This window comes from Diceros bicornis, chromosome 23, assembly GCF_020826845.1.
Source record: "Diceros bicornis minor isolate mBicDic1 chromosome 23, mDicBic1.mat.cur, whole genome shotgun sequence".
Lineage (NCBI taxonomy): Eukaryota > Metazoa > Chordata > Mammalia > Perissodactyla > Rhinocerotidae > Diceros > Diceros bicornis.
In genome coordinates, this window is record NC_080762.1 from 47,223,879 (window position 1) to 47,295,967 (window position 72,089).

Genomic DNA, 72,089 nt, shown 5'->3' on the forward strand with positions numbered 1-72,089 from the left:
TTTTGATGGTATTTGATAGTACAATGGAATTGTTCCTAACCAGCCCCATCCTGCCTCTTTCCTCTCACATAAAACTGTTGTGGGATAGAGCTTTATCTGGTATGTGTAAGCTATTATCCAACTGAATGGAAACAGAGTGGTTCATCTCTGAAAATCCTAAAGTATATCTGTCATTATGTTAATGGCTCTTGGACAACAATAAAAAAATTCTAACAAGAGGGGGTTAGCAAGAAAATCACATGCCTAGCATATAGACAGCTTCTGGGCAAACTCAAACTGTTCACCATACCACACATCTTGTGACTTTTTATGAAGAGAAAGAACTATTAGACTGAGGGGGTGAGGATTGGATGCCCAACTCATTACGCATTGAGGAAACTATATCCTATTCACCATGCAATCGTTCAGCGCCAATTCTGAAATAGCTCAGTGGGAAGAATGGAGTGATACAAGGCGCCTGATTTTCACCCAGGCTTTCAGCAGGGAATGTATATTTTATTTTTAACTTCATATAGATTCTTCCAGTTTTTCTAGTCTTATAAATAGAGAATGGAAGCACCTGTAAGAGAAGAAAAATCAAGGAAAATTGATAGTGTGCATAACTTACATTCTCCTGAGCTTTGACTTCCTTCCTTATTTTTAATATGACCTAAGTTATCATGTTTTTCATCTGACATTCTCAGATAGTTCTTTTGGTTCTATAGATACAGAAAACATTATTTGGTTTCTGTATCACCTTCTTATGAAAGGAAATTTGTGCTAAATTTGCAAGTGCATGCCCGTTTCCTTACAGTTTCTAGCTGTGAGACCTTGGGCAGGTTCTATAACTCCTCTGAGCCTCAGTGTCTTTATCTGTAAAAAGAGAGTAATAACAGTACCATCTTCAAAGAGGTGTTGTGAGGTTAAATCACCTCATAAATGTAAAGCAGTCAGAACAGTGCCTGGTACATAATCAGCACTATGGAAGCACAGCATCACTAACTTAAGTATATACACCAGCCAATGGGATTTCTATAAAGGAGAATTTTGGGTGCCATTAGACAAGAAAAATGACCATCAAGTTTTCTGGGCTATTTCCTAAAGTTAGTCAGGGGAAAAAGCTGCCATTATACCAGGTATATAGTATACAGTATGGAAACTATTATCTCTGAGATCATTTTGTCTTTATTATACAGCAGTATTCATTTGCATATCAATTTTCATTTGAGCTTTTAAAATATGGGGTGTAGTTAAAATATCACCTAGGATACCTTAGAATCTAAACATAGGTAGTTAAACAGTGGAGGTAGAGACACACACACCATAAGCCGTGTTTCTTACATATCCCATGGTCATATTTTCTTGGGGTCCAGCAGGTATTCTGTGAAAGAGAAACCTCCAGAGACCAATCTGAAAGGCTACTTCCTCATCTCCCATCCCTTCCCCTTGAGTCCAGTTGAGAATCCCCAGGAAAGATGACATGCCCATTAAATCTCACCAAATCTGTCTCACTGCTTATCGCTCTGCTCCCCACTATATAACATCAAAATGGAACCTGGGTTTTCAAAACAGAAAACCAAGCTGCCTCCCAAATGGATTTGTATCTGAATGTTCTGTCATCTTTGCTAACATTAGTACACAACCTAAGATTGCTTCAATTTTGACTTCAAATTTTATTGGACCACCTTATTTATTTTAAAAAATGACATCAATAATAACGAAACTAGATTTCCTATGCTCAATGATTTGGACATTTCAGTGCAGAAGTGGTTGCACATCTTTTAAAGAAATACACCCAGACATGAGTATTAACTATGCTTGTCCAGATGTTGACGTTAAATATACAATATTTGCAGAATCAGAAATCCAAATCCATCACTATTGGATGTGATAGACAGTATTTGGAGAGTCCTATTTATTAAGTTCAGCTTTTAATGACTTTTAATAGAATGCATAGATTAAATTGTTCCACGCAGTAGATCAACAAAATTAATATGAATGAAGATTTATATTCAATTAAGTAAATATTTATTGAGGTACATTCTAGGAAAAATAACACCTTCCCTATCCTCATCCATCCAGAAAAAAAAAAGCTTTCATTTAAGAAAACTGACTGGCAACAAACAAATTAAGGAGAATTTGGCAAAGAAGGTGAAATACAATAAATTCTGAGCCTTAGAATTCATTTTGATCTTTTTTGGAGTTTGAACAGTCACTCTTAAGTTCATCTCACTAAGTTCCAATAGTTGGCAGGGTCTAGATATTTTTTTAAGTAAAATATTTGGGGGGTAAACCCGGGTGAAGTGGAAACCAACTTTCTCTCCCTTGGGTGCCCTCTTTTGTAAAAACTCTGAATTATGCAGATAATCATGGTTTTAGATTTCATGATCATTATTTTCACAACAGTCCAAAGAAGTTTTATACATGAGCAATTATCTAACATTAACACATGCACCCAACTTTATAAATCATAAAGAGTTTTATACAAAATGTATGCTATTTTCTTACAAAGACAGAGTTAGAATGCTTTATTTAGGCAGAAAGGGTTCCTTCCGGATGTTATTCATTCATTACTTTAATCATATTAAGTGAATAATGAGTATAAGACATTCTACTATGTGCTGGAAATAGAAGTAAATTGTCACTACCTCCATGAAATATATAACTTAGTCTAGAAAACAAGTACATATATAAAAGGTTGGAGATGCTATGATAAAAATACATGTGGAATCTAGTAGGATCACAAAGGAGTATATGATAGTTTGGTCAAAACCAATTTGGTTGAAAATAAATTAAGTGCATATTTAGTAAAATAATGAATTGGTCAGAAATTAATATTTTCAATTACTGCTTTTTAATATATTAGTAATTTTGTTGCATATAGGAGCAGTTTTTCAAATTTGTTGTTAGTCTTTAGGCATAGCTGCCCATAATTTTTTAGCATTTCCTCTTTTAAAACAAATTAAAAAAAAAAAAAAAAAAAAGGAAATCACCTTGGAGCAAGGAGAGAGTCAGTCCTAAATCCTATTGAAGTAAGTAGGGGCACAAATAGAATATGGTCATCAAAACCTTCCTAAAAGTCATGTACAAGCTGAGTTTTGAAAGATAGCTGAGTGCTTTCCAGGTAGATAAGAGTCAGGGATGGAGCGGGGACAGGAGAACCTTTCAAGCAGAGAGAGTTGCTTTTCATCCAATTTAATGCATTTTTCCTTGTATTCTACTTTGCCTTCCCTGAAACACATGGCATGAGCACCCCTGATCTTCGATCAGGGCAACCAGAGGCCTTGATGAGACTGGCCCAAGCATGGGTGACTGAGATCAGGGCTGCAGAGGTGGGGACTGAAATCAGAGCAGCAGGGTGACAGAGCAGCAGGGAGCATACCAGATCCTGCAGGTAATCTGCAGGGATAAATCCCTATACCTTTGAGGCTGTGTTACTGTAGCAACACTGTTGTGAGGGTACTAAGCATTGGAATAGTAGTGAGGAGAAGTTGAATCTGGATCTGTGGCTCTGAGCTGAAACTCTTTAGAAAGGCTAAAGTAGTTCTAGGTCATAGGTGCCCACTTATGACCAGTTGAAGCAGAACCAAACTTTCTCTCAAGGAATGTTTCCCCAATTTAGGGCTGTAAAAGTTCCACAGAATAATATCAAGCCATGAGTTTACATGCAAAGATTACCAAACACACTAGAAGGAAGGCCACTATGAAGGAAAGTTGGTAGAAAGAACAAACAACAGATTTGAATCTCCAAGGACTGCTAAGATTCAAATGTTTAAAGAAAAGAGGATGCAATTACAAAGATGAGCACACAACAACAATAAAAAAACCAAAAAGGACAAATTTTAAAAAACAACATAACTTCTAAGAATAAGAATATATGTGTTGTAATTTTGAAAAATCCCAATGGATTGGTAAAATAACAGATTAGACACAATTGAAGAAAGAATTAGTGAACTGGAATTTGTGAAAAATCTGTCTAGAATGCAGCAGAGATATAGTGCTATAAAATGTGTTAGCAAAAATTGAGACATGCTGAAGATGGAAATAGAAGGTCTTATACACGCTCAATAGGAGTTTAAAATAAGAGACTGGAGAGAATGCCAGAGAGGCGATATATAACAAGTAACAGCTATAAAATTTCCAAAACTAATAAAAATTATGACTACACATTTCCAAGGAGCACAACATAGCCCAAAGAGGATAAAGAAAAAGAAGCCCATCCTAAACACATCATAGCAAAACTTCAGAACACCAAGACAAGGAGAAGATATAGAAAGCAGTCAGAGAGAAAAGGCAGATCACCTATACAGGAATAAAAATTAGTATGACCTCGGTCTTCTCAACAGCAACAAAGGAAGCCAGAAGACTGTGGAACGTTGTTTTTATAATGACGTTAAAAGACAACTATCAACCTATAATTCTGCTCCCTTCCCTCCCCAGAAAACCTATCTTTCAAAAATGCAGGCAAAATAAAGTCTTTCACAGATAAACAAAAATGCAACAGAATTTACTACCAGGGATTCTTCTCTAAAGGAACTCATAAAGGTTACATTTCATGAAAAAGGAGAATGATGTCGGAAGGAAGGGCTGAAATACAAGAAAGAATGGTAGTAATTAAAGTGATAAACAAGTAGGTAAATCTAAACTTTGTATAAAATAAAATAACTGAAATTTATGGTGCTGAAAAAAGAGAGGACTAAAATATTAGACATATATTTTATATAGTTTATAAGTTCAATGTTTTATAAGTACAATGTTCAATGTATATATAAAACTATATAAGTTTTATATAGTTTATAAGTTTATAGTTTATAAGTTCAATGGGGGAAGATCAGTTATTCTAAAGTTTTATATTGTTCAGAAGGAGTTAAAGATATTTAATTTTAGATTTGGTTAAGTTAATTATGCTTAGTAAAATTTTGAGCATAACCACTAAAAGAATAGAAATAGTGGTGAGCTGGTAAATGTATAATGATTGTCTCTCTGAAGACAAAGTCTTGATTTGTGGCATTTGCCAATTTCTGTGATGTCAATACTTTGGATTTCAAGCTACCAACATAAAGTCACTGAACTTGAAGTTGGGAAGAGGTATGCACAGTTGACTTGCATGAGCTGCTACAAGCCAGCTCCAGAACACCATTGCATAAGGTATATAAATCCAAAAGCCTTAGAGAGAGAAAAGTGAAATGTGGGGGGGTGGGGGTGGGGGGAAACTCTAGTTAAAACAGTCAAGAGAAGAAAAAAAAAAAGAAACAGAAAAAATGGGACAAATAGAAACTGAAAAGTAAGATGATAAAAACACATTCAAATATATCAATGATGACAATAAATGTAAATGGCCTGAAAAATTGAGCTATATACTGTCTACAAAAGACACACCCAGAGCAAAAGGAATCAGAAAGGAAACCTAGAAGGACAGGCCACTGAGATAAAAGGAAAACCAAGAGAATGTTGTGTTCTGGCAACCAAGTTAATAAAGTGTTTTAAGAGGCAGTTGAGTGATCATGTTAACAGAGACCAATAGTATTCATTCAATACCTATGTTTGTGTCAAGCCTCTCTATGTTAGGTTGGCATGCTGTGACAGGATTCTAGCCAATGGGATGGATATCATAGTTATTCTTGTCCTCCATTCATTAGGAGGGCCAAGCTACTGTGATAGAAGATTCCCACAACTAGCAAAGTCACAAAGGATGCCAACAATTATCTACTGAGCATCTACCGTGTCCTGGGCACAGTGAGAGGTACAAGGAAAGAAACATTGAATAAACTAGGCATATTTAATGCTTTTGTAGGCTTAAACTCTCATTTCAAATGTGTTTACAGCACAAGATCACATAACCTGCTTCTACAAATAACTACTTCCACAGTGTGGTGGTATATTTTCCAAGAAGAATTCATGGTGATTATTAGACTATAGCAACAAGTGTATGGCCTCCTCACTGACTCCTGTGCATCAGGCAAACACAGCCCCAAGGCATCCAGGATGCTCTCCTGGAAACTGATTACTCCAATGTTGCAGGCCATTGGTTTACAGCGTTTTGTTTTACCATTGTCAGTCATGTTGTACTTCAATGCTGGCCATGTGGATAGGTCCTGCATTAGGTGAGATAAAAACAAGAATACACATGCACATCAATATACAAACTTGCACATTTTAGTGGTTTCAATGCACATAAAAATAGGTTCATACTGAGTAGTGATGTGTTCTAAGGTCTGGATGGACCCAGAATGTAGGCTGATCAAAATGGTGCCTATGTGTATGTTTCCCCAATCTCAAGAAGACTAGAAGAGTTAGAGAAAACCTAAGAGTATTTAACCCAATATTTATCAAAACTTTTTTTTTTTTTTTTTTGGTGAGGAAGATAGTCCCTGAGCTAATATTTGTGTCAATCTTCCTCTACTTTGTATGTGGGATGCTGCAACAGAATGGCTTGATGAGCAGTGTGTAGGTCTGTACCCAGGATCCAAACCCATGAACCCCAGGCTGCCGAAGTGGAGTGCCTGAACTTAAACAGCATGCCACCGAGCCTGCCCCTCAAAAAGAAATTTTTTTTTTGAGGAAGATTAGTCCTGAGCTAAAATCCGATGGCAATCCTCCTCTTTTTGCTGAGGAAGATTGGCCCTGGGCTAACATCTGTGCTCATCTTCCTCTACTTTATATGGGACGCCGCCACAGCATGGCTTGACAAGCGGTGCATCAGTGCGTGCCCGGGATCTGAACCTGTGAACCCCGGGCCACTGAAGCAGAGTGCGTGCACTTAACTGCTATGCCACCGGGCTGGCCCCTCAAAATTTTTTTCAAACACTATATACAGTGAGAACTATATTTAACAACACATACATACACAACCATATAACTGAAACAAAAGTCTTATGAAACAATATGTGATGCAGTGTATTTTCTATCCTATCCTGTCTTATCCTGTCCTATCCTATCCTGTTCTGTCCTGTCCTGTCCTATCTTTCTAAAAATTGCCTCTTGCAACCTACTAAGTTGATTTTATGTCCTACTAATGGCTACACATCACAGTTTGAAAAATACTGTTTTAGGTCAATTATTTACTAAAAGAGAAAACTGAAGCTCAGAGACACCAAAAGAGTTGTTCAAGGTCACAGAGTGATTGTACTGCTGGGACCAGAGCTCAGGCCACCTGATCCGGAGGTCATGTTCTTCTCTTAAGACTATCGATATGCCCTCTCTGACTCCCTAGGAGTAGGGAAAAGGGGAAGAAGGACATGTACACTAATGGCTCTGCCCTACCATCCCCTCCTGCCTACCCCTGCAAAGTCCACCAGAAAATGAGGCCCTTCAGAGCCACTTGGGCTCTTAGGTTGAACGCTGAGGGGTTCCTCATCAGATCCCCTGCTCCAGGAATGCAGGCACTTGAAGACAGGCTGCATTTTTCTGGAGCTAGACAACTTGATCTCAAGGCAAACCAAACCGTAGCATAGAGTGTGAGGTGAGTTTGGCCCTAGCCCCTTCATTTATCTTCCTTTAATCAAACGGACGAAACGTTTTCATTGGAAAGAGGAGATTGTTATCCTTGGCTTTCTTGTGTCTCCCGTAGTATTTTTCTTAGGAATGTGTTAATGGCTGCAAAAATTTTAACATGTCTTCAAGTGCCTCTCATGTTAGGAGATTCTTCTCAGTTGTGGGAAAAGTGGTTGTCAGTTTGCCTGATATTTAAGCGAAATCAAAATGTTTCTGACAGGTAGATTATGCTCTTACTTCAAATGTCCTGTCTTTACTGAATGTGCAGCTGGAGGCTTCAGAGGGAGACACATTTTTCTTGCCAACTCTGATTCCTTCAGTCCTCATTCACTCGCCAGGCAGTTAGGCCCCCAAAATGGTTAAGTTCAGGGCCAGCGTAGGAAAAGATCTGGGAGTTTCTGATTTCAAGATCGTGTGTTGTTTGGCTCTTTTGTAGAGAACAACATTGCCCTGCTGATCAAACTTCTTTGTTTGAAGAAACAAGAACATTTAAGTAACAAATAGGAGGTATATTATGTAGAAGGCAATTCCAGAGGAAGTTGAGAGCCAAATGCACAAAACAAGAGGAGATTCTGAAAAATAATTATTAAAGCTTCTGTTACCCCTCCAAAATACATTTATTTAATGGAATCAAAAGATAGGGCAGGGTGGCTCCTGAATTCATTCAAGGTTACAAATTCCTGTGTATTCCATTGAAAGACAGATTTTCCTTTGCGGGCGTACAGAATAATAATTGGCCTTCTGTGTCCCTATGTCACTTCCCTACTCATATTGACTCAGCAATGAATGCTTTAGGGAAGATGCATAAATGCTTCCAAAAGGATTTTTAAAAATTTTCTGTGGGTCAGCTGGGCAGTTTTTCTGGTCTGGGTAGCTTAACTAACCTCAGCTGAACTCACTCTTGCCTCAGCAGTCAGCTGGCACGTTGACTGGTGACTAGATGATCTAAGATGGCCTCATGCACATGTGTGACAGATGGCCGTTTGCTCATTAAGGTGACAGTGCTGACTAGATCATGTTTTCCTAATCCTCCAGCAGGCTGGCTCAGGCTTCTTCTTACAGAGGCTGTGAGGTTCCAAGAGCAAGAAGGGAAGGCAAGCCCCAATTCCCAGGTGCTTTTCAAGTCCCTACTTGCATCACAATCGCTATTCTCTCACTAGCCAAAGCCAGTCACATGGCCAAGCCCAGAATCAGTGTGCGAGGGACTACCGGGAGGCAGACACGAAGAGGTGTGAACAAATTGGGGCCATTACTGCAACAATCTGCCACACCCATGAAAGATGATGCAATGATATCATCAAATTGAGGACTGCCTTTAGTCCCAACTGCTTTAACAAACTTGCTCAAATGAGGCTAATAGGAGAAACCATTGAATTACAGAATGTAAAAGAAATTCATAGATAACCTAGTCTCTCCTTGTCATAAAATGGATTTTAAAATTTAGTTTCTACTTGATATGTATTGACTATCCACTAAGTATAAGCCACTTAGGCTTGATGGCAGGGATATAAAGATGACTAAGAAATGGTCCTTGCCCTCAAGGAATTTACATTGTAGTGGGTCAGATTTGATAAACCTAGGTCAGATTTGATAAATCCTGTCATTGAGATAAGAATCCAATTTGTTGAGGACTCTCAAGTGGTTGGAGATAAAAACATAAAATTATCTCTTTTAATAACGCACTGCTCAACTGTGCTCTGCCCAGCCTTCCTTTCCTGCTGACTACCTGCTTCCTTGAAGACAGATTGGCTGGATTCTCTCCCAGTTTCCTCTTTAAGTTCAAAGAACAGTCTTGTGTGATGTTTACTACTCAGCCCTGTTCATTTTAGAACAATCATCTCCTATCTGAGTTACAGCTCTTCTCCTCCCAGTCCCCTAGAGCAGGCTTGAGCTCCGGTTCCAACAACGGAAAGTAGAGGCAAGTGCAGTCTGGTTCTGACATCTGCACCTTGCCTCTTCAGGGGTCTCGCTCCTCTGGTGTGGGCTGTGGAAGAGGGAGAGGAGAAAATCTTTCATCGCTCGACAGGGCAAGGCTGCAGTTCTCTCCTTGGTTGGTGGTGAACTACTGTTCTAGTTGATGGTCTCTGGGCTTAATGGGGAAAGGAGTGGTGCTGAGGTGCTCCCCTTTATTTCATGCAACCTATATCACAAGTCAGCTGGTCCCTTCTAAGATTGGGCCACATCTTCCAGCCAACACCTGAGTGGTGGAATCCCACTACTTTCCTTTATTACATGCCCTTATTTGCCCCCCAACACTCCCTCATCCTGTGGCAATCCCAGACAGACTACTTCAAATCTCATTTTCCCATAAATGCCAACTGTTGGGTCTTTAAGCCCACATGGAACCAATTGTCTGTAACTTTTGAGAATGCCAAAAAATGCCATTTGTGTCCCCCTCCACCAGCAATCCTTTACCATGCCATATTTCCTTTCTCTCCCCCTTCCCTCATTTCATTGGTACAGGGTCAAGGTATTATGTTCAACCATGAAGCAAAATGCTAGTCTGCTTTTCCTATAAGCTTCACCAAATTTTAAGAGTGATTCTTTGAGGACTCCATCCTCCTCTCCCTTGGGGAGGGGTGATATTCTGTCTTCATGAATATTGAACTCCTTACAAAGCCTCCTCTTCTTTCCCCAGACCTCTCTTAGAATCCTTGGTGACAGTGTCTGTGTTCAGTCAGTTCTGGGATCTCTCACTGTAAGAGGTGTGTGGTGTCTGCCTCCAATCCCTAGTGATGCACTGAATTGAGGATTTTTGGTACTTAGACATTTTCTTCCCCAGGTATGGACTCTAGTTATAACAGGAACAATAGAAGACTATAGGAACAGTGGAACGATAGGAGAACTCCATCTTATAACAGATCTAAGCCTAGTGGTAGAGGAACACAAGGGGAATTATGCTCTTTGCTTGGAGGTTGGGGAAGGCTTCACAGAGGAAGTGACATTTCTGTAGTGACTTTCAAAGCCCAAGGATAGCTCAGTTACCTTTAGACTATTCTCAACCACAGCAAACCAATACTACAAAAAAGAATAAATCACAAGTCGTGATGTGAATGTGGGTGTACCAGTAGTACATCCAAGGCAGCTGATTTAGTCCTTCATCATTCTTGCACATGTGAGCTTTCTTTCCTTTCCTCAAAACTGCTATTCTTTCAATTGCCTTCTGTCTTGAGCTCTTTTTCCTTTTCTTCACTCCTTCCTCTTACCACGTTTCCTCTTTAACTTCATTACATTCTACTTCCTTTTTCTTGTTTTTCTCCTCCTCTCTCATCCATTGACTGAGACCCATCATTTTCACCCTGGACCTGGCTCAGCTCTAAGGAGGTGGTTTCAGGTTCAAGCGTCTGCTGAGTAATGAGGGAACTGGAGCACAAGTGCCCTGAGATTTGTCTCTTAAAGTGGGATCACTTGGCCCTGAGAGGAGGGCAATTCAGCAAAGCCGCTCTGCCCCTTGGTGCCTTGTTGAGAGGAGTTCTCTCACTGCCATTCCCCGTGCTGGTGTCAACCTGCTCCCTTCGAACACCTCGCCTCTTCTTGGTCTACAAAGATGGGGAGGGAGTAGGACAGAGCGAATGAAATCCTTCCCCCGAGTAAGCTCCTCCCACTGATGTAAATGCTTACCTTTATATATCCTTTGGAAGCCAAGCAAAGCATTACCTAGAAACTGTGCTTCAGGGTCCAGTTCTGGAGGCAACTGAGGACAGTGTTCACAAGCTCAACAAGAATACAATTTAGGCTTCCGCCACTACACAGTAAGTTCTTTTGAGCACAGTTTTCATCTTCACTGTATGCCAAGAACTGACCATGTGTCTGGTACCTGGTATATGCTTAATCAATGTTTGAATAAAAAATGTAAAATCCTGAATGAATTGATATGGATCTAATTCTTATTTATGTCTCTAGTTATGTTCTTAAAGGATGGGTTTGCCTGGGGCTGTTCAAATACACGTCTTGGAAAGTGGGTTTCTGGTGTGGCCATTTTCACCTTAGTCAGGAGGCAAGTTACACCTCGACATGCACATCTGGGCCTCCTATTTCAGGACCAGAGTTGGATCCTAGGAGAGAAAAGCATCTCGGAATCAAGTGTTTGCATCCTAATCAGGAGATGAAATTCTTCGTATGGGCTCTCCGCTCATTCTGTATCCCTGAGTGATACAGAAACAAACAAAAGAAAACGTGTATTTTAGAAAGGCTTTCATGCATCCACTAGTTCCCTTGCAAAGTGGCTCCAGAGCCTATTACAGCAACTTCTGTGGCCTTGGGCAGGCCAGGAAATAGTTTTAATTTGCTCAGGCTCTAAATTATAGACTGTGCATTTGTGACTGTTTCAAACTAGTCAGCAAAGTCATAGTTTTCAACAGGTTTTAAAAGAGGCATTTTAGTTTACAGGTTAGAGTGCTTTAGATTATGTTGTTGCAAGCTAAAAAGCTAAAACAAATTTAGCTTTTTCCTCCCCTGAGGAGTGGTAAAATTGAGCAGTATCCAAGAAAAATGAATAATGCTCACCCTGTATTAAATTGCTCATCACAACACGTAATTTTTCTTTTTTTTTGGCAACTATCGATTGTAATAGGTACTCAAACTGTCCTAACACAATGAAGAGTAGACAAGTGATCTTTGTGAGATGTATGCTGGGCTACATTCGTCTCACAGGAACTGGAATCCTGTTGTAAGACATATGGTTTTAATTAAAATGCTGATAGATGTGCCACCAGAGTAAACGGTGATTAGACTGCAGCACTTTGAATTCACTAATTGAGTGCTATGCACTAGGTACTTTGCAGTAGGCATTTACACCCTTTGCTACACCAGTGTATAATGCACTTTTAAACCTTTTAAAATTTTGTTGCCACTGAAATTCCTCTTTGTGTTCTAACACCTCGTGTGTTTAGTGCCTAGTAAGTGTTTGTTGAACAGGTGAATGGACGTCGGGTTACCTCTAGCTATGTGTTACAGAGGTTTACTGCTCTGAAAACTATTCCTGCAATTCCAGGCCCTTCCACCAGGTGGACAAAAGCACTCCTGTGGCTTGGCTCACTCTGGGTGAGGGAACCAAGTAGGGAAATAACATAAAAACGTGAATGAGCCCAGTTATTAGTTTTTGGAAAAATTAGACTACTCATTAATATGTTCCTACAAATTATATATGTTGGCAATAGATTAAATAAACACAGTGGATACCTATAGCAAGATTTTTTTTAAAAAAATAGTATTTAGACATGTTAACTCTTACTCAACTTGTACAATAACCACTAACTTTATTCTGGTTTCTTCCTTTTCCTCTCAACATACTTTATAAAACAAGTACTAGCTTTGGCTTATCTACAAAAACGTTACTCACATTATTCACGAGCTGCTTTGAGCTTTAAAATTAAAACTCATCCAGCGATTTCCCCTGCTTATTATGAGATCTGTTGCTTCCCAATTATTTATTTAAGGACATTTCTCTCCTCAGCCTCTGCCTTCAGATTTTGCTACTTTCTCTCTATTAGTTCTCTCCTAAGAGAAACACCAGAGTTTTCATTTTCAATGATACTCTAAACTTTCAAAACATTGTTAAAAATGATAGCCTTTGTTTGTTAAGCCTGGGAACTATGTCTTCTAAATATATTTTAAAGAGGAAAAAATCTCTGAATAAATATTATTCTTTTCCTTGTATAATTCCCAAAGTGATTTCATTAAAGAATATTAATAGATCCTCTAGCATTATGTACTTGCTGTTTGGTTGTAGATTATCCAAATCAGTGTTGGATGGAACAAATGAGATGGTTTTACTTTCTAGTTCTTTATATCAGGCATTAGACCATAATATTATTCTGTACTATAATACGTCAAAGAAAAAAGCTCTTCCTGTGGGTCCCAGGTTGAGCAAGTCACAATATCTCTGAGCCTCAAGTTTAAATTTTTTGTTTAATCTAAGTGCCCACAATGTTTCGGATAGCACATTAGCTTCTGGGGATACAATGAGGCACAAGACAAAGTCCAAGCTCCCATGGAACTTACAATCTTGTGGAAAATAAGTAGTAGAAAAATGGGAATAATAATGTCCACCTCACAGTGAAGTTTTTGGGATTAAAATGGGATAATATTATAAAACTGCTTTGTAAACTCTATAACATTAATTTAATGCTGGATATTATATTGAATTGCATGTATTTTTAAGAATCCAGTGAGAGGGAGTATGAGTATATATATTATCTGCTTATTTTGAAGACTGAACTGAGCCTTAGAGCGATGATATGGCCTACCCCAGGTCAGATCATAAGATCTGTAATTTAATTAAACCTTATACATTGTATTAAATTGCTTGATATTTTTAAAAAATCCAGTGAGGGAGGGGTATAAGTATGCCTATTATATCTTTATTTTGAAGATGAAACTGAGCTTTCTAGAGACGATATGGTCTGCCCCAGGTCACACCGCTTGAAGCGGTACCACTGGGTTTGAGCCTAGGTTTTCCAACTTCTAGATTCACACTTTCTCAGAGTCTCTAAACATTTAAGATTTCTAGCCCGTTCTATTAATCTTTACTGGGTCATTATACATCGATAGACTTCATTCTTGTTTATGTCTTTGTGTCTCATGTACTTCGTGGAGGTGACAAAGCAGTCCTTCCAGAGGCCTCTCTTCCAGAAGCAGGTGGGCACTGTCGACACTCCGCAGGTCTTCAGTTTGCCGTTTCACCAGTGGGTACAGTAGTTTTATAGCCCAAATCAGGTTTACGTAGCAAAACTCAATTGCTGTTCTTCATGTTGCAAAATGGTAAGAGCATTTTTGGAGCATCTGCTGTGTGCCGAACTCAGGGTTAGGTGCTTTTGAGAAGATACGAAAGAAATGATAAGGCTGGGTCTCTGCTTCAAGGAGCACAGAGGCGGGGTCTTCCCCAGGCTCCGCGCAGTGACTCCTCATGCCAGAAATGCCTCAGGGAACAACTTCTCACCATTTACTCTGGGTCAATCACAGCACCAGGCTAGGCCGAACTTGCATGACACCATTCACATGACGATCTGGATTAAGCTCCTATAGAGAAAATGAACAAATGCCAAAGCAACAACAACAATAAATTAATAAAAACATGGCGTGGGGCATGGAGGGTGTGTGTATGTGCATGTGGTTAATCTCATCCTGTCTGGTAAAGAGATTTTTCAAGGAGAATTTGACCCAAGCTGTCTCCTGTTTCTAAATCTCTGAGGAGACAGAAAGGGGATTCGAATTTCTCAGCTTTCAACTTTCAACAAACTGAGTTCTTTCCAATGTCTAGAACTACTTCTCACATAAAGAACTTTGAGCCCATTTTTGGGGTTCTGTTTATTCATTTGCAAATATTTATAGATCACCTACTATGTGCAGCAGTAAAAAGGGTGTAGAGAACACTCATGGTCCCTGCCCTCCTGGGACTGCTTAAGAACATCTTTCTGTATCAACTATACTTTTTAAATGACTATTTCCTAGATATTGCTTTCTCACATTAATACACTACCTGAGGGAAAGATAGCAAGGACATTTATTTTTAATTGCTTTATTCATTCATATGATGGCCACCAATGAAAAATATAAACGATTTTCTTTCTTTATTTGGACCTCAGATGCAGATAAAATTTTAGCTAATCATATTCTTTAGTTCATGGCACACTGTCACCATCAATCTGCGTGAAGCTTTTCTCTTGTTTAATCTTATTACATTACTTTCCCCCCATCATTCATGAGATACACTCTTATTTCCCACCTTTCTACCTTTGACAGCTGCTTTAGCATATATATCCTTAAAGAATATATGATGCTTTTTCCTGGAAGCAGATGTTTTAACTAATACATGATACTGTTCTATATATTTTTCTCTTCTTTTCATAATCAAGGCTATGTTTTTTAATATCCACTCATGTTGTTGTGTATACATGCAATTCAGTGCTCCTGATCATTACATAATATTTCATAGTATGCATCCATCATGTTTTATTTATTAATTCACCTGCTGATGAACGTGGAGGTTGTTCCCACCAACTTGTTACCACAAGTGACAGTATGATGTGTATATCGTCATAAATTTCTTCCTAGGAGTCTATGAGAATTTCTTAGGAGTATGTCCTGGATGAGGTGGCTGAGTCACTGGGCACTTGTATAGATAATTTCACTGAGAACTGATGGGCTGTTCTAGCTAATATTTCACAGTAGTGTATGCGTTTTCTCGGTACCCCATAATCTTGCCAACACTAGGTGTTTGACTTTCCAACTTTTGCAAATCTGTTGGCTGTAAAGTGGTAAATTTTGCTGTTTTTGACGTGAATTTCTCTGATTGAATTTGAGGTTCTCGTATTTGTTAGCCAGTCAGATTAGACATCCTCTGCCATTTTAAAATAATTTCTTGCCTTTCTTAACTGATAGAAGTTTCTTGATGTTCTAAATCAATCCTAGTTGGGTTTAGAGGATACAAGTATCTTCTTTCAGTCTGTCAATGATCTGTTACCTTTGTCTTAATTTTGATGTGGTTAAGTACACTGATTTTTTCCCCCTAATGATTTGTTTTTTGAGGATTTTGTTTTAATAGTCCTTCTTCTTACCAAGGTAAGCATTTATTCTGTATTTTCTTCCATTATCTTTTTAGTTCTTTCTTTCACATTCATGTTTTTAATTCGGTTGGTATTCACCATTAATAACTACAGATTCAATTTTATTTTCCTCCGTATAGTAAGCCAGTTTCCAAAAGCGAATCATTTCTGCTGAATCATCCACTATTCGTGATGCCTCATCCACCATACAGCAAGTTGAGTTATATATTTATGAGTTATGTATTGAGTTTAATTTTGTATTAATCTGTTCTTGTGCCAATAAAATATTGTATTTATTGTTATGACTTTAGAATGTGTCTTAATATCTGGTAGGGTGAATCTCTTTTTTTCTTCAAAAATTTCCCATGAATTTTAGAATCACTTTGTCAAATGCCCCCACAAAATAAAATAGCTATGACTTTATTCTACAGATTTATTGAGATATAATTAACATACAATAACTACACATATTTAAAGTACACAATTTGATAATTTTTTTTTTTTTTGGTGAGGAAGATTGGCCCTGAGCTAACACCTCTTGCCAATCTTCCTCTTTTATTGCTTGAGGAAGATGGGCCCAGGCTAACATCTGTGCCCATCTCCCTCTATTTTGTACATAGGACGCTGCCACATCATGGCTTGAGGAGTAGTGTAGGTCCACGCCCAGGATCCGAATCTGGAAACCCTGGGCTACCAAAGTGGAATGTGTGGAACTTAACCACTGCGCCTCTGGGCTGGCCTCCACAGTTTGATAAATTTTGACATTTGTATAGAGGGTTCTATAACCATCACCTCAATCAAAATAATAAATGTATCCATCATTCCCCAGAGTTTCCTTGTGCCCTACTATAATCACTCTCCCCATTGCTTCCTGCTACCCCTCCAACTTCCAGGCAATCACTGATCTGTTCTCTATCACTACTGGTTAGCTTGTGTTTTTTTTTTTTTTTTCACGTTCACCTTTCAGATCTTTATTTTATACTCTTCGCTAAAGCCTTAGTACCAATTTTCATTTTTTTTTTATAATTTTATTTATTTATTTTTCCCCCAAAGCCCCAGTAGATAGCTGTATGTCATAGCTGCACATCCTTCTAGTTGCAGTATGTGGGACGTGGCCTCAGCATGGCTGGACAAGCGGTGCGTAGGTGTGCGCCCGGGATCCGAACCCGGGCCGCCAGCAGCAGAGCGTGCACACTTAACTGCTAAGCCACAGGGCCGGCCCCAGCTTGTGTTTTTTAGAGTTTCATAAAAATGCAAAAGAAGTCAAGTATGTACTTTTTATGTGCTCACCACCAATAGTCTAGTTTTTATCCATCACCATACATATGTGCACCTTTACCCCTTTTGCAATCCTCCCACCACCTTCCCCTCTGATGACCACTAATCTGTTCTCCTTATCTATGTGTTTGTTTATCTTCTACATATGAGTGAAATTATATGGTGTTTGTCTTTCTCTTTCTGGCTTATTTAGCTTAACATCATACCCTCAAGGTCCATCCATGTTGTCGCAAATGACACAATTTTGTCTTTTCCATGGCTGAATAGTATTCCATTGTATATATGTACCACATTTTCTTTATCCACTCATCAGTTGATGGGCACTTGGGTTGCTTCTGTATCTTGGCTATTGTGAATAATGCTGCAATGAACATAGGGATGCATAGATCTCTTTGTATTATTGATTTCAAGTTCTTTGGATAAATACACAGTAGTGGGATAGCTGGATCATATGGTATTTCTATTTTTAATTTTTTGAGAAATCTCCATACTGTTTTCCCTAGTGGCTGCACCAGTTTGCATTCCCACCAGCAGAGTTTGAGGTTTCTCTTTTCTCCACACTGTCTCCAACATTTGTTATTTTTTGTCTTGTTAGTTATAGCCATTCTGATGGGTGTAAGGTGATATCGCATTGTAGTTTTGATTTGCATTTCCCTAATAATTAGTGATGTTGAACATATTTTCTTGCGACTCTTGGCCATCTGTGTATCTTCTTTGGAAAAATGTTCATATCCTCTGTCCATTTTTTGATCAGGTTGTTTGTTTTACTGTTGTTGAGATGTATGAGTTCTTTACATATTTTGGAGATTAACCTCTTGTCGGATGTATGATTTGCAAATATTTTCTCCCAGTTGGTGTGTTGTCTTTTCATTTTGTTCATGGTTTCCTTTGTCTTGCAGAAGCTTTTTAGTCAGACATAGTCCCATTTGTTTATTTTTTCTTTTGTTTCCCTTGCCTGAGTAGATATGATATTCAAAAGATACTGCTAAGACTGATGTCAAAGAGTGTACTGCATATATTTTTTTCTAGGAGTTTCATGGTTTCAGGTCTTACATTCAAGTTTTTAATCCATTTTGAGTTAATTTTTGTGTATGGTGTAAGATAATGGTCTACTTTCATTCTTTTGCATGTGGCTGTCCAGTTTTCCCAGCATCATTTATTGAAGAGACTTTCCTTTCTCCATTGTATGTTCTTGCCTCCTTTGTCGAAGATTAGCTGTCCATAGATGTGTGGTTTTATTTCTGGGCTTTCAATTCTGTTCCATTGATCTGTGTGTCTGTGTTTGTGCCAGTGCCATGCTGTTTCGATTACTATAGCCTTATAGGATATTTTGAAGTCAGGGATTGTGATGCCTCCAGCTTTGTTCTTTTTTTGTGTGTGAGGAAGATTAGCTCTGAGCTAATATCTGTTGCCAATCCTCTCCTTTTTCTGAGGAAGATTGGCCCTGGGCTAACATCCATGACCATCTTCTTCTACTTTATATGTGTTATGCTTGCCACAGCATGGCTTGATAAGCTGTGCGTAGGTCCACGCCTGGGATCCGAACCTGGGAACCCTGGGTCGCTGAAGTGGAGCGTGCAAACTTAACCACTATGCCACCGGGCTGGCCCCTGTTCTTTTTTCTCAGGATTGCTTTGCCTATTCGGAGTCTTTTGTTGTTCCGTATAAATTTTAGGATTCTTTGTTCTATTTCTGTGAAGAATATCATTGGGATGCTGATTGGGATTGCATTGAATCTGTAGATTACTTTAGGTAATATAGGCATTTGAACTATGTTTATTCTTCCAATCCATGAGCATGGAATATCTTTCCACTTCTTTATGTCTTCTTCAATTTCTTTCATTAATGTCTTATAGTTTTCAGTGTATAGATCTTTCACCTCCTTGGTTAAATTTATTCCTAGATATTTTATTCTTTTTTTTTGCGATTGTAAATGGGATGGTATTCTTGACTTCTCTTTCTTCTAGTTCATTATTAGTGTACAGAAATGCAATTGATTTCTGTAAGTTGATTTTGTACCCTGCAACTTTGCTGTAGTTATTGATTACTTCTAATAGTTTTCTGGTGGATTCTCTAGGGTTTTCTATATATATGAGCATGTCGTCCACAAACAGCAGGAGTATTACTTTTTCCTTTCCTATTTGGATCCCTTTTATTTCCTTTTCTTGCCTTACTGCTCTCGCCAAAACCACCAGTACTATGTTGAACAGGAGTGGTGAGAGTGGGCACCTTTGTGCCCACTTTGTTCCTGTTCTCAGAGGGATGGCTTTCGGTTTTGTACTGTTAAGCATGATATTGGCTGTGAGTTTGTCATATATGGCCTTTATGATGTTGAGGTACTTTCCTTCTATACCCTATTGGAGTTGGGAAAGGAAAAAATTTTTTTATCATTTTACATCTGTAAAGATTATTGGTTTACTCAATTTTTAAAATTTCTTTTTGTGCCAATTATGACATTTTATATTTTTTCAGAAATGTATCTCATTTTGTCTAGGCTTTCATATTTATTAGCATATAGTCGTTCATAACATTCTTTTGTGATTTTAAAAATCTCTATCTATAGTTACCACCCTTTTAAATTATACGTTTGCTTATTTACTGCACTTTTCTATTGCAATTGGTCAGTCTTTTCAGAAGTTTATCATACTGATCTTTGTAAGAACCAGTTTTAGTTTTATCAGTCTTTTGTTGTTGTTATTTATTTCATTGATAACTATTATTTCTCTTTTATGTTCTTCCTTCTTGTTTTTTTAGGGGATAGGATGGCTTTTTTGGGGGTGATTTACTCTATTTTATTTTTGTAGCTTCTGTGTTGAAACTTGAGCTTATTGTTTTCAGTTTTATTTTATGATAAAAACATTTGAATGTCTAAATTTCCTATCTGTTTCTCACAAGTTTTGATATGTAGTACTTTCTTATCTTTCAGTTTTCCATATTTCATATTTTCCTTGAAATGTCCTTTCTAACCTAAATTTATGCTGTAGTATTTTTCTAAGTTTCTGGATTATTGTAGTGATTCTTTGTTACTCATTTCTAATTTTGTTGCATTAGTGTCAAAGAATATAGTCTGTACAAACTATATGACCCCAATTCTGCATAATCTGTTCATACTTCCTAGTACAATTTTGAGAATGTTTTATTCTCAAAAAGAATATTTCTCTGTTCATTAGTTGTTTAACTTATTGATAATGCTACATGTATCTTATATTTTCTTTATTTGCTTTATCTGAGAGAGGTGTGTTAAACCTCCAAATCTCTAGGTTATTAATTAATTTATTTATTTTGATAGTTCTGTATCTTAAATATATATATACATATGTATATATTTGCTATCTTTTATATTTTATAGGTATATTTTATATTACTGATTATTTTTCTTTTACTATTACATATCTTCCTTTATACCTTATGATGTTTATTGTCTTGAACTCTACTTGTTTATATTAAAATAACACAGCTTTTTTTTTTTAGCTAATATTGACCATTAACATTTATCATCTTGGCTATGATATTAGGAAATTCTCTGTCTGATTTTTTTAATATATCAAACTTTCTTTTCTGTTTTATTTATCATTTTTTTATTATATCATAATATACTATTTGATGAGTTTTAAAAAATGAATATACCTATGTAACAACACTAATTAACATATAGAACATTTCTTTCACCCTAGAAAGTTCTCTCATACCCCTTTGCAATCATACATTTTCCATCCAACCACCACCCCTGCTGCCCTCAGCAAACTCTGATCTGATTTATATCACTAGCACTTCATGTAAATGGAATCATCTATTCTGTTACCTTGCGCTGGCTTTTTTTTGCTCAACATAACATTTTTGAGATCCATCCAATGGGCTTATATTGTTCATTCTTTGAATTTATTCTATAGAGGAAAATTGTTGCCTCGTGAGGATGCATTTAAATTTCTTGAAACAGCCAGGATTCAATCAGAGTCAAATATACTAAATAAAATGGGTGATGAGCTGGTCAAATACATATTTGGAGGACAGCACATTTTTGGATCAAATATTTTCTAGGTGTAACATGATATAGAAAGAGAACATGGATTTTAGAACAGACAGACCTGGGTTCTGACTCTAGCTCCACTGCGTGATCTGGGTGACACAAGGCAAGTTGCTTAACCTCTGTTAACCCTGGTTTAACGATACGTAACGGCAAGGATATCATTAGGTTAAATGAAATACTATTTGGAAAGGACTTGACACATAGTTGGTGTTAAAATGATATTATGTTAAATTAATATAATTAATATTATATCTAATGCTTATATGTTTGTTAAATTTTTTAAAATTGCATTTTATTACTTTAAAGATGCATGGTCACTAAAACTAGATTGTAAACATATTTCCAAACAATAGACCTTGAGAAATTCGTAGTTTGGAATTAGCGTGTTAATTTCCTATGCGTAAGTGAGTATTTCTAAAATACTGAAACTCAATTTATTATAAAAGGTAATTAGATGTTTTAAAACTAGTGTCTGTGCTATTAATTTGCTTAGCAAACCTTCTCCCCATATATTTGTGGTGTTAATTTTCAGCCTTGTCTTTGTTCAAATGATTACTAATGAGGGTGTAGTAAATCATCGAGCTTTTACTATTTTGTTCAGTTGAACTGTCCATATGGGGCCATTTTTCATTTATTGTAGAAACTGACAGTTCTTCCTTGGCAAAGGAGTTATTAAAAAACACCTGAGAACATTGTTGGAGATCATTTCTACCCGATACCAGAAATCTTGATTGGTTTTTCTCTATCTCGTTACACTTACTCCTCTCCCCCCGGACCCCCACTCCTGTCAATTGACTGGTTTCTGTGTTGTAAATAAAATGACAACAGTGATAATAACAATGACTGACATTTGTTGAGCTCCTCCTACGTGCCAGGCATTGTTCAAAGAGTACTTTACAGACATCATTTCATTTAATTACTGAAAAACCCTATGTAGCAGGCACTACCAGTGTCCCCACTTTCCAGAAGAAACAACTGAGGCATGGGAAGATGCAATAACTTATCCAAGGTCAGACAATTCGCATCAGAGCCTAGATTTATAATAACAATAGCTAACATTTATTGAGAGTTTTACTACCTGCCAGCAGTAAGTGTATTCCCTATGTTAACTTTGTTTTATCATCCCCACAGCCCCACGACACAGGCGCTATCATTTAACAGATGACGCGATCGCAGCAGAGAGGGGTTAAATGACCCACCCACATTACACAGCTAGTAAGTGAAGGGGCTGGATCAGGCTGGCTCCAGAACCTGTGCTGTATTTCCCCTTAATCTTCTCTCTCAACCAGACAGAAGTCTTTACCGAGCACTTAGTGTACGCACAGTATTCTGGGGACCAGAGATGAAACAGCTTTGTTTTCTTTATTGGATGAACTCACTGACTTATCAGAGAAGGAAAACGAAGACAAACGAAACCATAAAGGGAGAGGGAGAGTGCAGAATCTTAGTTACAGCAACTAGAAGAAAGGGTTTAGAAGAGAGGTGGATATGGACTGGATGATTCTGTGACATCTCAATGAACCAGGTGTGGTTGGGGCTGGCCCTTGAAGTACTATGAGTGATGAGGAAGAAGGAGGAGAGGGAACATTCTGGAATGTAGAATAACCTATGAACTCTTCATAAACAATCTGTTTCTAATTTCATGGTTAAAACTCATTTATCTTGGCATTTTTCCTCATTAGGGGAAAAAACTCAACCTTTCAGTATCTTGCTCTATAGTCCTTTCTAGTAAGATTAAATGAACTCTGTAGAGTTTTTCAAAAATCTTCCAATTCTTCATTCCATCAGAGTAAAAATGTTTCATGTCCTATGACATTAACTAGAAAAGCTAATTTCCTTTGCCTTTAATTTTGGCAATACTTTCCTTTACATAAATAATGACAGGAAGAATAAAAATTCCTTGGGACACTTCAAATATAAATTTGATTAAAATGACATCTCTTTATGCACACACAGTACATTTATATGTTTTGGATCAAAGACTATTTTTTTGGCAGAATGAAAGAGAATTAGCAGGTTGGTTTAATGGAGAGTCATCTGTTTTTAAAAGCTTATAATAGAAGATGGTTTTTCTTTTAATAACACTTAACTGGAAGATAGATTAGTTTAATAATAGATTCACTCAGCATGTCAAAACTGAACTAATGATATTACTCCTCAAACCCGTTCCTTCTCCTGTGCTCCCTATCTCAAGTAGTTGCATCTCCAGTTGGCACCTCCTGTAGCTGAACGTGGCCCTCCTCCCTCACTCTCTACACCTGTCAACCCCTGGGGCCTGTTGATTTTCTCAGGTTATCGCATGAATATCTCTCAAATGCCTATAGGAGCCTGGTGGGTCAAATAAAACAGGCAGAGCGGATGTGGCCAGGTGGAGAGGGCACATCTCTCTAAGGAAGAGAGCATGGGCTTCTTACTGCCATGCAAAGTGTTGTGATCAGGGTATGTGGCTCAGTACCGCAGATCGCGGATTTCTAAAGAGGAGTTAGAAATTTATATTATATATGAGGTCTTTGGATTTTATAATGCTGGCAATGAATTCAGGCAAAACAAACTTACATTGTAGAATTCCAACAAAATGTTTATGACAAAGTTGGATTTTCAAGCTGTCATTTTGTGACATTTTTTTCCTAATATTACTCTTGTTCTCCATCTCACTTTTCCTATTCCAATTTAGGTCTGTACCATCTTTCATCTAAAATATTACAGCAGCTTCCTCACTGTTCTCTTTGACTTCTGTCTTGTTCTCACTAGATCATCCTTCATCCTGGCTCCTGAGTGGAATGTTTAAAACACAAAGCTGGTCATATTATTCCACTGTTAAAAAACCAAACAAAGCATCATTGGTGACTGCCATTGCCCTCAGGTTAATTCTAGACTCTCTGGACTGGCAGGACGTTCCAGGCCCAACATAATGTGGACCCTCCCAACCATCTTGTGCTCTGTCCCTGTGGTTTCCCTAGCTGTGGCCTTGCTTCCAGCACATTGGACCACTCAAGATTCTCAGAAGAACATGTGAGTTGCTTTTGTGTATTGTACATGTTGGTCCCTCAGCAGAGGATATCCCCTTCAAGTCTTGCTTATCCTGCTCAACTCAAATATAATTTTCCCTGTGAAGCTCAGTTTAGGATACAGTGTGTGCTCAATAAATGATTGTTGAATGAATGACCAGCGATAATTTCTCCAAGCCTGCTCCATGCAACCATTACCACTCTAATCAAAATTAGTCTCTTCATGTTTGTTCACATTGTTAGTTTAGCACCTGTCACTCTGACTATGGTTAGAGGTAATTTGCATGTCTATTTCCTGTATAGAATCGTGACCTTTCTCTATTCACAGATTGTAACACAATGCTTAACATATAATAATCAGCAAAAAAAAAAAAAAGAAAGTATCCAATTCTGGTTTATACTCCAAGAGTTCGCTCAGCCTCTATGTGAAGGATGGACTGTAGGAGAAAAGGGTGCGGGCAGCAAGACTGGGTAAAAGAATGTTGTGATGAGAGATGGGAATAATGTGGGCAAAGGTGGTAGCAACAAAGAGGGCAAGAAGTAGTCAGAATAAGACTATATGTTAGAAGTAGAGCTAACAGACTGGTTGATGGATTGCAGGTAGGATGTGAGATGAAAGGGAGAATCAAGGATGACTCCTGAATTTTTGGCCTGAGCAACTAGATGGATGGTGGTGCCATTTCTCAAAATGGATGAGACTTGGGGACAGTGAATTTGGGAAGAAGAATGAGAATTGATAGCTCTGTTTGGTTAAATATGCATTGAAAATGAGACACCTAGAGTGGTCAAGTAGCAGTTGGGTATATAAATCTAGAGCTTAAGAGAATGGTCAAGCCGAAAATGTGATTTTTGAGAGTCCCTAGTTTAGAGATACCATTGAAAGGCATGGACTGGGTGAGAACACCCGGAGAAAGAATTACAGAGAGAAGAAGGCAGAGAATAGACCCCTGGGGCATTCCCAGATTAAGAATTATGAGAAAAGAGGAAAAGCCAGCAAAAAAGACTGAAAAGGAGTGTGAATGAGGAGGAAAACCCAGCAAGTGCAGTGTCATAGAAGGCTATGGCACAAAATGTTTTGAGTAGGATGGAGTGATGAACTATATCCAATACTGTCTAGAGGCTAAGGAAAGATAAACTGATGTTGATGTTGACAAGATGTAGTTTATTTGTGACCCTGATAAATGCAATTTCAGTGAAAAGTTAGGAATAAAAGCCCAAATGGAGGGGGTTAAGGAAAGAACAGGAGATGAGAAAGCTGGGCTCTGCTGAGAAAAAAAAAATATTTGATTTTTTGAAAAATATTTAAGTGTAAAACACATTCATAAATTCTGTCCCATATACTGTCAAAACATCTTGCTATTCACACAAATCTGTATGTAGGAGTTTGTCATTATTTATTCCAAATTTGATTTACTCAATATTTTACTTCTACAAAACTTGGATGTTGGTAGACCTAGCCTTGTAGATCACACATCTCATATTATTTCCAAAAGAACTGGCAGCAAATGCTTAAGACACGAACATAGTCTTGAACTCTTACTTATTTTGCTCAGGACAATACATGAGGAATTATCAGTACATAAACTTTGGAAAGACAGTTTTATGAAACATCTTACATACTTAAACTTAAGCAATGACATTTTTTTTGTCGTTCTGGTATTGTTTCCAGTTTATCTTTATTCTGATTTCTCTGTTCTTCTCTTGGCAGCATTGTTTATATCATAATATACAGACACAGCATGCCCTTTGCCCCTCCAACCAGATAGTTGCCATTTTGATCTGCCAATCAAACTCAAGGGTCTGCCTTGAAAGTTGAGACAATCAGTCATAGTTTAGACACTTGGGCAATGTCAACTAACTTTAGTCTCCAAGGCTGGGATGATGTGAGCAGTGACTGGCAAGGCACTTGTCCAAGGCCCAGCAAGGGTTACGACTGTCCTTATGGTTAACAACTGCACAAATAGGAACAGGCTGAGTTTGTGAATGTAGTTTCAACAGATTATTTGAAGTCTGAGGCTACCTCCTATCTGTATTTATTATTCCAGCTCTTGGCATAACGAGGATGAAAAACTCTGTTTAGTTTAAGCTTTTCCCATTAAAGGATCAGTGATGCTTTCACTTCCTCACTCTGTGTGTACATAACCAACCATATGCCTAGTCCAAGAGGCTGCCTAAACAAAACCCCCAAACAACCCTCCACCCCCACCCCAACCTGAGGTCTGTAGGAAGAGCAAGTCTCCTTGGCTTTACCTTTCCTCTTTCATTAATTTTTAGGGAAGGATTGAGTAAAACCCTACCTTGAAATTGGAATAAATACATTAAAAAACAAATATAGGAAGTGAAAGTTTTAGAACCTTGGCAAGCTTTTCCCCTCCCCTGTGAAATGCTTCTATTGTGAAGGAGCCCACCCAGGACTTTAGACAATACAACGCGAGTGTGTGTCTAGGAATCTTTGCGAAAGCTTCTGAATGGGAATGAAAAAGCCTGTTTGCCACCTTTCAGTTGCCTTATACGTTGGAGACTGGCAGCAGAGGATGACATACAAAGAGATCTATTCAGGTTTTATTACCCTTTCTGCTTGGCATGCTCCCACCTGACTGCTATTGGCTAGGAAGTGGGGAAATGTCGACACGTCAAGATTTCATTGGGTCCACAGCTGCCAACAAGGCAGCTTCCCAATTTTCCAGTTTTTGTGCCGAGTCCTAGTAGTTCAGTCTCAACCCATGATTTTCAGGCTCTCTGAGGGGTGTCTCTGATGGCAAAGATGCCCCTGACAATCTTTTCTCAGCTGGAGATCGATCAACTTTTATATTTGTCTGAAGCAATGTTTAAATTTAAAACCCAAGTTGTTAAGAACACAAAACATAAGAATTTTGACCCTTAAAAATTAAAAAAATCAAAATATGATTGGTGACAATTTAAATACATTTTAAATCTTTAATTTTTAATATGAAAATAACAAATACTCATTGCAAAATTTTAGCAAATACAGCAGCGCATCAAATAAAGAATTCTCTTCTTCCCAATCTCATTCTCCACAGACAACACCTTAGAGTTCATCCCTGCAGAGATTTTATTGTACATATATAATCCTACATATTTGTAATTATATATGCACACATATGAATATTCTATTCTTTAAAAAATGGATCGTAGTATCATGTTGTTCTGCAAATTTGCTATTTTTTACTTAAATTTGTCATAACATTTCTCCATGACACACATAGCATGTCAGAGATAGATAAAAGCTATTTGTCCAGTCTGTCAATTACAGTCTCTATAAATGAACAAATGAATGTGAGATAGAGACCTGGAACATTCATTTATTCATTCACAAACATTGATTGGGTTCCTTCTCTGTGCTGGGCAGAGATGCATCAGTTCGATTTTTCAGTTTCAGAGATTATCTACTCCTTTTGTACCATGAGAGCTGCAAATTTGATGCTAGTTTCTCCCAACACACACCACACACACACACACACCCCCCACACCCCACACACACTTCTCCACACATCTGAAAATAGTTTCATAGCTTTTGTTAAATCAGCATTCAAGTTTTCCGTTATTATGACCACACAACTATTACTCACAGCTGAGCTGTGCAGAGTACTTTGATTGCCTCTCATTTCGCTCCCAGGGTTTGTGAGGGGAAGCGTTGCAGGGTGGTCAGGGCAGCAACTCTAGAACCAGGCTGCCAGATTCACAGCCCGTCTCTCCCATGTCCTAACTGGGGTGATCATGGGCAAGAATTTCAACCTCTCAGTGCCTCAATTCTTCATAAGAGTTCTTATTTCACAGGAATTCTGTAAAGATCAAGTGAGTTCTACATATAAAATGCCTAGAACAGTGCTTGGCAAGCAGTGACTTGAACGCAATTTTTTATGTCACAAGTGAAGAGCTTGTACTTCTCATCATTACAGTCTCTTAAGAAAGGGCGTAAGGAGGTAATTTTTCTAACCTGTGTCTTTATTCTATACCCTCACTTAATTAATACTTTGGCTGTGTATAGAAATCTAGGTTGAAAATCATTTTCTTTTCCCTCAGAATTTGAAAGTATTTCTCTATTGTCTTCTGATGAGTAGTTTCTTTTATGAAATCTGATGCTATTCCGTGTCCTTTTTTTTTTTGTATGTAACATATGTTTGTTTGCTTATTTTTTTCTCTGTTTAGTTTTCCCTTTCTGGAATTTTTTAGTATCTTCTCCCAATACCTAATTCTTCCAATGGTTCATGATGATAGGCCTGAATGTGGATCTTTCTCATTCATTGTTCAGGGCACTTGGTGGACCCTTTTAAATCTGGAGGTCACATCCTTTAGTTTGGAGAAGTTTTCTTGTATTATTTTTTTAATTATTTTCTTTCCTCTAGTTTTTCTGTTTGTTCTTTCTGGAACTCCCCCAGAATAAGACCTCTAATTTTCTTATCTTTTGCTTCCTGTTTTCCGTCTCTTTGCCCTTTTGTTTTAATTTTGAAGTATCTCCTCAACTTTACTTTCCAACTCTTCTGTTGAAACCTTTATTTCAATATATTTTAAATTGCAATGAGTTTATTCTTCCCTGAACGGTTCTCATTATTTTTCAATGACATTCTATTGTTTCATGGCTGCGCTATTTTATCTTCTCTACAAATGTTAGTGGTTTACAGTGGTCTCCACTCCATCCGTTGCTGTGTCCCTCAATTGCTTGTTTACTTTTGTTTGTTTAGATCTTTGTCTTCCACGTGAGAGTCTTCTTCAGGGAGTAAACTTCCACCTCCCTGGACGAGGGAGAGGACTTGGAAGGGCCTCAATAGACTTTCAACTAATGGTCCTGTTTTCACTTCTGCCCCTGACCTTGGCTGCCGCAGACACCTTGAATTTCCCATTCCTGGGTCTGTCGCAGGTCAGTGGCATGAATTGCTTTCGTCTTGATGGCGTCCTCCCCTATAGGCACATAGGTTTCTGAGATCTCCACTCTTAAATCAGTTGTCACTCTTTCTTCTGATTTCCTTCTTCAATTTTTATTATGTCTTTGTTCACTTTGGTCTTCATCGATGTTTTCTTTGTCCCTGTGGGTTATACCTTATTTTATTTTATTTTTTTGCTTCACTCTCATTTTAGTGGACATTTGGGAGGCAATAGAGATAAACATACATGTTCAGTCTGTCCTGTTTAACCTGAAGTCTACAATATTTTTCCATAGACATTTTTAAAAATTCAAGACATTTATTAGATGCCTACTATATGCCAAGCTCTTGATTAAGGAGCTGCTTCTTGAGTTTTTATTGCTTACAACTATTATTCAAAATATGCTTCAGTCTTCATTAAAACAAACTCCTAAGTATTTCTGCCAAGCAATAAATATATTACATAAATGACTTCTTTTTGCCTGTTGAAGTCACTGAATGAGTTTGAAAAGAAAAACTTTAAACAGTATTACGTTATAAAATTTTTATAAATCAGATCATTTTTCTTCCAACCAGACTAATACAAAGAGCTTTTTTCTTTTAGGTCTTCATGCATGTGCGTGTTTGGGTATGTATGCAAGTGTGTGTATGTGAGTGAGGGTGGGTATTTCTATGTGAGAGTATGTGTATGTGTGTGACTGTGTGAGAGTGTATATGCGTGTATATGCACATGTGTGTTTATGGCACAGAGAGAAAACAACTCTGCTGGTGACTAGTCATCCCTCCATGCTCCTGTTTGTCCACTTATAAAACTGGAATTACCATGCACCTTATAGATATCAAAATGCATCATAGTATAAAACACTGGGAAATAGCTCCATTAGACATAAAGTAAACTGCTGCCTATAAAACTGAGATTAATGAAACATTAGAAGCAAAGGTGTTTTCACTCGTAAGGCTTATGTTCCACTTAGGCAGGATTATTGGGTCTGTATTTGTTCTTGCTTCCAGGAATTATACTGCTTTTCCACCTGAGAACCCAGTCTCCAGTGAAAGAATTATGTTGATGAGCTACCAAAGGGTTGCCTTTGTTCTTTGCCCAGAGGGCTGGTGGCAAAAAGGAAAGAGGAAGAAGTAGGAAAGCAGTTCATCTTTAGTACTAAAGACCCCCAGGGAGATCATTATAGAAATTAAATAAAAGCAGATAAATAAAACTTTCTAAACCTTGCTGTATAACATCAGGAATGTTCACATAACTAACCAACTATCTAGTCTGCATTGAGAGATATAAATAAAAGACTCTTTCAACCTGATATCATAAGGTTTTAGATAGCAAATATGCCATCTTTCAGTCTGAAGTAAAGAAACACTTACTTCATTCAACAGTTAAGCGAGCTGCTATCTGGCCCTCATTATTTCTGTGATTTACAAGGACTCTGCAGGCCTGTGTTGGCCACATCAGAGACCACCACTATAAAATGCAGCAAATGGGATTTTTATCTTTCAGCACGCCTCAGAGTTGTTGCACAAGATACACTTCTCCGTCTGCATACAATCAATCTAGTGTAAACCATTATCTCCGCTCAAAAGTCTAAGCTGGAAGCTCCTAGGCTCAGGATTGTACTTAAACATGCCTGACAGTCACAGCTCCCTGGATTCCTCACAAAACCCTGGGCCGTGCAAGATGCTCCACGCCGAGCCAAAGATGGGCTGGATGTAAGAGAAAAAAGGACACTATCTTGTGAGGCGTTTGTTGACAGGCTGGGGAGTGAATGTGTCACCAAAAATCAAAGGGTGATTTGTTCCCAAGCTCCCAAATTAACTGGTAAATGCTGGCATATCAGGAGTGGGATTATCCTTAAAGGTCAAACTCAAGATCAATACTTTTTGTTTCTTGCAATTAAAAAGATATACATGGAGGCCTCATATTGTCTTTGCAGCTAGCAATATTATTTAGAGATTCTGAAAATTAATTGAATTTAAGCCTCTCTTAGAAATAAAAAGAACAGTATTGTTTTGGCAAACGCCAGAACAGTGGGCAATGTACACTTCCATTTTGGCTTTTTATATTTTTACATATTATTTTGCTTTTTAAAGTCCTTAATGAAAAACCGTCTTCAGGTGAATGTTCAACATGTATTTTCACCTTTAATTCTTAGGACTGTTTTGTCCCTTGAATCACTGAGTTCATTTTCTCCTAAGGTAAGGAGCTTTGCTAATAATATCAGCAACGTCATTTGGGTCTAAAGCTCCTAGCCTTCACCAGCACTCACTTTGTAATGACTGAAGAAACATCGTGATTCAATAGTAAATGGCAAGTGAGGCTGGTGGTTCCAGCAAGGCATCTGGGAAGCCAGGCTACACATTAGATGCCCCCTCAGGCAATTAGCTTGTCTATAAACTGCTGGAACAGGACCTCTAGTCTCACAAATGTACTCTCCTAGACACAAGAGAATCCAGAAAGGTGTGTGCGTGGATAAAACTTTATAAGTTAAATTATCGAACTTTTTGTGAACTCAATATGTGCCTGTTTTGCAAGACAGTGACAGCACATTACTTTTGTAATCAATTTAGTTTACGTAAGATTGAAAATGGAAAGAGATTGATCACTACAATAGTTTCTCTGTTTCATATATAGCACCTGGGTTAATGTTGGTACTGTAAGCATTAAGAAAAGGATTGTTTTAAAGAAAGAAGAAAGAGTAGATGAAATATATCAAGTTCCTACAGATATCTGGAATGTTAAACCAAAGAATTCAACATAATTGCAATAATCAAATTGTTCAAGTAAAACGCTTAACATCTATAAAGATATACTTTTCATTTTTCCAATAATCTGAAAAAAAGTAATTTTTAAAATAACCTTTGGGAATTCTGTGTCACTTCCATTGTCTCTGGGGCACAACAAGAATAGACTCCACAGCCTGGGCAAGACCTCCTTGGCATTTGTTTTCTGCAGCCTTGAAGAGTCTTCACTGACCACTCTGGGTAAGTAAAAATGTCACAATATTTATTCCCAAATAGTTAAACTGGTTCTGGCCAGCTTCTATTTTCGGAAATTGCATGTTGCCAACATAAAGAATTCTCCACATCATTTCTGTTATAAAGCTATTCTTCATTTCCTGCCCTGCAGTGGGACTGTGATTTCATTGTTTTTTGCCCTTGAAACTGGCTGTCTTGTAGTGAGGAGGAGGCAGTGATTTCTGTATTTTGAGGCCATTTTTCAGACAGTAAGCTGCCAAATCCATTTGAGTATTTTCCAAGAACCAGCATTCTTATACTTCACCTTGTAGCTGTCTAGGAGATATCCCAGAAACTTCATTTATTGGGTACAATAAAACTCATGGCTTCAACATAATTCTCTTCCTATAAAAATAAAGGTATGTAGTGAGGCAAGACATACTGGGAACAGCAAATATGTGGATAAAAGGACCACAGAAATTTCTCCTTCTCTTTCTGCTCCGTTACAGGCATCAGCAATGCCAGCATTTACCAGAAAACCATCATGGCTGTGATGCTCAATGGGACCACAGCTGCAACAACTACAACTCGATTTTGGGTTACTGATGTCCCAGTGTATATTGTGCTAATAGAGCTGCAAACAAACATTCTGTTCCAACCCAAAATGACCAGCCACTGTGAAGCCGTGTTCTCCTGTGGCTGCTGAAAGCCAGTGGCCAGCCTGATGGGAAGCAAGCAGGGAACATCAAGTTGAGGCAAAAGGTAGGCAGCTTTTATCCCCAGATCAGTACTTGCAAATCTGTCCTCAGTGCTAAGCCTGCCCCTGACGTTTCTGAGGCCTTGGTGAGACTGCAAATGGAGGCCTATATACCATGTCTAAATATTTTAAATATATAAAGCCGATAAGCCAATACATAATATTATTCTATCCTTCTACCTTGACAAGTATACCTTCGTGGTGACATGGAAGTCTTGGACTTTGTGGAGTTAATTTATACTATAATGGGAATGGCAGATTTGAGGGAGTGGCTTTTAATGAGAATGGGTGAAGTTGTATCACAAAGTCTTGGTAAAAGATGCAGAGAGGAGACATGGATATGCTGGGACAGATACAATACTTTGAAACTTTTTCAACTGCTAGTTTTGCTGTGCTACTTGGAATAAAAATGTCAGATATGGAAAGACCTCTGCAGGTCTTTTTCTAGAGGTCTCTTTTGGATCATGGTTCAAATTAGGCCCCAGGTATGTTTTATTTTTAGCCGGTTCAAATCGTAGTCTTCCTTTCCTTCCAGCTCCTTCACTGCTTCACTCTGGGTAGCAGGCTCCAGGCCAACTAGACAGTGCCCACTCCCCAAGCCGACACTGTTCCCTTCACTGCCTGGAGTTCTTCCCTACCCCTACTTCTCTATGTCAAATCTTCCAAATTTCCCTCTGGCCATCCTCCCATCCTCTACTTAAATAGAGAAAAGCTTCCTCCTCCTTCAAGCTTTCCTCAATCAGCCCAGAATTGACTTCTTTCTCTTTGGATCACCTAAGCCACTCTCTGTTTCTGTATACTGCCTTATCTTGTTGATCTTCACATACTTGTCTTCGATCCTTACTAGACTGAGTGCTCCCAGTGGTGAGCACCTTGGCACTGTCATCTTTGTATCCCTTATACCACCCTCTATGGTTCCAGGAACATATTAATGTGCAGAGAACTTGTTTTAAAATTAAAGATGAATAAATAGTGAAGGTTAGTCTTTGACCTCAAGAAGCTTATCTTCTAGTTCAGGAGAAAAATCCTAAAACACAAAGCAGTATAGAATTAAATCTTTGTTTCATCATGATTACCATTATTCTGGGTGATGACACTGGGTGGTAACGCCTAGGCTTGAGGTTTGGGAAGGAGACGATCTATGAGGGCTGCCATGATGGTAAAGCCTTCATGGAGGAGTTGGGACATGAACTTGAGCTTGAAGGATAGAACATGGCACATAGTAAGCAGCTAACATTTATTGAAAACATTTTTGTACCAGGCATTGTATCAAGCCCTTAACATGCCTGATTTTATTTAATTCTCTTAATATTCCTCTATGGTAACTATTTTTATCCCCTTTTAATCATTGAGGAAACAGAAACTTTAGCTGTAGAATCATTAGCAATCCCAAGGTTGGGGCAGAGATAGAATTTGAACTGCTTTTCTATGTTGCTTTCAGGAGTAAGTGCTGATAAATAGGAGGACAGGAACAGTCTGCTGAATGAATAAGTAATCAAATAATAACTAAAGGGAAGGTGAGGCAGGGGTACAGTATTCCAGTCCAGAACAACACTAGACTATGAGAAGACTGGCTTTCAAGTTGACAAGCGTTTAGAATGGGAAGATTAGGGAGAAAAGCTTTGTTCCCAACACAAAAAGAAATAAAATGTGCATTCTTACTCAACCCCAAACACCAAGGACTCTCAGCCACTCTACTTACCCCAAGGCTCAGCTAGATCTTCCTGTGGGTTCAGGGATTTTAGGTGTTCATTTCACTACAGCTAAATTCCAAAATGTGGAAACTTTGGTAGGTTCAGAACTTGGGTAAGTTCTGAAAGGACCCTAGTGGAGTGTTGTGTGGATGGCAGGTAACTTAGCTCCTACTACTAACTGCTGACCGCCATCATCACCTAACTTTTACAGAGAACTTTCACAAGCATTATCTAATTCCACAAATATTATTGATAGCGATATGGCTATTAAGTTTCAAAAAGTACATTATATTTGTAGCAAGTTTGTCATTTTGGAGAGAAAAGTTTTTTTTCATTTTGATTATTGTTCAAATTTGTACTCTCCCTTGCGTGCTATGATTTCACTATGCTGGTTCCTCCTCATTGCCCAACAACATGTGTTAATATAAAGTTATGCACTGAAAAAATAATTGTCACCACAAATCCACTGGGCAATACCATAAGCAAGAAAACATGGTTTGTTACCATGGCAACTAAGAACCATTCTTCTTTCAAATATATATTTTTGGACTTACCAAACAATCTTTTTTCCTTTCTTTTATAAATATATCCCCCTCTCCCCCAAATATAAATAACTAGAATAGTGCTAATGTCTTTTGTAAACACTGAGGATGTTATGGAATTTTTTCCTAGGATTCTTAAAGTGTCTTTTGGAAGTAATACATTGTACACAAATGCAAGTAAAATGTCAGGTTACAAGCAGTGTTTTATTACACGAGGAGAGAAAAGTGTGGTTACTTCATGTTTCCAAGTTTGCCCTGTGGCGTCTTGTTACAGGGCATCTGGTTATTTCTGTCATTGCATTCCACATTTCTGATGGATGACTTAACACATGTCTACATTGAACATTTCAAACTTGGAAAAGTAAACTCTGCCGTGAGTTACCCACCACCTACCCATCCATCACTGGGGTAAGGCAGTTGTGTTTCACAATATCATCTCCTTCAGAGTACTGCCAGACCCTGTAATATGGTCTGGAAGTGGGAGAAAAAACAGATAACAAAGGTTTTATATAAGGTGTTAGTTGATAATGCACCTTAAAGAATCTTATTAGTTTGATATGTCAAACTCTTTAAAAATATCCAAATTTAGAGGAGGAATGTGATATTATTTAAAAAAACAAAAAGGAAAGAAAAAAATGTTAGCTCTGACTTGGATTCAAAAAATTGTGTTATTCTACGTGATACCTTTTGGTGTGGACTAATATTTGTTCTTAATTTGGGACCAAGATTAAACAGAGAAAAATCATGACAGTCAAATATATCCAACCAGGATGCGAAAGTGAATGAAGAATTAGGGAGTGATAATTAAAGAGTAGAAAGAGAAAACAAGTTTGGGGAAATAAAGAGGAAAACGTTGGAAAGAAAAAATAGATATGCCTTCAATTCTTTATCAATATTAATGACAGGTAATATATATTGAGGGTTAGGTACTGGTTTAAATGTTTTACAGGCGATATTTTATTTAATCCTCACAACAATTCTTTAATTATTATCTCTCTTTTATAAATAAGGCAACCCAGGCATAGGGAGATTGCATGACTCATCTCAACTCCCACAGTTAGCAACTGGTGGAGATGGGGGATGAATTCACACGGCTGAATGATGGCGGCTCCACCCTCAATCACTACATACCACCACCTTCTTAATGCTCCTTAGAGGAAAGTCCATTTCCTTAAAAGAAATACTCTACTATTGTCCTCAGCTTTAAAGGATCGAGTAGGATCATTTATACTACACATGGGGTAAATCCAAAAATTTCTCTTCTGGTGCTGAACCTAATGTCTTGGGTCAGGACAGACAAAAAATGGCTTCTGCATGGACAGCCAGTCTCTCTGCTCCTGAAAGTGGCTACCAGGGAGGTGTAGTGCTTGTTGTTTGCAATCCCCAGAGCTCTCAAGAGAAATGTGTGTGTCACCTCCAAAGCGCAGAGGCCACTTGGCATGGCGAAAAGACATGCGATAACATCTCACCTGATGCAAATTCTCTTTTCATAAAAAGCAGTACTTTAACAATCTTGAAATTATAGATTTAAAATTTCTCATATAAATAAAGAAGCAAATGCAGTCTTCTCTCTTCTTAGCAGCACCACCCCCGTCCCCTTGTTTGGATCACAATACAGCTATGTACCTTCCATAGAGTAGGTCGAAAACCATATAAGACTATTTACTCTAGATGCATTTTTCCTTTATCCTAAGGGGTTTTGCATTTTGTAAGTGTGGAAACTGTATACACACACTCATAAACCTATATTTGACTTTTCTCTATATTTATAAAGTTCCTACTCAGGACAATCTTGTCAAGAAAGTGAACATGTTAACCACCCCCCCATCTCATCTTCCACTGCTTCCTCTTATTCCTTTTCATACATATTTTAAAGGTAAAGAGGTGAAGCAATAAAATAGACTCTCAAGAATTTCCCATTGCCTTTGAAGTGAGGCAGATATAAATTTGAATCTTAGCTCTGCCCTTCCCAGCTCCGAGACCATGAGAAACTTTTCTGAACGGTAGTTTGCTTATCTGCTAAATGGGGTTGTTGTGAGAAATATTTAAGAAAATGTGTGGAAAGCCTGCACACGTATGTGCCCTTCACAAAGAAGGTACTTAATGAATGACAGTCCGTTATTATAAGAAAGTTAGAGGCCAAATTGCATTTCGACCTCAACACCTCCGCATATGCAGGCCCCAGTTCAACCCCACGAGGCTTGTTTTCCTAAACAAAGCAATGTCTTGGGGGAAATGAGTTAATGACAATCCTTCTAACAGTGCTGCAGCATTAACATTTCTTTCCTCCCACATCTTTTTCCATTTTTTCCTTGACAAGTGCCACCTCCCAAGTGATGAGTAGGTAACACATGATCTATGGGAGAGCAGACTCTCCGTTTCTCTCACCACTACATCTCTCTGGAGGAGCTGAGAAAAAGCTGGTGTTTTCAGGAAGGGTCATTAATACTGAGACACAGCCACTACTTCAATCACCTGCATATCAATCAACTTCTCAAGGCCAGAGTGCAATTAATTGATGACACCCTGGAGACACTCAAAGCAGTTAACAGGTCTCTAGAACTTAGTGAAAAAACAAGCTGCAAGATCCAATCTCCCATAAATTCTTATTGTGGGGTTCCATCTCTTGATTTATCCCTCTACACCAAATACTCCTCTGTTAAGAAATACTTTGCAAGAAGAAAGCATAGAAGCCAAGTATTGAAAGGTCGCAGTACATCAAAATGAAGCATTAGGACACAATACTTTTTATCTATAACCATCAATGAATACCATTTTGTTTCCAAAATTTCAACATAATCCATTTTTAAGAGAAAGAATGTCTTATCTGGAAAGTTTCATAAAGTAACACCCTTCTCCCCAGCATACATTTTAGCTTGTCAGCAAGTCGGTGTTCGTGTCCTTAAATATGATTTGTTGAAAAGCTGGCCCACGATGAGCCATGACTGTGTGATGGCCTCAGGTGTGATGGAGAAGAAGAAGCCCAGAGAAGATGTAGGGTGACAGTAGTGATGCTGGGCTGAGACTGGTTAGTAATTAAACAAGGAGGCCATTAGACTAGGGTAACTCGAATGTCTTGGTAGCCTACATAAGCAAACCGAAACCTAAGCCAGAGTCAGTGCACTAGAATCCAAGAAAATAAAACTTAAGAACAACGAATCATAAAGAGCCAATGAGGCTTTTCCAAGTAAGGCAACTGCTTAAGCTATAGCCAGTCAAATAATTTCTTTGCTTTGCTTCAGCATCTTCTCTACAAAAACCTCACCCCAACTCCTATCAGTGGAGTGCCCCTAACCACTTCTGGTTTGACATTGCCCAATTGGAATTGATGTTCGCTTAAATAAACTCTTCAAAATTTTAATTTGCCTCAGTTTACCTTTTAACAGTTCACTTATGCCACTTGGTAGGCGGAAAGAAATTGGGTAAACCAATGCTAATATCTGGCCCTCAACTCAGAAGCTGAATCCAAAGCACCTTGCCTGACACTACCTTTTTGACAATCTTTCTGAAAACCTCCAAGTGGTCTAGAGGTTATGCTCCTTTCGCAGGTGGAAATTATGGAGGAAGAAGAGGTCCAGGGAGAGGTTCAGTTTACTTCTTTCTTTTCCATTAGCCTAATTAGCATCTCCAGGTATAGCTTTCACAAGGCCCACCGCAGTAATCACACACACTTGATGGGATCATCTCCATTTCTGTACCCAGGGCAAAATTGCGGGGCTTCCTGTTCATCCCTCTCATTTTCCAGTCTGCAGCACAGCTTTCAACCTGCTGCTTTTCTAGTCTCATAAATATTTTGTTTATTGGCCCATGTGCTGTTTGCCTGTCTGACCCTCACCTATGATATAAGCCCCTTGAGGTTAGGGTTAATGTCTTTTCTATTCTGGATTTAACCAAGTGCTCAGAGCTATAAATAGTGGTTTACTATCAGTTTATCTGGCAGCTCTTTCAGGGTTTCCATATAGATAGCGTATTTTATTTTCCAACTTGTATTTTAATTCTATGCCTGGTTTAAGAGAGAACACTCTTCATAGAATCATTTGGTCTGTCATCAGTTTTGGAGCCACACACGCATGTAAACAAAACCAATTTTTCTAATCCCCAGTAAAGTAAACTCAAGTACAAAAAAGTTCAGTGTGCTTCAGCTTACACTGAAATATATAAATACTTCTACATTTCATAAAAAACAACACTAGGCATATTGCAAGACATTTGGATGAGGCATCATTCTTTTTAGCTTTAGTGTTTCACTTAGAGATAGATTCCTGAAAATAGAACCATGACAAGACACCTTTTATAAATCAAAGGTGTGGTGTCATGAAACTATGGAGTCGTGAAATCCAGTAAGAGGTCAGTGGGGGAGGGGTGAGCCGTATACTGACTTCCATAACATGATGAGGGTACCTCAGGGTTCCATTCCGTGTTCCTATCCTAAGCCCCACCAGAAAAGTGCTCAGGACCAAGATGGAGCCCATTAATTTCATTTGTTATCTTTAGAACATGCACTTTGTGAGTTTAACTGAAATGAAACATTTCTTTCATTTTTGCTTTATTAGAAATCATGAAAATATTCAACATACCCGGACTCATCTCACGTAACAACTGATAGTTAATCTTTTTCTAAAAACAGTTTTGGAAGGGTTATACCACTTGACCACTTTTCAGTCAAATTTATTTTCAATACAACAACTCTTTCACCCCAAATCCCACTAAATAAACATGCTAGAAGAAGTCATGTATTAACAAAATGATTTCAGGCAAAGACCCATTCACCAATTTACTTGACAACAGCAGTTTCTAATCAGAGAAGATCATATGGAACAAATTTGAATTGTGTGCCCTGAGTGGATGAACCCAAAATGTTTTGTTTTGCAAACATACATCAAATGAAAGGGACAAAAAGGTAGTATCTTCTAAGATTCTCCCATCCGTAGTGCATGTGGGCTATTGACATGTGTTTTAAAGCTCTCTTGTGCTCAGTATTTATTTTGTTCTAAAGATGTGTTTCTGTTCTACAACTTTTTGTAGTGCAGTGTGGTAGTTTTTTCCAGTAATGGCATCCAATTTGTTCATACCTTTCTTTGCCTTTAGGTAGTCTCCTTCCAAAGAGAAAGAGCCCGGCTATGTGACTTGCTTTGGTCAATGGTACAATAGCAAATGTAATGTAACAAGAGACTTGAAAAGCTCCTGTACATTGGGGCTTGTCCTTTCCTGCTGTTCTTTGGAACCCTGAGACCACCGTGTGAAGAAGCCCAGGCTAGCCTCCTGGAGAATGAGAGACATGTGGAGTGAGATTAGCCATTCTAGCTGAGATGTTCTAGCTCAGTGGTCCCCAAAATGTGGTCCCCAGATCAGCAGTAGCAGTATCACTTGTGAACTTGTTACAAATGCAAATTCTCCAGCCTTACCCCAGTTCTACCGAATTTGGAAGCTCTGGAGATGAGGCCCAGCAATCTGTTTTAACGAGTTCTCTAGGTTATCCTAATACATGCTCAAGTTTAAGAATCACCACTCTAGACCAACCAGCTTGCCTATTGCCAAACACATGAGTGAGGCCGTCCTAGACCAGGGGTAGGCGAGGACATGGCCACACTCATTTGTTTACATGTTGTGTTGGTTGCTTTCACACTGCAATAGCAGAGCTGAGTAGTTGCAACAGAGACACCTGGCTGCGAAGCCTAAAATTATTTACAATCTGGTCCTTTAGAGAAAAATTTGCCCAGCACTGTGCTAGACCAACCAGTTCTAGCTGAATCATTAGCTAGCAACAGGATCAGCCACGCTGGCCTGGACCAAAAAAAACAGCCCAGTTAAGCCACAGAATCATGAGAAATAATAAATGTTTGCTATTTTAAGTATTTTAAGTCATCAAAATTTAGAGAGTATGATACCAAACATGCAAGATATCAATGAATGCAAAAAACGTTGCCTGTCCAACTCTCACCACCTTCCAGAAAAATGACTCCCTCGCACTTAGCCTCCAGCCTCCCTGCCTACAATCAAGCCTTCTCTTTTTCCTTTGGCAAGTACAATAAACCTTCATTACATTACATTTTACGATCAAACTGTATTTATTTACTTTTAAATTATTGTTATTTATAGAAACTTATTTCATCATTCATTTGGTATATTTTGCTATCAGCAAAAATTCTTTGGAATTTTGCATCAGGATGGAACATATCATTTTTCCCATTAAAATTAATGGAAATATTTTTGTAATTTACTGACTTTTCACTTAGCAGCAGCGCTTGCAGAAATGAATAACACTGTTAAAAATATAAAATCTGGAAAGAAATATAAGATGTTCGTGGTTATGTCTGTGTAGTGGGATTATGGAATGCTTTTATTTTTTGTATGTTTGTACTATTTATTTTCTCACTTAAAAAATAATGAAGATATTATTTTAAAATCAGGACCACTCCCTGCCCTGCAAAACTGATATTGCTCACTTTTTTAGTTTTTTACTTAGACTAAGTCATGTCCTGTGTTCCAAAATATCGTATATACACTTTTAAATGACTAATGCCTTCGGATTTTATCTTTACTATTATATTACTTATTGAACTTGGTGTGTGTGGTGAGGAGGCCTAATTTGAGGTATAAAATGGACAATTCCAAGTTAATGTCACCAGAGTAGACACCAGAAGAGATGGCCTCTTTGGTTGGACAATTACACATAAAAGTGATTGAGAGCCCAACCTAAGGAGAAAGTGAAAAGAAAGTATGTTTCCTGGGTGGTAGCATTCTCTAGTTCCTTTGAAAATGGAAAAAGAGGAAACAATTTTAATGGGGATAGGAGAGTCATACCAAAAGATGTGTAGTGGGGAAGGGAAGAACAGGTTCACGAGCATTGCGAAGGTAGGGGCGAAAATTTTTCCTTTAGGCATCCTTTTAAACTTAGATTAGACCACTACCCACCAGGTACTGTTTAGATGAAGAGACTTCCAGAGGCAGAGGGATGGACAAAATGACCTGTTGAACCTTCCGACCTTACGATTTTGTGAAAATAAATCAGCAGTGTGAGCTTTCACAAGTAAATTTTCTCCATTTGTTTCAAGTTAAATGTAGTGACTCTTGATTATTCAAGGAAGTGTGTGAGCGTCTAGGGCTGGGGTGGATTCCCATTCATGGACAGATTCTGTGGAGTATTTAACAAGGCAGCTTCTACGTGCAAACATTACTAGATAGATTGCTGATTGTATCAGCCAACCTGGCTCAAATTAGTCATGAATCTCGTCAGATGGCACCAGCCTACTTCAGAAAGTCCAGTTAGACCCTGTAAATTCTGGCAGCAGTAGACGTGGTGTGTGAGGTTTAATGTCAGAGATTATATGAAAACATATTCTCTACCACTTTCAAAATGTATGAAATTGGAGAAGAAATCTTAAAATTTCAACTAACTGAGAAAAAAAATATGACCTTTAAGATAAGGCCAGCCTACTTCTGCTTTGGTAATGTTACAGGATTTTTATGAGGCAGAAGATCTCATCAGTTTGCTCGTACCCTAGATGGGGATCCTTGGGCCTGTTTCAGAGAGAAATGCCTGGAATGGGTCCAAATTCCAAGCTGGAGAAATAGCAGGGATTGCTTTCTCCTGACTATGTTCAGTGTTTTTAGTATAAATCACTTATCAGCCAGAGGTCCTTGTAACTTATGTACTAAGGTATTTTTTGTAAGTAGAAAAAAAGTATCAGGGGAAAAATGAACTAATCTCTTTTTAAAGCTCTGTTCAAAGCTCTTTTGGACACAATTGCCAGTGATTTTCACCACCCAGGATGAGGTGGACAAGCAAGTCTATTAGGCCTAATGGTCTTTCATCCTCAGAGCTGAGATGACAGCTGTCACTCACATACAAAATCTCATATTGCTACAATGTCCCCTGAGTGATCACTGTGTATGAAAATAAACAAATTCCAAGCTGGGCTGGAAGGGTTTTGCTTGATTAACAATAATATTTCGGGGCTTCATATTAGTGTGAAATTACCTGGCAGTATTCCAAAAACACCCTAGACACTCTCCTTCTCTTCCTGGAACTGATTTTTCTCAGGGTTTCTCTTTGGCAGCTACTTAGGAAAAATTGCTTGGGGCTCTTGGGCCAGCAGGAGCCCATCTATTGGTTGTTCTGATCTACAAGCAAAGCTTCTTCTCTCTGAAACTATCTCATTTCTTCTTAAGAATTTAGGCCCAATAGTAGAGTGTTTTGTGATGAACTTTACCAATCTCATCAAACATACTAGAGGGGTGAGTAAACCAGTGCTAGCAGGTGCCTGGTAGATGCAGCCAGAAACTTCTCCGAAGTAAGTTGTTGTGGTTATGTGTCTCTAACTGGAGACAGAATCAGACCTGCTGATTGGCTGAGAAAGATGGCAGGAAGCAGATGAGCATCTGACCTCAGGCTTGGTGTCCAGGAAGTGCCTCCATGGTGAGGCTGCACTGCTCTGAAGGTCTCAACTGATCAGTCCTGGTAGGTTTTAATCCACTCAGGCAAAACAAACCCCAGGGCCAGCTCTCTTTTGTATTGCATGCTGGAAAGTCTACCTGTAGTAGACTTCTTTGTAGGAGTAATCTGCTCTGTGAGTTGTAAATGATACTAGACATTATCCAAGGAGGAAGGAAAAACAGAGGCCCTGAGAAAGTGGAAGTTCATGCCAATGGAAGGGCTAGTTCTACAAGGAACTCCAATTCCTGTGCTCCATCTAATACTTACACTGCCTTCTTCAAGGGTAGAGAGTAGAACTGTGGTCCGGGTAGACATGAGATGCTCATCATCATAGAAACTGTTTATTAGGCACCTACCATGTACAAGGCACACAGTTAACAGAAAGTTATAAGAGCCAGTCCCAGGTCTCAAGGAGGAGGACTAGAGGGTCATTGCTACTAACAGCGGTGGGGAAGATGGAATCGGACAAGGTAGGAGAATCAGTGACCTCTTAATATGTGAGTATGTGCTTCTCTCAAGTAGAGAGGGTGCTTTGAGTTTGAGTTTCAAAGGTGCCCATAAAAGCCTTATGGTTTTGACTCTTTGTTTTAGCCTTGCCATTAATTTTAAGAAAAATTTCTTCCGTAGAAAATGATAACAGAGAGGCTAATTATTGATCCACTTACTGGGTAACTCTTTGGGTTTGTCAATTCACATTTGAGTGGCTTTAGAACAGGAAAATAGAACAAAGCTCAAATAACCTGACTTAATTTCCAGCAAATCTGTTATTAGAGTATTCAAGTTTATGGGCTTATGCCATTAATTTCTTCTGCTCCTAACGACTCAAAAATCTTTCAGATGCACTGTGTTTTCTATTTGTGACATGCTATATACTACACTATACTACGCTAGATTACTCCAAATCCCATCTGGATTGATCTAGCTTGGTTCTATATGAATGGATTAGTTATTCATCACAAATTGAAAATGGCTATTTTATATAAAGAGGAACCTTTTATAGTATTCCTCTCGGCTAGAGCTGCCATCTACAGCTGAGCAAGCTGCACACTGGACAACTCCACAGGCCTCGTTGGGGGTGTACAGTGTTGCAGCCCCATAAGTCATTCGTAAAATTGAAATGACTCTACTGACTCCTAATTAACAAACACTATTGTGGTAAATCATAGAGTGGTCTTCCCAGACTGTCTATCTCCTGATTCTCCTCTGCTTTAATTTATTTGTATTATACAGAATGACTGGGGCAGGACGAGGAGATGCCTTGTACAGATGTATCAGTTAGGATTTGATCAGGGAAGTAAGACAATCTGAGTGATATAGAATAAGGAATCTATTACAGAGATTAGATCTCACACAACAATGGGAATTGGTGAAGAATTCTATGGAAGACAGTTGCCCCTATATCTGGTGTGGTCATGAGGTCACTCAGGCCAGCAGGACCAGATGTTGGGATACAAAACCAGACATGAAGTGGAAGACAGCAAGGACAAACTGGAACCTGTGAGGACAAACTAGAACCTACCGGGCAAATTGGAACCAGCATCTCTCTCACCATTTCCGACTGCAATACCTGGGAGACTTGAAGAAGAAGCCAGTGCCTTCACCATGAAGCTGCATATGCAGTGCACCCAGGACTTGGAGAAATTGGAGGAGGGGATCCAGTAGGAGGAGCTGCAAGCCTGGCGGCTGCCCATAAGCAAGAACACCAGTGGCAACAGGTGCAAGCTGCAACAGCATCTGGTACTCTACACCAAACTCCAGGTGTAACACTTGCTTCATTTTTGTCTTCTAAATCTTGTACAAATTTCTCTTGTGGCCCTTCCTTAACTAGGAGCCATATATGAGAGGAGTTTGGGGAAGTATCATTCCAGCTTAGCTAAATTGACCCAGTACAAAACCACCACAACAGATTTGGAAATTCTTGTGAAGACATAGTGATTCACTTTATATTTTTTGGTAGAGAAGTCAAAACTAGGTGGCACACTTATAAATATGCAAACTTGCTGATCTCACTAAATGAGAAAGTCGCAGTGAAAGAAAAACTGATTTGAATAGACATGTGTTAATGGTATATTTATACTTTTAAAAATGCCATTTCATTCACCTCCAAAATGGAACCAGAGTTTATGTTCCTTAGATTGATAATTCTATCTTAAAATCAAATTATTAGAGAGATCTCAAAAATTCATCTTGACCACTCCTTTGTCACCTGCACTGAGCTGGATTACACTCCATTCATTTATCCAGCAAACACATATCAATCTTCCATTGTCACACATTCTAAGGCTACAAAGACGATCAAAATACAGTCCCATCCTCCCATGACAGGGCAGCCATTCATTACATTACATTCATGTACAGCCATACATCATGCATTGAGATGCACTCAAGCTGAAGGGCAGTACCAAGTGCTTAGGAGTGTCTGGGAGAGCTGCCCTGGAATCTGAACTCTAATCAGGCATCAGTTGAGAAACCGAATTTTTATTTTGAGAGGACCCTGAAAGGCAAGTCAATGAGGCTATCATGTGCATGAACTTGAAACTCTTGCTAATTCAAAATCCTCTTATTGACTTCAGAATGCCACTCAGCAAGGGGGGACATTCATCAGCTCCACTGGCAATAGCAAAGCAAAGCAAAGAAATAACATTGTGCTTTCCTTATAGGTACTAATCAGTACAAAAGTAGGGACTCTCTAGAAAGTCAGAGTTGATGTGCTGAGTCAGACCATTCCTAAAAGTGATGATCAGAAAAATTGCCTAATGGTTGTAACAAAAATAGGTAAGACAAGTTGACTGTTTTAGGCCAACTCTCACAGAGTGTTGCATAATTTGGGGGCCATTTCAGGCCTAGAATCTGGTCCTCAGCTTTGCAATTTGAAGGTCTTGGTGTTGTTATTTCTATAGTAGTGATCAGGCTCCAAGGAGTTGATTTATGTCCCAAAGACATAGAAGATTGATTCGTAAACCCAATATTAAGTTGTAAATCTAAAGGTCTCTTAATGACCTTCAAATGAGAGTAAACAGAGTTGGATATTGTTTAGAGATATTTGTATCAAGATTGAAGAGTTACACTTTAGAAGCATTTGCTTTTTCTTTGATTTGTTGTTGCTCAGTAATGCATTGTATTTATTTATTTATTTTTCTTTTTACCTTTTGATCCCCTTCTTCCATTTCTCCTTCTCCTCCATCCCTGCCTCTGGCAGCCACCAATCTGTTCTCTGTGTCTATGATTTTTTTTTTTTTTTAGATTCCACATAGAAGAGAGATCATACTGTATTTGTCTTTCTCCATCTGACTTATTTCACTGAGCATAATGCCCTCGAGGTCTGTCCATGTTGTCACAAATGGCACGGATGGCATCAATTTCATTCTTTTTATGGCTGAATAATCTTGCACTGTATACATATACCACAGTTTCTTTATGCATTAATCCATTGTTGAACACTTAGGTTGTTTCCATATCTTGGCTATTGTAAATAATGCTACAATGAACATGGGGTACATATATATTTTTGAGTTAGTGTTTTCATTTTCTTCTGATAAGTACCTAGAAGTGGAATTGCTAGATCATATTGTAGTTCTGTTTTTAATTTTTTGAGGTAACTCCATGCTGTTTTCTATAGTGGCTGCATTAATTTACATTCTTACCAACAGTACACAAGGGTTCTCTTTTCTCCACATCCTCGTCAACACTTGTTATTTCTTGTCTTTTTGAGGATAGCCGTTTTAAGAGGTGTGAGCTGATATCTCATTGAGGTTTTGATTTGCATTCTCTTGATGATTAGTGATGTTGAGCATCTTTTCATGTGCCTGTTGGCCATCTGTATGTCTTCTTTGGAATAATGTCTATTTAGATCTCCTCCTCCCTCATTTTTATAATTGGATTGTTTGATTTTTTGCTATTGAGCTGTATGAGATTTTTAATATATTTTGGATATTAGTCCTTTAACAGATACATGATTGTAAATATTTTCTACCATTCAGTAGGTTGCCTTTCATTGTGTTGATAGTTTCCTTTGCTGTGCAGAAAGCTTTTTAGTATGATATAATCCTACTTACTTATTTTTGCTTTTGGTGCTTTGGCCTTTGGTGTCAGATTCAAAAAATCATCGCCAAGACATGTCAAAGAGCTTACTGCCTATGTTTTCTTCTAGGAGTTTTATGGTCTCAGGTCTTTAATCCATTTTGAGTTAATTTTTGTGTACGGTGTAAGATAGTGGTTGTTTCCTTTTTTTTTATTGTTTACAGTTTATTGTAGGGTTTGGATTGCATCAGAATGTAAAACAACAATTCCCTATATTATGTCATTTGCTAGCCCAGTCTTGACAGTTCCACAGAACTTTCCTGGGATGGTTGAGTTTCATTCTTTTGCACATGGCTGTCCAGTTTTCCCAACACCATTTATTGAAGAGGCTGTCTTTCCCTTTGTATATTCTTGGCTCCTTTGTCATAAATTAATTGACTATATATGCATGGGTATATTTCAGGGTTCTTGATTCTGTTCCATTGATCTATGTGTCTGTTTTCATGCCAATATCATACTGTTTTGATTACCATAGCTTTGTAATCTATTTTGAAATCAGGGAGCATGATGCCTTCAGCTTTGTTCTTCTTTCTCAAGATTGCTTTGGCTATTCAGGGTTTTTTGTGGTTCCATACAAATTTTAAGATTATTTGTCCTACTTATTTGAAAAATATCATTGGAATTTTGATAAGGATTGCATTGAATCTGTAGATTGCTTTGGGTAGTTTGGACATTTTAACAATATTAATGCTTCTAATCATGAGCATGGAATATCCTTCCATTTATTTGTGTCTTCTTCAATTTCTTTCATTAACGTCTTGTAGTTTTCAATATATAAGTCTTTCACCTCCTTGGTTAAATTTATTCCTAGGTATTTCATTCTTTTTGGTGCAATTGTAAATGGGATTATTATCTTAATCTTTCTTTCTGATTGTTTATTATTAGTGTATAGAAATGCAACAGATTTCTGTATATTGATTTCATATCTTGAAACTCTACTGAATTCATTTATTAATTTTAATACTTTTTAGGTGGAATATTCAGGGTTTTCTATATATAGTATCATGTCATCTGCAAATAGTGAATGTTTTACTTCTTCCTTTCCAATATGGATGCCTTTTATTTCTTTTTCTCACCTTGTTGCTGTGGTTAGGACTTCCAACATTATGTTGAATAAAAATGGCAAGAAAGGGCATACTTGTCGTGTTCCTGATCTTAGAGGAAATGCTTTCAGCTTTTCGCCATTGAGTATAATGTTAGCTATGGATTTGTCATATATGGCTTTTATTATATTGAATTATATTCCCTCTATACTCACTTTGTTGAGAGATTTTATCATAAATGGATGTTGAATTTTGTCAAATGCTTTTTCTGCATCTATCAAGGTGATCATATGATTTTTATCCTTCATTTTGTTGTGGTGGTGTATCACAATGACTGATTTGTGGATGTTGAACCATCCTTGCATCCCTGAAATGAATCCCACTTGATCATGGTGTTCATTCCTTTTAATGTATTGCTGAACTTGGTTTGATAATATTTGTTGAGGATTTTTACATCTATGTTAATTAGGGATATTGGCCTGTAATTTTCTTTTCTTGTGATGTTCTTATCTGGTTTTGGTATCAGGGCAATGCTGGCTTCATAAAATGAGTTTGGAAGAGCTCCTTTCTCTTCTATTTTTTGGAAGAGTTTGAGAAGTATTGGTATTAATTCTTCTTTGAATGTTTGGTAGAATTCACCAGTGAAGCTGTCTGGTCCTGAACTTTTGTTTGTTAGGAGGTTTTTGATTATTGATTCAATCTTCTTACTAGTGATTGATCTTTTCTGTTTCATCATGATTTGGTTTTGGTAGGTTGTATGTTTTTAGAAATTTATTCATTTCTTCTAGGTTGTCCAATTTGTAGGCTTATAATCGTTCATAGTAGTCTCTTATGATCCTTTGTATTTCTACAGTATCAGTTGTAACATCTCTCTCATTTCTGATTTTATTTATTTGAGTCTCTCTCTTTTTTTCTTGGTGAGTCTAGCTAAAGGCATGTCAATTTTGTATATCTTTTCAAAGAACTGGCTTTTAGTTTCATTGATCTTCTCTATGGTCTTTTTAGTGTCTATTTTATTGATTTCTGCTCTAATCTTTGTTGTTTCCTTCCCTCTACTAACTTTAGGCTTCATTAGTTCTTCTTTTTCTAGTTCTTTGAGGTGTAAGTTAGGTTGCTTGTTTGAGACTTTTCTTGTTTCTTAAGGTAGACATTAATCACTATAAACTTGCCTCTTAGAACTGCTTTTGCTGCATCCCACAAATTTTGGTATATTGTATTTCCATTTTTGTTTGTCTCAAGATATTTTTTAATTTCTCTTTTGATTTCTTCTTTGACCTAGTGGTTGTTCAGTAGCATGTTGTTTAATCTCCACATATTTGTGAATTTTCCAGTTTTCTTTGCATCATTAATTTCTAATTTCATACCTTTGTGGTTGGAAAAGATGATTGATATGATTTCAATCCTCTTAAATTTGTTAAGACTTGTTTTGTGGCCTAATATATAATCTATCCTGATAATTGCATCCTGAAGCATTTATTTTTGTCCAAAAAATTTGATGGGCCATTTGGAAATAGAGTTCCCCCTCCTCCCACACCCAACCTCCTTTCTCAATGGGGAATCACAGAAGAAAATTGTGTTGTGTGAGGCCTGTTGATTCTGTCCTGGGATGGTGGTAGGGTCCTATCCTGCTTGGAGGCTCAGGTATATGACAATAAATTGGATATGAAGGAATTTTTATCAGGTCGTTGAGAATGAGGATGAAGTAGTAGACATTTGAGGAGAGCAGAGATGTTTTGAAATAGTCATTATGGAGAAGTGAGAGTGAGCTAACCAGGGATAGTGATGGGAGGATGGCTGAGGAAGGCTGGTGGTCATGAACTTCTCTGTCTTCCTTAATAACTGCTCTGTGTCCTTCCACAGGTGCCTAAAGAAGGCAGGTGGTTGGACTCACCCAGAGTTTGGCTCTGCCAGGCAAGCAGGTACAAGGGATGAAGGATGGTCGAGTGCCCTGCTCCGCATCCTGGATAAATTTATCTGCTCAACTCTGAGGGGTTCATTATCAGCATCTCAATAAACATTGAATTTCATAATGAAGCATCTTCTTTTTTCTCTAACCTTGGACAAATTCTAAATGCCCTTTCCTAAAATACAGAAGAATAGAAAACTAAATTCAAAGATTTCCTACTGAGCTTTAAGATTACTTGTTTCAAAGACACTTGGATTCTGGAGAAAAATGTTCTCATACGAAATGTTTTGTAGTAGTTCTAGCTATTTTGTGACTTGGATCTTCTTTAGAATCTGAAGAAAACTGTACCTATGTAAACATTTACAAAAATTTCAAAATGACTTCAATGATGAAGTCCAGATTCAGAACCCATTAGGTACCTTAATGATATTAATTGATACTTTTGCCTCCTAACACTTATTGCCCTTTCAACAACATGATGATGATTTCATTTTGAGGAGTTTCTCTCCCATTTTGGCTCCTGTTGGTGGGGAAGTAAAGCAAGATACTCTGTCCTTCCCTAACCCAGATGCAGTCACATGGTCCACGTTAGAACAATCAGATTTTTTATTCCCTAGATGCTCAGTTGTTAGTCAAGTTACAAAGATGACGGGGGAGAAGGGGCAGGTGAAATGGCTAGAAGACATTCCTTTCTGACAATTAGTAAAGAAAATTTACTTAATTAGCATTAAGTAGTAAGAATTATGAGTCCGAAACAATCATTCATTTCTTCATTTGACAATTATTGAACGCCTACTCTGTACCAAGCAGTCCCTCCAGCAAGGAACTCAATGGACAATCACAATACAATATGGTAAGTTGTCCTACTGGAAAACGGGTGCTACAGGAGGTCAGAGAAGGAGTAGGGCTTAGGTGCTCATAGCTAAGGTGTAAAAGATTCAATCAAGTTGCAGCCTTCTGAGTCCAATTTATGAGAAAACGCAGGGAGCAGGTATTACAAAGCTAAAAGATGAAGCTCAGGGCCCAGCCTCAATGGGAACTACCAGGGAGGGAGCAACTAATAGACGTTGAAGACAAAGAAGCAGTGGCAGGCAAAGAGGATGAACAGCGGTTCTCCAGCTTTGCTCTGCTTCTTCCCAGATTTCAGGAGAATCTGGGAAGCTCATTTAAAATGCAGCTTCCTGGATTCTGCTCCCCAAAATTCTGATACAATAGATTTGGGACAATGTCAGAGAAGCTGCATTTTTAAGAAGCATCCCAAGTGATTCTGATTCAGGGGATGCCTTCTGACCTCACTTTGAAAAACACTTTGGTCATCAAAGGTCCCACTCACTGCATAGTCTCCTTTGCTTGCCCACTTCATCCAGATCTTCCCGATGATCATATTTACACGTCTTCTCCAGCACTGATGTGAACAGATATTTCATAAATTTTCTTTTAAAAAGATGTTCTCTTTTTCAAAATCCTCGGACATTTTGAAAACATGATTTGTCGGTGACTAAGGCTGCTCCTGGTACTCCTCTCTGCCTTTGCTGCCTTGCCTTGTCCTTAGAGGGCAGGCTCCAGACACCAGGCTCCATGGAGCGCAGATGTAGGTGGCTCCTGAGGTAATGTGGATATTATTGGCAGGATAGCAAGTCCATTTCTCAGCTCATATCCCCTCTTCCCCAAGTACCTTCTGTAACCCCTCTGGAGCATATGAAATTCTCTCTGTAAGCAAAGTAGGCTAGCATCCTGGCTTTGATTGAAAATTGGACCAATGGAAGGCATACTGTGAAGCAGTAGCTCCCCACAGCAAAGGTAGACCTTAAAGGATGATTTATAGTAACACCACTCTCTTCTGTAGTTTACAGACCTCTTCCCCTGAGCAGCGAGTTAAACATGTCTTATTAACACTGGCAATTTTAGCACTTCCTTCCTCATGTCGTAATAGTAACTTCTCTAAGGTTTCTTGTTAAGGAATAAGCAGAAGATATTGACAGACTGCAGAATCTTGCTGTAGGCTTTCCTTGGGCTGCGCTTTAATTACTCTGGCTGAGTAAACTTGGGGAAGCCTAACATTGAAACATGTTTTAAAACAAACTGCTTTTTAAATGTGTTTTGAGTGAACTAGGTCTGCATTTCAAAGAGAGTTTATTTTAAAAAAATTTTATGAGCTTTTATAAACACACACCTATGTAATGAGAATTATATAATAAACCCATTACCCAAATTCAAGAATTATCAAGATTTTCCATTTTACTTCTGTTTCTTTTGATTGTTTTTGCTTTTTTACTGAAGTATTTGAAAACAAATCCCACCACCAATATTTTTCATCCTTACATATGTTGAACATATCTTTTTAAACATAGTGATTTTCTTACCTAACTACTGTGTCATTATCACTTTTAGCAACAATAATTCACTGATATCATCTAAAACCTGGTTCATAATTAAAATTCCTGAAATGTCTCAAAATGTCTTTTTTTAATTGGTTGGTTTAAATCAAGATCATAGTGACATGTGCGTATTAACAACTCCATTTTAGTGAATGATTCTAGAGTTGGGTTTATGAAAGCGGCCAATCTAATCGCAAGGTTTTATTTTTCTGAAACAAGCACAGAGTACTGCACTGGTTCTTTCTGCTATCCCCATCCTCTTTCCTTAGGGGTTTGCCACATGGCAAACCTTAGGATCAAGAAAGGCACCCTCTTTCTCATGCCATCTTGTATATCATGTCTGTGTTATAGGGCTTAATTTTAAAGACAAAATTGATATGAAGTCAAATTAAATAAACAAAACATTCACAGGGCACCTTGAACCTCACTTGCAGTTTTTATGATGAAAACGGAGGGAGTTGGCAGGAAGTTTGTTGTCGGTTCTGAATCCTGTGAAGGGGCTTAGCAGGCATTCCCTACACCCCTCCCTCTGAACCACATTTCTGCAAAATAATCGTGATGGGGCAATTGGAACCTGGTGTTCTCTTTGTTGGGCTACATTCTCCAGAAAACCCCAGGACCCGCCATCCTATTCAGACATTTCTAGTTAAGGCCAGTGTCAGGGTGATGCAGTACAAAAGATTTTAAAGTCAGTTACCCCTGATTCAAATACTAACTCTGTCCTCACTAACTGTGCTAGCAAATTACTCAATGCCTTTGAACTTCGATGTCCATACCTGTAAAATGGGTATAATAATGCCGCTATTGAAGGTAAATTTGTAAGGAAAAAAGGGGATAACATGATCCACTTTGACACATGCCACATTGTGGGCACTTAAATGCTACTTTCTTCCTCTGCCTCCCCTCCCTCTTAAACTGCTAAAGAAATAGGAAGTATTTGACAACTTCTTACAAAATGTGTTTTGTGGTCCTTAACCTACTTTGGAGTCCTTTCTTGGAGGCATTTGTCTTCACTAGTTCTTTCCCCTGGTGAAGTTACCCTAACTTGGCAAAATTGATGTGTAAATGGGACGGCTGTTACTGGTTTGAGGAGATAATAAATGTAGACGTGTGGATGGTTTAGAGACGATTTACATGCTAGTTTAGCAGACAAGCCTCCCGAGGCCTCTTTATATCCACACTGGCCAACTGCAGCTTAATCTGACAAGGATAATGTGCAGAATGTAAATATTACCATTTGTTCCATGTCATCTCAGATCAGACACCAATTTGCAAATGTAATTTATCATGTCTAAAGAAAACCAAAATGACAGCTCTTACCAGTATTTGGTATTTTTGTGTTAACAATATTTCATTTGTAATTGTTATTGTTTCAGGCAGAAAATATGTCTCAATATGTTCTGCTGACAATGTGGGCTTTTATATCACAAACCTCTTCTCTTTCCATCCTCTCCGTTGTTGCATGCTATTACCTAAGCTGGTCTTTTGATCGTGTGCTCCTCTTCGCAACACTTTTCACCCAGCTGACGGAAGTGTTCTGATAATATTCCAGGTTCTAGGGTCTGTTTTGGAAGTAGACTGGATGGCTAATGTGAAGACTGAGGGCCACATGTGATCTAAAGTGCATGTTGTCTGTTTTCATGAAGGGTCTCTATCACAAAGGAAATACCTAGAGCAGCAAAATTATTGAAAAACTGGCCAATGCCGAATTATGAATGAATTCATCCTGGCCAATTTGTGACACTCAACTTCAACGGCTTTCCAACCACTAGGTTGACCAAGAAACCGCAATATCAAAATTGTCTAGTTCTGATAGAACACAGAATACTAAATCTGTCCCCAAAGCAAAACCATGTATCTATGCAAAGGAAGAAGGTTTCCTATGTTTTTTATATTAATTGGGTTCCCATTAGTTCACCATTTATTATTCTCTCTTCCTCTCTTCATGACTCTTCCTAGATTGGCAGAAGATTCTATTTTGGCAAGTTGATAATCCCTTTTATCTTTGTAAGACCACTGCAGTTCACTGCCCAGCAAGCTGTAGAAAGATCAGTGTCCTGGTGTGACTGCTGGTTAGTTAGTTGATGCCAGGAAAGAGAGAAGGCAGCGAATCCTCACTGGCTCTGGCCATCCATGTTTCAGGGTGGAGACCTGCCAATCCAGTAAAACACTCACGACATTTCAGAAGAACTACAAGATCTTTCTGCCTCATTTCTCACACGGAAAAATAGGGAGATTTAATAATCCCCAGATGGAAGGAATAGGTTTTTGTTTATCTTTAATTGAAAACAAGATTCCACCATGGAATTTATACCAGGTCCTGTGCTTCTCCCACTGGTGAATGGCACGGGAGATAAGAAGAGAAAGTGTCTGGGGGTGCTCAGGCTTGCTGATAACACTTTTGTCATCCTGATTGGAAAAGCTTGTCCAGCTGCTTTGATTCAGTAAAAATAAATTTCTAAGATTTCCTTGACCTTCACTTAAACTGCTTTCGAGACAGACTATTATTGTTATCGCCTGATGAACTAGAATGAGCTTATAAATTAATCACAGTATGAATAAATCATTAAAAAGTGCAAGATAACTGATGAAGAGTTCTGAGCTGAGAATTATCACCTGGTTGATGACAACAATGTAAAGATCGTTTAAGGAGCCAGAAGTTGGATTTTGTATATTTTGTGCTCGTTCCTTAACTGCTGTGGGCTGTGGTTGTCTCAGACATGCGTGTGGACGACTCACTAGTATTAATACAATTGGTGTTAAGTTCTTGTGAGTCCTTGCATGAAAAGGCTTAGTTTTGCAGAGGGTTGAATTTTAGTCCTGAACATGAGTGTCCAAGGGGGCTTTTCTTACAGCCTTGCAGTGGTTTTTGAAATGAAGTAGACACCACCACCACCACTACCACCAAGGAACAAAAACAAAACCTCCACATAACTCCACAGGGCAAAGGACTCAGGAACTGTGGTAAAACACAGATTACAGTGAAGTCAAGAGAGATTACAGCTTTACATTTCTGCCAAACATAACTGAAATTCAGTCTCTTTATTAGCCGTAGAGGAGCAGCTTGTTATAATGGATATAATCCCAAATTCACTCAGGAGTACTCGGGATTTGTGCCATTGATTATGAATTCAACCTCACTTTATTGTTAAAAGATGTATGTTGCATAGTCTTCCTGATTTGCTGTTATTTGTTAGACGTATATTACCTTCCATTATGTGAAAATAAAACTCAAACCTCCCAAGTATGAATTTTCCCTTAAAATAAACCATATTATGTTCTAATCATCAACAATTTTACAGATTCCAATCATTTTGCATTTTATAGACTTCTTCCAAGTTTTTTAATTCCCATAACAATAAATATTGAGTTTCTGTGCCTCTGTTCCCTCATCTGTAAAATGAAGATAAAAATAACATCTACCTTACAGAATTGAGTTTTATTTATTTATTTGTTTATTTTTTGTGAGGAAGATTAGCCCTGGGGTAATATCCATTGCCAATCCTCTGTTTGCTGGGGAAGATTGGCCCTGGGCTAACATCCATGCCCATCATCCTCCACTTTATATGTGACACCGCCACAGCATGGCTTGACAAGCAGTGCTGTCAGTGCGTGCCCGGGATCCAAACCTGTGAACCCCAGGCCGCCTCAGCAGAGCGCGCGCATGCTTATCTGCTACGCCACCAGGCCGGCCCCAGGATTGAGCTTTAAATTAGCTAAAATTTGTAGAGCACTTAATGTCTACAACATAGTAAGCACTACATATGTTAGTGATTTTTATTATTATCTATTCTTTACCCAGCACCATTACCAGGGCAGGGAGTGGGCTGCAGATATTAAAAATCATAAATCGTGAGTACTTTTCTCTGTGATCTAGTTGGGGATGGATACCAACAAATGTGAAATCAGTAAGGATCAAAACCTGGAACCAGGTGGTTATGATGACAAAATGAGGGCAACGCCTGGGAGTGGGGAATTACTCTGAGTTGGTACATTTAGAAAAGGACCCTTAGAAGGAAGACATAAGACTTTTTCTGAGGGATAGGCGGGGTTGAAAGGAAAAGGGCAGGGACACTGCAGACCTGGTAGCACAGGATCGAAGGCTTTTCATCAAGGCTGAATGTGGCCTTTTTAGGGTCAGAGAGAAGCCTTAGTTGAGTGGAGCGTGCATTTAGGGTGGGAGTGTGAGTTAGGCTCACAGGAAGTGAAGGGAGAGAAGATTCTTTGGATTGGCATGTTGTGAGACTTTGCATGCCAGCCTGAGGAATTTGGACTCGAGCCTAAAGGCAGGGGAGAGCTATTAGAGAATTTTGAGCAGGAAAGTAACCAGATAATAGTGGTCTTAAGAAAGCTATTGTGTGACATGAGAGATGCTAGAGGAAAGTGCAAAGATGGATACACAAGTCAAGGCACAAAGGGATCAGGGTTTGGATTTCAGAAAAGATACTTTGGAATTAATAATGACCTACTTTCTAAAAATTGCTTAGGCATGTGTCTTTGAGGCGACCCTGTAAGTTGGATAAATGACCATCCACAACTTCCAGATGAAGAACTTCAGGTGGTGAGAGTTTACATGACAGTCAGACTTCAACTTATTCGTTATACATTGATCCAGTGCCTGCTATGTTCCAGGATATATGTTAAGGCCAGTGAGGAAATAAAAGCAAGAGGATTTACAAACTCCAAGACAAATAATAATGCGAGTGTATACAATGGGTATATGGGAAATGCTTGTAGAAACAGTGAATAAAAGAATGAGACCACCTTACTTCTAGTGCTTCAGAGCATTATCTCAAAATCACAAAGCATGCCTTTAGGCTTCTAATTCAATAAGTTTGCAGCACTCTATTCTTGTTCTAGCCAATTTAAAGCACCATAGGTCAAGTGTATCTGAATAGCCACTTGGAGAGTATATTAGTTTTCTATTGCTGTTGTAACAAATTACCAAAAACTTTGTAGCTTAAAACAACACACATGTATTACCTCACAGTTTTGTAGGTCAGAAGTCTGATATAGATCCCACAGGGCTAAAAACTAGGAGTTTCCAGGACTGCTTTCATTTCTGGAGTTTTCATGGGAGAATCCATTTCCTTGCTCTTTCAGGTTGTTGGCAGGTTGTTGTGATTATAGGACTGAGGATCTACAACCTGGCTGTCAGCTGAGAACTAGTCCCAGCTTCTAGAGGCTGTGCATTCCTTGGCTATTGGCCCCTTTTCTTCCTCTTCAAAGCCAGCAATGGCAAGTTGAGTCCTTCTCATGCTTTAAATCTCTCCTGCCTCTTCTTCCAACACATCTCGTTGACTGACTTACTGACTGACAGATTTTTCCACGTCTAAGGGTTCACATGATTACACTTGGCCCACCTAGATAATCCAGGATAATCTCCCTGTTTTAAGGTCCTCTGATTAATAACCTTAATCACGTCTACTAAGTCCCTTTTGACTACAACCTAACATATTCACAGGTTCTGGGGATTAGGGTCGGGGCATCTTTGGGGGCCATTATTCTGCCTTCTACAGAGCAGAATGAAGCACAACATAAATGGTTAAGGTTAGGTGTTAGACACTTCTTTCTTTCAGGATTGCTGAAGGCATGTTTCTTAACTTCATTGCCTTTTCCCATCCGTACACTATATCATATCTGAGGGAGAAAAAAGAAGCACATATTGTAAGAAATACTACCTTATTTAAATATTGAAGTGATTTGTGATTTGCGTGAGGAGATTTGCATGTTCAGGTGATGCATTTGTTCATTTCGAATATTTTCTGCTAAATTCATGGCTTTGTACATACAAAGAAGAGCCCTTACTCTCAAGTTGACAATGTGCTAGATGTGATTGGGCAAATAAATTACTGCAGTACAAAGAAGCCCTTCCTATTATGTACTACCATAATGACAATACAAAGTACTGTGGAGAATAGAGGATGGAGAGATTATCTTTCTGAGAAATCATGGCATTTGGGTATTGAAGAATAGGTAGGACTTCAACAGGAAGAGAAGGAAAGAGGCTTTTTGTTGGAGTAAAGTTGGCCAAATAAAGTTCAGAGCTGGAAGATTATTGTGTATCTTTAAGTACTTGGAATTCCTTCAGACTGAAAAAAAAGGTAGGTAAAAAGGTTTACTGGGATAAAGAATGAAGTGTTATACAGATTGTAAAAAATACCACAGAGGGTCACATTTGTCAGGAACAGGACTTGGGACTTTTTTCCCATAGAGAATGGGGAGACACCAAATGCATTTGAGCAGAGGAAGGACAGGATCAGTGCCGCACATCGGGAAGTGAACTGTGTCTGCAAGTAAAATGGGGAAGAGTAAGAGCCTGGAAGTCAGGAGACCTGCCAGAAAGTGCTTATGGTAGGACAGGAGAGAGATAATGAACGACTTCCTAACTAGAGTGTAGATGGCATGAACTTAGAGAAAATGAGAGGGACACTGAGGACATGGAATAAAATGGAATGTGGCAGTGATTAGAGGTGAAACAGTGAGAGAAATGTTAAATCCAAGGTAGTTCTAAGGTTTAGAGCCTGGACAGGAGGCCCTAGGAGAATAGAGTTGCCATGAATAGAAAGAGAGAAGTCAGGAGGAAGAGAAGGTCGGGTGGAGAGGCAAAAATAGTGAAATTGGTTTCCACCTGTTAAGTTGGAGAAGCTGGTAGATGTTCAGTGTAAGGGAAGGTCCCAGTAGAGATGAGACAAGGACCAAGGAGAAGAATATTCACAGTTATGGGGTGAGAACAAACCGATGGCCAAAGAAGATGGAGGAGATTCATGGTGGGCACAATGGGATGGGAGGATTTCAGAAAAGAATCTTATCTAAGATGCTGGGAAGGCACTGAAGAGAAAAGCAGACGTTGAGTGTTAATATCTACCTCCATTCTATATTTGTAACTCTCTTTGGTGCCTTTGAGGAGGAGAGAGTCAAGACCAGTTTAAAAAATTATTTTTGTTGCTGTTGGGAAAGCATTCTAAGAGTAGAATTTAACTTAACAAGATGGGGAAAGCTCATCTGTAATACCTACAATGTTAGAGCTAATTTGGGTGAGGGGGGAGATTTTAACTCCTTAATTTTATTTATCTTTTAAAATGTCATTTTAAACTTCCAAAAAGAATGAATACATTTTTTGTCTCAGACTAGAAATTCTAGCAGTAGGAATCATATGTATGTGAATCTCCAATGTATATCCTATTTTTAAATAATTTGAATTGTACATAAGGTTTTTTGTACGTGTAAAATGCCCAGCCCTGAAGAGTAACTGACAAGGCTGTGGAGGTGCCCACAGCCTCACAGCTGAGTGAACGGGAAGAACGTTTCCCTAATCACTATCAGGATGCCAGAGGCACCACCTGAGCGACAGGGCTTTAGGAGTTTCCCTTGTGTTCGACTGCAGATTGCTCTCCTGAAATCAGTGAGCGTTGAAGGAATGTGCCATGAGCCCCCATCTACCGTTTATCTGGGAGGCCCAGCCGATAGTGAGCTTGACAGTGAAATTCTAACCCCGAAAACTGATGAGATGCCAACGTTTTCCTGCCTCGCTGGGACTGCTGGGGTATCTCCTCTTACTTCATAGGGGAGTGACTGGTATTCGAGCACTGATAACGGCAATCTTGGTGGTGGGGCTGAGCAGGGAGGACATTCCAGAAAAGCAAATGTCTGAGAAAAGAGCCGGGCCTGCATGAGGACAGAGGCTCGGGACCTCCCCCAGCTGCCGTCGTGCGGGCAGGAGGGTAAGGCACCAAGTGGGGTCGGCAGGAACGTTTTCTGGAGGAAGACCAAGAGTCATAAGCTCAGATTTTTAAACAGGAGTGGTGAAGAGAAGAAGGAAATATGTCTGGTCTCTGGCCTAGAATTGCACTAAAATTTGCTGAGAAATTTTTCACGTCACTGATGGGCAGCTGGAGTAGAGAGCCCAGGCTAGGGAAATCCTCGTTGAAAACAGTTGCCTCTTGAAAATCAGATCTATATTCAATAATCCCAATAGGATAACCACAAGGAAAACTGATCCATTACCCTAAGCTTTCTCAGAACACTCTCTGGACGCTGTGTGGACTTTTTACGTGCAGTTGTGTTTCTGTCCCTGGTAACGAAAAACCACGGAACAATCCACAGTGACCAATCCTTAATTAGATGAAAAAAATTAAATTAAAAAGCTGCTTACATTCTCCCCTTGGGTTAGATTGAACCTGAATCTGTATGGGAGGGGACGCCAAGACAGAAGACAGCACAGGTTGTCGTACTGAAAAAGAGCAAATACAGCATTTGGTGACTCTGTTTCTAAATTCCAGCTTCATTTGTCACCTCTAAAGGAATTGCAAGAAGTTGTGAACGTGTAAGTCCAGCAGCAAGGGCTGCAACAGCCCTGGGTGCACAAGAAAGGGCAAGAAGAAGCAGAGACTGGTGGTTGAGTAGGACATGGCACGCGGGCTCAGGGGATTTCAAACCGGCCCGGGAGGACCACAGTGCAGGCGTTGAGGAATGCCTCAGAGACCGGATACATTTTAAATCTTGTGTCATCCCAAATACCTTAATGATGGAAAATCAGCTTTAACAATGTTACACGCTCCAGGGTTGCACGTTTGTTATCTTTCTGAGTAACATTACGTAATACTTATCCTTTGATGACACCTTAGTGTTCTTAGACAAGACATACAACCGGTTTAGGATTCCCCAAAGGCTGCACATTCTCCACCTCCTTCCTTTCAAACATCCCTCATTGAGCCGCCTACTTTCTAGTAAGTTGGGCGTCTCCTAGTAACTTCTTTCCTTAATCACGTTCCAGAGTTTCTTGTCTTCTTTTGCTAATTAACTTTTTGACTGAAAGCATCTGAATTTCACTGGCGGAAGGCTGGGCAAGTGTCAAACATGCATGTGTCACCTGGACTCATGGTGCTTCATTCTCTAAGACATCTCAGAGACGGAAAGCAGTTGCTTTTAGTATGCCGGCCCACTTAAGTTTAGAGGCAATGTTGTTTCCCTGAAAGATTTATAATAAAGACAAAGAAGTGGAGTCAAATTCCTTATTCATAGCACAGCAATTACATTTTTATTAGACTCATTAATTGTCTCAAGTTGATGATGTTCAAGTCCACAGTTTATGGTGAATTTCCTACAATCTGCACCCATTTCTCAGAGAGGCTTGGTAGACATGCCCTTGTTTACTATGAAGCTCAAACCCAAGGCCAGACAACGGTGTATCCACCAATCAGGCTTCATGCCTCTTAGTTCTTTCTGTCTCCTATGTCAGTGTAACACACCAAGAGAGAGACTTCTTAGGCAATACTCTCTTTCTAGGACTAGATCAGATTAGAAATGCTTGTCCTCAAGGAAACACTGAGGGTGGAGCCTTAGTTCAGTCGACTGCCCAGACAAGCAAAAGGATGTTCGAGATGTCTCAGTCTGTACTTGCACTTTCCCTCTATCAAATGTATTTGTAGTATTTTCTTCTGAAAACTATGCAAAACAAGTATTATATGTATTGCCTGCTTTACCAAAGAAAATGAGAATTTTATTTAAGTGAGAAGAAAAAAATAGGAAAATTTAAATTATTCTTAAGAGAAGAAAGTGTGTTTTGATTGTGGATTGGTGTGGACTTAATTTTAAAATAATTATAATAATAATTTCTGTAGTATATCAAGAATTTACTCTCTGCCAAGTATTGTGCTTAAGGTCTTTGTGTGCATATCATCTAATGATTCTATGTATTCCACGTCATTTAATTCTTACAATGGTCATGAACTAGGTAGCATTATTATTTTTATTTCTAGATATGAGGACACCAGAGTTTGAGAGAAGACCTGAGTAAATGGCAGAGCTGGCCTGTGAACCAGGACCCATCCACCTCCAGAGCCTGCCGTCTTAGACCCTAGTTTGGCTGCTTTAGATGCAAATTACTTAGAAGATACAAAGCAATACGTATGAATGCTTAAGTCTATATGCTTTTTGGCCAAAATGAGTTTAGAAACTTACATGGGTGGGGTATCTTATTGTTAAAAAAATTGTCAGACTGTTTCTTTCCTTTGCAACTGGGAAGGTGTTCAAGAAATAATTTTTTTTTTTTATCTCACGCTTGGATCCTTTCCTTATAGATCCAAGAAGTGTAACTTCCTATTTCTATAAGCCAGAGAGGGGAATGGTGGTTGGCAGTTGACAGCCAGGTAACTAGTGGAATAATCAGTGGGATGTAGTGGCTGCTATAATTCAGGTGCCCCCTGTAGAGCCGTGGTAGTCGCAGAGAATCCCCTGGTAAACTTCCTGCTCCCCGTGCAGTGGGCGTAAGCTCTCTGTCTGCTTCCCCACCTGGGTCCATGACTTTGTCTGGGAGCATAGATGAATCTCTCCCCAGAGAGTGCAGAACCAAAGCGTCACATTCTCTTCAATTCTAGTTTCCACAGGAGGGCTTTATTTTGTTTGAAATAGACGTATTTCTGAAGAGTTGAGTATAATCACATTTGGGCTTATTGACTCATATTTGAAATGTAATGTGTGATGCACATTTGTCTTCTTAGCATTTTAAATCATAAAATCTCAAGGAACTGAATATCTACAGATATTAAGACATTTAAATTAATTCAAGACATAGAGTCAAGGAATGCTATGGTAATTGCTCTCATGTGAACCTTTTGTAAGGTGAATAACCTCTAATATTTTTGAAGCTCATTTTTCACTTAGCAAGATTCCTTAAAAGGGAATACATCTGTATTAGACTCCCAGACAACATATTGACTAATATCTATTCGCATACCAACTGTAGAGTTAGACATTTATTCATTCTTCCTAGTTCTCAGTTTCCAAACCTGTAAACAAGTGGGATAAGTCACAAGGTGGTTGAGAGGATTCGACAGACTACAATGTGGTCAGTACTGGCCCACGGTGAGGGCCCGATAAGTGATAGTTCTTAATAGCAATCAGTTTGAAATCCAGAAAGCTCTGCCTGAGAGTACAGAGCTTTTCAATTTTGGTCTCAATTCTAGCACCTACTATCTCTGTGACCTCTGTTACTTCATCTCTAAAATGGGAGTGACAATTTAGTTGTCTAAAATTTAAAGGACTGGGCCAAAATATCTTTACATGTTTATTCTAGGTCTAAAATTAGCATCCATAGCAAAAAAAAAAGTTTAATTCAATTAAATAGTTTAATTTAAAAACTAGTAATAACCACTTGCTGACTAAATCTGGTACTTGTTTCTTAATTGGTTTGTATCCTCTCGTAGTTATCACCCATTATGCCGAAATGGGGATGGGCTGATTTGATGCATGCCCATACATGTGGATAACCCTCCTCTGTTTTTTGTCAGTGGTATTTTTCCAAAGGCCCTCATTACTTTCAGATTAGTCATATTTCTTTCCCTCTTTCTTACCTTTTCGGGTTTTTTTCACCAAGAAGGCTGACTTAAAAAATGAGTTCAGCATCTCAGCAAATTTCGGAGTTGTGATTAATTCTGTGTCCTTGCTCATTTATCAAGAAGCCCGATTTCTCTCTCATCATCCTTTCCCTCCTGATAGATTTGCCCTCCTAATACTCTTTAACCCTTTGGGCTTACCTTATCTCCCTTGGCTCCTTTGCTTCTCTTATCTCTATCCTGTTAGCCTTAACTGATGTAATTTGTTTTCCTTAGGTTTCCTCCTCCTCTGTAAAGACGTGAACACTCACTCGGAATATTTCTCACCTCTTGCATTAGTCTTTGTCAGTTGAATCCCAATCTAACACACTGTTCACAAAAGATCATAGCCAAGTCCAGGATTTTCTCATAGTTTTGGATTTTCATTCCTCTTTGCAGAGTGTCATATATTGTACTCTGCAAATCTAACTCCTGCAAATTTGTTTTAGATGCTGTTTCTCATTTTCTGATATGGAATTGGTCCTGGTTATCAGGTTTTTGCTGAGCAATTCATCTCAGCTTTGAGCAAATATTCTCACCTGTGACTTGGCCTGTACCTTATTGAGCTGGCTAGAATCGGGATCCATTGCATGTGTAGTTTCTGGTCTACCTTGCAGTCTGGCCCTGGGCAGGTCACCGTCTCTATGGCCCTCAGTAAAATACCAGATTGGATATATCATTATTTTCCAGATCTAGACACCTAAACATCCTTGAAGACAACAATAGGATCCTAAGAGCAATTCTGAATTTTATTTGTTTTGGGTTAAAAATTATTTCAAGTCATTGTGGGGTGGGGACCTTGGATCAGAAGCTCAGACTTTATATATCTATATGTATCTTAGATGAACAACATTGGCGAACATAGTTAATTATATTTAATGTATTTAGTTCAGTTGAAAAATTTTTTCCAAACCCATGGTCTATGGCTGAGATGAGGGGGAGGAGATAAATGGAATCTTGGCTGCAAGAGCATTTGGGAATGCTGGGCTAGATGGTCCCAGAGGTCTCTGCTGGTTCTTTGGTTTCATAAGTACATGGCTCATTTGGGGCAGGCTAGAATTTATCTATGGAGGAAGCTGTCAGCTCTCAGGATCTCGACTCCAGAGTAGTTGAGTGGTGGGATGGAAGGCGGGAGGTTTTGCTCTAAGGAAGGGTCAGTTGTCACCCTTTCCCTTCACAACAGGCTTGACCTCACACAGGCTAGTACTTGGGAATTTATTTAATACTCTGGAGTTAAATGTGAAGCAAATGTTGCTTCAAGCACATTTTGACCTTGTCTTTTCTTTTAATTTTCAAGCTACCAGGAAAACAACCCAGGGAGAAAGTTTTCTCTCCATAGGTTCTGTTGATTGGAGTGACAAGAATTTGAAGAGTTACAAGGTAACCACAGAGTCTGACATGAGTTATAAGCCTGGAATTCAGTGTCACGTGGTTTCTCAGGAAATCTCAAAATTGTTGGGTAAAAGCCTTTGACTCATCTGGAGAATAAGGTGTCATAGGTCCTACAAAATGGCCTGTATGAATCTTCTAGTCTTGGAGTCAGAAAAGAAGGCAGACCAAAGACGATCATATTTCCCATTTATCAGTTGTTAGGAAACTGGAATAAATGATCAGATAATTAACTGATGGCCTATTCATAACATATATTTGTAACATAAAGCCAAGATTTTAAATGATAATTACATAGTATAAAAAGTCATTGTATTAACATGAAAATGATAGAAACTTCTATAATATAGTTTACAAATATCCCTGAAAATTAAAGGAAGTATGTGGCAATGTTGTAGTGAACAGAAAAAAAAGTTAAAAATAAAAAGGAAGGTATTCATTTAAGTGCTTACTGCCATAGCACAGAGGTTAAGAGTAAGGAAGACCCTGTGGAGAGAGGGCCTGGGTACAAATCCAGCTCCATGACTTACTAGTTGTGCCACTTTGGACTAGTTGCTATGATTCTGTGTCTCAGTTTTGTCTTATGGTAAAATGGGGAATATATATTAACAATAGCGCCCACTTCATAGATCCATTAGATTAAATGATAAATACAAATGAAGCACTTAGAACAGTACCTGGCACACAGTATGCACTCAATAAATAGAACTGTGACTAAAACTATGTACATCATTGAAAAATCAGAGAAACTACAGATCTACTGGTGAAATAAAAAGTTCTCAGAATAATTGCCGAAAAATGACCTGTGTCTGTGGGCAACACCAGTCTCTCCCAGGTGATCATATTTGAAAATGTTGAACAACCAATATTTTGCTAGATTAACCAACACATTTGACTTAATATAGAGAGAGATTTTAATATTGAATCAATTTTGTTTGGAATCATTTAGCTCTTTCCTGTTACAAGTAACATATGAAATCCCAACATACGACAGACATGTATGAAACACCAATAGTCAGAGTAAAACTAAAACCTGATGTTACTCAGCCCAAAATAAACAGGCTCAGAAAATACGTAGGTAGCGAGGTTTTCATGTGAAGACACAATTTCTCTACAATAATTTTGCAGGCTGTGACTATGCCTATTTTAATCAGAGGGACACCTTATGTGATGATAATCATCTTACCAGTTATTCATGCAAATAGAGTTACTGGTCACTACGGCTTAGTGCCTGGAATTACGATTTGTCCTGCATGTTTCTATTGCCATTTTGGACCCCTAAAAACAGTGTACCTCAAATCATGGTGATCTTCTCCATTTAAGATTTATATCTGACAGACAGGTAATATTCATTCATTCATTCGATATACACATGAGCACTCACTATGTGCCAGGCATATGGGACTATGGTAATATGTCTATGAATAGGACAGACATTCCCTGCCCTTATGAGTCTTACAGTTAAAGGGGAAAATAGACGTATCCAAATTTTATAAGCAATTGGATAATTATAATGCAGATATGTACTATGATGGAAAAGTTCAGATGTTATGAGGTTTATCTTCAAAGGGGCTGGGAAAGGCTTCACTGAAGAAGTGGTATTAAATGGAGCCCTGAAGGAGAATGAGGAGATAGTGAGGTGAAGGGTGCAGAACAGGGATGGGAAGGAGATGAGGAAAGCATTTCAGGAAAGGCAACAGCACGTGTGAGGGTGCTGAAGTGAGACGGAACCACAAGAAGGCCATTGTGGCATGTAGTGAGTTGTGGGAAAGTGGCTCATCGTGAGACCTTCAGGGCCATGTTAAGAATTTTAAAAGGTTCTAGAAGCACTGGAAGCTATGATGAATTTTAAGTGGATCTGGTCATTATCAGGCTAGTGGTTTATAGAGGTCACCATGGCTGTTGAAGACAGATTAGAGGCCATGGCAAGAGACGAAGTAGGGAGAGAAGGGTGGAGGCTATTTCTGCAGACCAAGAAGAAGACTTGGGGGATTGACTGGAAGTGGAGATAAAGGGAGAAGGAGGCGTCAAGTTGATCCAGGTTTCTTCACGAGAGTCTGAGGAGTGGTGCTGCCGTTTCCTGAGATGGGGAACGTCGGTGCAGAAGAAGGTTTGGAAGGATGATCCAGGGGTCCATATGAATGTGCTGGTGAGAGGCCCATGTGGAACTGTGGAGTGGACAGCTGAATGTGGGTCTAGATCTCCATAGAGGTTGATGAACAGTCAGATAGGATAAGGTCTAAAATGTCCATTGGAATTAGTTACCTACAAGGTACTAAAGGCCCTGACCATTTTCAAAGTCTGGAGCATCTCCTCATATTTCTTATCTCTTCTTATAACACACTTTCATTCCAACCAATTTATTTTGCAGTTTGGTGCAGGCCTAGAATGACTTAAACTGTGCTGTAATGTTTCATTCCCTGTTACATTGCCATTTAGTTGCTGCCTTGCTGCTTCTGATGTGGAAGTTACACTTTCCAGATTTGAGGGCCACGTTATTGGCTTCCATTTATTTACTGGAGTTTCAGACTCAAACACAGGGCCAGGCATGTACCTGCTGGTTTAAGTGGCACACTCAGGGCGGTTGTGAGAACTGTGACGGCAGCGAGCACTTGCGTGTCCATCTGAAGGGTCAACAGCTCCTCAGCATCAGCTGTTTGCTGACATCATGCCGAAACGCGGGCCTCCCTCATGTGGCTGGATCTCTCAGTTTTAAAAGAGGAGCCAGATATCTGTATTTTCATGTGAATTATCTTGATTTTTAAAATTTTTGCAACTAAATATATATATTTTTAACTCTCACAGCCAAAGAAAAGAGGAAAAGAAAACTTGTCTGCTGGAGTGACTTGGCTTGTGGGTGGTGAGTTTGCTCATCCTGTTTTGGTATTTCCATACAGCATCTCCTTTATTGCTCTAAGGAGAAGTTACTCATCAGTACCATCACCCCACACTCTGCCGGTGGGGAGCATTCAGCCTCAATCTCTTAAAATGTTCGAAGCTTTTGATAACCGTGGAAAACAAACCTTGTCACATTCCTCCGTAATCAGGAATTTTACTCTGTTGGAAACGCCTTGGTGATGACGAAACCTCAATGCCCTCACCAGCCGGCTCTCTGGGGACTATCAATGAGTGCAGACTGCCCCCGCTCAGGCAGCTCAATCTGGGCAGTGCCCCCTCCGCAGGAGCCCCCGGGAGCGGGGATGCTTTCCTGCTCCTGGGACACAGAGCGTTGAGGGAGTTTCTTCCAAAAACCCATAAAACAAATGGTTTTTTTAATAATGTTTTCAGACAAAAAAAGAAATTGCATAGCCCAACTCTTGCCTTAGGCCTACTTGGAAAAATTGCTTTCACCTTTTCCCCTTCTCCCCTCCCCCCTACATGTTCTGGTTATGGTTCTCTTCACTTAGGAAAGTGGTGATAAAACTGCATATCTTACAACCCACCCTCACTTGACTGGTACTCCAGAGGGTCACGGAGTAAATACGTGTTTGATTAAATGTGTGTCTGAAACCAGTGGAAGCCTTTGAAAGATAGTGTCAGAGGGCTGGACTTGTGCTCCCAGGGAAGCTTGTTCTAACTGGCCGTGTACTTTCTCCTTTCATCGACTTACTTTAATGGCTTGATTAGCATGTCTAGAAGTTCGTTTAGGGAAATGATATGAGTGACGTCTTGAACAAAATCTAGGCTATTTTTCCTCCCTTTCTGAAGGTGATGTCTTTGGAACTTGGTAATTAGAGAGCAGAGCAACAAAGAGATGCCTGAGTCATTGTCTCCAAAGCCAGTAAAAATAACTCTGAAGAAAAAATATTTTTTTGGAAATGCTCACAACTTAGTCACTCTGTTAAGACACAATTGACATAACTTCTTTTCCTTGCAGGCCTCTCCTGAAAGGACAGTTAAATACATGAGTCAAGCTGAAGGCTCATTCTCCCCAGTGTGCTGGGCGTGATGGGGTAATTGCCCAGACTGTCGTTAAACCGTTTCCATTTTGATGATTGATTCTAAAGGTCTCAAGGTGGATCCAGAACTTCTTTGGACAAGCCTTTGAATCATCTGTCCACCCAAAGCACAATTTTGCCAACAATAATGATTTATTTTTAAAAAGGGAAGCAATGATTTTCCTATTGAACAAAAAACGCAGCTTGGAATTAAAAGATCTGGGTTGGAAATCCGGCTCTGCTCGTTTTTAACTGTGTATCCTTAGGTTCCTTGTCTAATCTTTATGAGTCTGTTTTCTTAGTCGTATAATTGGGGTAATAATTCATATAATTGGGATAATAATTCCTATCGGACAGGGTTGTTGTGAGAATTATTAAATGAGGTAATAATTGTGGAAGTGCCTGGTACAGGGCTTGGAAAAAAGCAGATGTTCAATGAATGTGTGTTCATTGATTCATTCATTTATATGCCAAACGAACAATATTTCTCAGCATAAGTTGGCACTATTAGATCTTAATGAGTAACATAAGTTACAAAAAAAAAAAGATGAGTATTTACTGTACTTCAGTTCCTTTCCATTTGAATAGATTTCCATCAGTATTGGAAGGAGTGTCCTTCCTTAAGAGTTATCCTCCCTTTCTTCATGCTCCTGTATTTGCTCTAAGTGTTTCTTTTGTTTTCCAATCTTAACACTATCGATAATAAATTGAATTACAACAGTTTTTATATTCCATAGAGATGTATTAAGAGTTTATTTTCTTTCATTTACAGCGAAATTGTTGTGTCATAATGCCTTTTGGAGAGTCCTCCCTCTCCTCTGACCCAGCTTGTCTTGGGCATGAGTTGTACCACCTTCCATGGACCTGGCAGGATGGGCTCTTGCCAAAAGCCATACTCACAGAAGCTGGGTGATTATCTTTGGAAGATTTTCAGGGATGCTGGTGCCACACTCTTCTTCAAGAGTGTATGCCAATGTTTCATTTTCCTGATAGACATCAAATGTTTCTTTTGTATCTTAGATGGATGTCCTCAACCTATCCTAGTTGTTGACTGTTCAATTTAATCCCCGTTAATTGTTTTGATCAAATTTAGTTGAATTTTAGATACGTAGAATTCCTAGGCTCACCTTTCTACCCTTATTATCTGTCTCAATCAACTCTTTATTTACTACTTTTGTGTTTCAATGCTTTTATGATTAAAGTGGCCATGTTTTCTCCTCTGTCCTCATGCCCCCATCTAAGTAGAGACGTAAGAGGCAGTGCCTTTTATTACTCATTTCATATGGTGACAGTACAAGGTACACTTCACTGCTTCTTGTCATTGCTCTTCTGGAGTCATTTTGCTGGTGTTGAGCCCAGAAATCAGATTTCAAGGTGACAAGAGTGAGTAGGAGGACTGTGAGTGTTAGAGTTGCTAATAGAATTTTTTGTTAGTTTTTGGTTTTACTTTTTTGTTTGTTTTTGAATTTTCAAAATCTCCTCTCAGTCAGCATCTTTTACTTTTATTTTTGTTATTTAAAAAATTTTTGGAGCCATTCACCCATGGATCCCGATTTTATATAACCTTTTGGTTGTGTTGAAAAAGATCTGGAAAATGAATACAAAACAGTGACTATTTTAAAAGGCAGGGATTTTTTTCAAAAGTAGAAGAAAAGAAAAAATATCCTTTCTGCCTTTATCTCGTGGCACATTTCCATCCAGGGATTCTCTGATGTACCATGACATGTTAACACATCGCAGGTGAGTCTAAACATCATTCATGGTGAAAGAGGAGGAAGACCTGGACTGTATGTTTTCTCCTCTGCTATCCTTTCCCTGGAGAAGAACGTATCTGTAATTTCTGCAGTAGTCAGAGGATTTTTTTTCTTTATCTTTACTTTCAGAACACGGCAGAAATAAGCAAATAAACTTTGCTGTCAATAACTGTTTAACCTTTTGGTAACCTAACACAGAATTACATGAACATTTATTGAGAACCAATTATGTACTAGGCATTGTACCATGGAGCATACAAAGATGATAGAGCCCTGTCTTCAAGCAACTTATGGTCTTCTTGGGCAGACATAAGACATAATATATAAATCTCTCATCCAAGGCGGGGAGGAACACTTGCCATCTGAATTCCATGAATATTACTATGGGTGGGGATATATTGCCCCTGGCTGGAGAGGTTATTATAGTGGAAAGAGACCTGAGGATGAGTAAGAGTCTGGTGGGCAGAGATAAATGAATTTCCCAGGTAAAATAATAGAATTGTCTGGGTAGAAATGAATGACCGAATGAATAACAAAATGAATAATTTTTGAATAACTAAAAAAATGAATTTAATGTAAATGCTAGGAGAGATTTTAGTGTTGCTGCTATAATTTACATT